General features: G+C 42.7%; 1 protein-coding gene and 2 non-coding genes across 3 annotated transcripts; all 3 read right to left on the reverse strand.

Moving 5' to 3' along the window:
- Positions 1 to 5,445: 5,445 nt before the first annotated feature.
- LOC129405178 (small nucleolar RNA U3) lies at positions 5,446 to 5,658 on the reverse strand. Its single transcript, XR_008630369.1, has one exon. It is a non-coding gene; the product is annotated as a small nucleolar RNA U3 (small nucleolar RNA).
- Positions 5,659 to 10,620: 4,962 nt separating this feature from the next.
- On the reverse strand, positions 10,621 to 10,724 carry LOC129405449 (small nucleolar RNA U13). Its single transcript, XR_008630590.1, has one exon. It is a non-coding gene; the product is annotated as a small nucleolar RNA U13 (small nucleolar RNA).
- Positions 10,725 to 22,605: 11,881 nt separating this feature from the next.
- On the reverse strand, positions 22,606 to 35,837 carry LOC101557570 (Fc receptor-like protein 2). The gene is made up of 8 exons (XM_055139904.1): positions 35,807 to 35,837; positions 33,902 to 33,922; positions 30,142 to 30,408; positions 29,653 to 29,931; positions 27,618 to 27,905; positions 26,744 to 27,022; positions 22,719 to 23,039; positions 22,606 to 22,622 (listed from the first exon to the last, which is right to left on the reverse strand). Exons 1-8 carry the CDS (start codon positions 35,835 to 35,837, stop codon positions 22,606 to 22,608), a joined length of 1,503 nt encoding a protein of 500 aa, XP_054995879.1.
- Positions 35,838 to 61,033: the final 25,196 nt, after the last annotated feature.

Genomic DNA, 61,033 nt, shown 5'->3' on the forward strand with positions numbered 1-61,033 from the left:
GACAGTCCCAGAAGAAGCCTGAAGTAGCCTAAAGACGATGATCATATGCCTTTGAGATGCAAATTTTGAGCTCATTGGAGAGAAAATGAGGAACGCCCAGATGTAGAAACTTAAGCACCACCCAGAGAAGGGTGCACCACCCCCCCTCAGAAAAGAAGCTCTGGAGAATATAAAAGTTGTGAAAAGAATATGAAAAGACCAGCAGAGTTACAGTACATCTGGGAGGGCTCTTGCTTTGCAAGAGATCAACCTGTGCTCTATCCTCAGCATTTCATATGGTCTCCCAAGCACTGCCAGGAGTAATTTCTGAGTACAGACAGAGCCAGGAGCATAGCCAGGTGTGGCCCAAACCCTACCCCCAACCCTTGCTATCCCCCCTCCCCCTCCAAAAAAAGAAACCAACAAGAATCCAAAGCTTTCCCCCTTGACAACACCCTAGCTACAGACTCATCCAGGTGGAATCAGTTTGGGAAAAGCTCAACTATAAAACCAACTGTGCAAAGACAAGCAGCACAAAATTAATGTCCACCTTGGAGACTGCCTGTATCTCGACCTAAGTTGTTGATTCCCCCCCCCCTTTTTTTTTTTTACTTTATGGCACATTCTCCATCTTGGAAATGCATCTGCATTGTCTCCTCAAATGTACATTCTCAGTTTTTCCTCTCGAGAAGTCTGTGTTCTCTTCTGAACAACTCTCTGCCCTCTCACATTTCTCTAAATAAAGCTATTTTATGCCCCTGTTTGTCTCCTCCTGAAATTCTTTTCTGCAACGGAAAGCAGTGTTCCTGGGGAGGCTGGACAGGGCATAGGATTGACTTTCCTTTTCCAGTTCCTCACTGCAGCTGAGACTGTGGTTCCTCAAGAACTTGGGTGGTGGGGACCACAGTTCCCATGCCGTGTAGATCATGTGGACTTCAGGCACAGCTTGACAGCTGCTGGCACACTAGCATCATGCAGTGGAGGTGCTCACTGCAGAGTTCACCAGTCTGAACCTACCCCTGTTGTTTCTCTGGGTGGCTGAGGTGGGCTGAGCAGGGAGGTGGAAAAACTCTTTTCCCGTGCTATCACCCCATGTGACCTAAGTCACCTTCAACCCTTGAGATCGCAGGACTCAGGTGACCTGCACCATTATTCACGTGTCGTTCGGGGAATCCACTCTTTTGATGGGGGGTCACTTCTCTGGCCTGCAACAATTACAAGGTACCTGAAAGCACTGAGTCACACAGCAAAGTGTGAATCACTAATGTCAGTGTTTGGAGGCATTCCACTCTTCTTCACCCGACTCCCAGCCGAAGCGTCTCTGTGAGGTTATCTGAGTCTGACTTATGTGGCTACAAAGACACATTATGGCTCGTGGCTGCTCTTCTCCTCTGCTGGCTCAAAGCATCCAGGAGAATGGAAGCCAGGAGAAGGGTGGAGAGAGGAGGAATGACCAGGGAGAACTAGGTTAGCAAAAGAGAAGGAGAAATGAAAAGAGGGTCAAATAACCAGAAGGGAGAAAACATGGAGGTAGAATGCAAACACAGAGGGCTCTGAGTCTGTGCTTCCTAGGCTGTGTTCAGAGGAAATGTTTCAGTTTATACTGTTGGGATAATGTCACTGCACCAATGTCAGAGGCTATACTGAAAATTAAATGAAAGGCCAGAGAGATAGCACAAGGTTAAGACATTTTCCATGCATGTGGCTGATTCCAGTTTGAGTCCCCATTTGTTTGGGAGCATATAGTCACCAGGAGTAAGCCCTAAGCACAGAGCCAGGAGTAAGGCCTGGAGCACAATTGAGTGTAACTGAAAAACAGAGAGGGGGGGTGGGGATTAGGTGGATAAGTGGAATAACATCAGGAAACCACTAGCCCCAGTGTTCAACTCAGAGCCAGTCGCCAAATAGTGTTTGTTGAATTGGAAATCATGAGAAGTAGAGGCTGGCTCAATGCCCTCTTCTCACCAAGAAGCAGGTAGGGTGTTGAAATTGGGGCTCTGTGCTGGGCTCAACCCGTTCCAGGACCTGGCGTGGTCCGATCCCCTCCCCTTTGCTCTAGTGACCTTCCCAGAAGCAGGCTTTTCCTCCTCCCCCTACATTCATTAGCATTCACAGAAAGCAGTGTGTTATAGAAAAGACTGAAGCATCTCCTAATTACAAGTCTCAGGCTCTCACATGACTCAACCGGCAGTGGACAATTTTGTTTCATAGGAAGGACGGCAAAGTTACAAGATCTGCAACATGACTAAAACCCCTGAATTTAGAGTCAGCAATTTGGATTAGGGCCCAGGTGTGGACAACACTCTCGGAATTGTCCTGGGCAAATGTTTTCCTTCCTTGAGTCTTAGCATTGTCATCCAAGAGATGTGTCTAATTCTAAGTAGGGTGAGCAGCCTTTCTTGGTGACCCAGCTCTGGACGACTTCCCAGAAATCTCAGTGTGTGACTTTCTGTGCATGAATCAGAAAAGTCCTAGAAAACTAGGGCAAGTTGGTCATCCTAAAGCCTTCCCTTCTTTAAGACTCCATATTTTAGACTCTGTCCTACCTGATTGTACCTGTTGGTTATGCTTTTGTTCATCGAAATACCCTGCCAACACTGGCTTTCAGCACAAGAGCATTTATGACTTATACGCGAACATTCTGGGGATGGCGTCTCTGTGCTGATAGGTCATTTCATTAGCATCCTGACTCTGCCATCTTTATCATCTTAACTTTCATTCACATGGCTGTCAATCTGCAGTAATAATTACTGCAACTCTGGGCCTTACACACTTCTATTCTAGGTGGAGAAGGAAAAGGAAAGAAATCAACTGTTATTTTTATCAGGAGAGTGAAAACATTTTCAGGACTTCCCTAGCTGGGTTCTGTCTGATTTTATTGTCTAGAATCCAGTCACATGGTCATTTCTTCCTGCAAGAGAAGTTCTTTGTTTTATTTTCTGGTCACTCCTCGCAGTGTTCAGGCCATACCCCTGCTTCCATTGTCAGGGATTATTCCAGGGACCATATGTCATGCTGGGGATCAAACCCCAGTCAGCGTGTACAAGGCTTGCCCCTTGACCCCCTGTACTATCTTTCCAGCCCAGGAGAAGTGTTTTTTAACTTCATGAATGGGAGGCAGCAAGGAAGGGGCCCCAGAGGGTACCAGCTGATTAATGGATATTTCTAGGGATACATTTTGGAGATCAGGGATGACATATGAAAAGTACCAGGGAGAGACTCCAGATACAGACAAGTAAGTTTTGAGAATTCCTGGAAAACCTCAGGCTTTCCATGTGGAGGTTAGATACAGGTATGTGTAATAGGAAATCCCTCAACCTTGTGAAGCTCAGGACTCCAAGGCAGGTGTGTTAAGCAGAAGAAGGAAGTGAAGACTGAGGAGAAGAATGGGCTGTGACTAGCTTTGCTCTCCGCAGGGCTCACAAATGTGTTAGGGGAGACTTTCCAGATCTTCACAACTGAATACTCGAGGCCCTTAATGTGAATTTATGCCTAGGGAACTCAGGATTGTCTGCACGGGACGCCTTGCTCTTTCTGCGTTCTCCCTCAGGAAGTGGCCATGCCCAGATGCTGTGCGGGGTGGAGCTGCAGCAGAGGCCCCGCAAGAGACCCTGGGACACCTCCACAAGTGCTTCCTACTCCCCCGGAGGACCCTGTGGGGGTTCTTCTAGTCCCACACAGCTGTGCTGCAGGATCTTGGTCAAGTGGGACTGCATCTTCTTAGAATAATCATCACTTTCATTTATTGAGAGGCAACTCATGCCCAGAACGGCACTCAGAGCTGTGCACAGGGACCTTATGTGTATTTTGGGAATTTGGTGCTTTCCCTGACTCAAGGGAACGAAGGCTTGGCTCTGGCTTGTCCAGGCTCGTGAGCTACTGTTCAAGCCAGGCCAGGCTGACTCACCTTTCTTCTTGTAACAGTCAGGTGTCTGAGCGGTTCCCCTAGACTTTGTCCAACCCCTGGCATGTTGTGGGTGTTCTATGACACAGGGGCGGGCATTATCATTCCTCCCACCAGTTAACTCCTTTTTTAGGATGTCCTTTTTCATTTGTTTTTGCTTTGGGGCCGCACCTGCAGGGCTCAGGGCTTACTCCTGGCTCTGAGCTCAGGGATTTCTCCTAATAGGGCTCAGGGGACCATATGGGTAGCCAAGGATTAAACGTGGGTCAGCCGAGTGCAAGGCAAACACCCTGCCCCTCTGTACTGTCTCCCTGGCCCCACCGCTTTGTGATTTCTACACTCAGCTGTGTGTAAGGAAAAAGACTGTATCCTCACCCCCTTTTCAGCTTAGTGCCTGGCACACGTTGGAACATATTTGCAAAGTGACTATTAGATAAAGAAGATACAAGCTTCCCAGGCCTTCTGGTATTTATACTGATAGGGGAAATGGATCTGTCAACAAATGGCTCTGCTGGTTTTCAGAGATTATTTGATTTAACCCTCTATTTCTCTAAGTGACAGGCTGAAAGTGGAAGAGATGAGATGATTTCTCCGAAGCTCACCAGCTAAGTGAGACAGGGCTTCTCCTCTGCATAGAGGCAGCTGCGGCCACAGCGAATACTCTTTTTTCAGGGATATGGCAGCTAGAGCTGTCCATTTGGGGGTCAGGTTTTAACAGCCTCTAGAGGATCCTTGTTTGGGTTGGTGGGTGGGCTCTGCCTTTCTCTGGGATGAGTTTTAGTTAAGTCTGAAGAAGAGCAGCTTTCTTTTGGAAGAAAGCATCAGTTCATTTCTCAAGCTAGGAACTAACTAGAGAATTTTACCCAACCATTTAAATCTCCTCTCTTGTGAGGTGCAAATAATTCTTAATCATCTTCAGCTGCTGTGACCAGTGTTTTCCTCTGTCTTAGCAAACAGTAAGCACACCACACAGTGAGTGCTAGATTGCCCTAGCACAGTGAGTGTTCGATTGGTAGGGCTATGTTGTTGTAATCAAACAAGGAGCAGAGTATTCAGAATATTCAACATTTCCTTCCATCTTGCCTGGGAGCAGCTCCACAGCTGCAAAGGTCTTCAGGCCGGAGATTTGGCTTTGCACTGCCACTCTTGTCTCCTGCTTCTCACCCCCTTCTGTCTATTTTTTGCCTTCTAGTCTTGCAAGAACTTCCCTGTTGGCTCAAAAGAGCAGCTTGTTAGGGTTAGAGGGCTGACCTGCTAGAAAGCTCTCCTGAGCCTTCACTCCATCAGGGCAGGGGCCCACCTGCCCCTGTCAGCTGATAATCAGCAGAGCTGGGAGTTGGACTGGCAGGGAAGGGAAAGGTTTTCCTTTGCCTCCCCAAACTGCTTTTTTATTTATTTTGTTTTTGCAATGGAGGCAGTTTGATACTGAGTATTAAGTTCTCAAAGGATTGGTGAGCCACTTGTTAAATTGCCATATATCCAGAAAGTTTGTGACTCAATTGTAAACTGTTGGCAGTTTATAAAATTAATTTTTTAATGCAAAAAATTTTGTTTTTACCGGGACCACTCAGACTGCATCCTCTCCCTCTCTGTCTTCCAAAGGAAGAGAAGAACGAGCATCAATGGTAAAAGGCAGGTGCAAAAGCAATACCTGGAACCAGCTTCATGCTCAGGAAAGGATGCTCTGGTTCCTCTCATGATTTTGGTTGCTCTACACCATCAGATAAACTTCTCTAGTAACACACTATAGAAATAATCCCTGAAAGTATAGTCTTGCAAAAACTTTTTAATTTCCCCTATTCCCCCCTCCCCCCCGCCATTGTTTGTTGCTGCAATGACTGGGGCCTGGATATGATCACAAGTGGTTGAGTGTTGGCACACTCACATAAAATTCTTGCTGTGGTTGTTGCATTTCTGAATGTGTTACTTGCTGTGGATGGTTGAGCTTCTTTAGCAGTGCTTGCTGGGGCTTATACTTGTGCTCACTCACACTCTGGGGGTGCTCACTGGGGTCTCTGCAGTGCTTGCACAAGCACTCCGGGGGCCTTCTGTAACTCTGCTTGCACATCTGTTGAGTCTCGCTTCTTGTACACACCTGGCACAGTGCAACTGTAAAATTATTTTCAGTGCAGGGGATCTCAGCCTGCAGAGATCATGCTTGTTACATGTGGTGGCACTGGGAATTGAATTGGTGACTTCATTCTTGCAAAACTTGTGCTTTATTCACTGAGCCATTTACCTGCCCCTGGTAGTTTGAAATCAACTGTGGTTGGAGTTTTCACATCAGTGAAATTGGCAAGTATTGCAAAACAGGACACTGGTTTCTCCTGTAGCCATAATTTTACCAAAGCAGCCCTGAACAAATTCTTCTCCTAAAATTGCTAGCTGAGAGGTAGACAACAGGATTCTGAACTTCACATTTTGTTCAACATACATTTTTGAAAATTCTTTAAGGGGCTGGAGTGAAAGTACAATGGGTAGGGCGTTTGCCTTGCACGCGGCCAACCTGGGTTCGATTTTCAGCATCCCATATGGTCCCCTGAGCACCGCCAGGAGTAATTCCTGAGTGCAGAACCAGGAGTAACCCCTGTCTATTGCTGGGTATGACCCAAAAAGCAAAAAGCAAAATAATAATAATAATACTAATAATGATAATGATAATAATAATAACAATAACACTGTCATAGCACTGTCATCCCGTTGTTCATCAATTTGCTGGAGCAGGCACCAGTAACATTTCCATTGTGAGACTTGTTGTTACTGGTTTTGGCATATCGAGTATGCCATGTGTAACTTGCCAGGCTCTGCCAAATAATAATAATAATAATAATAATAATAATAATAATAATAATAATAATAAATTCTTTAAACCATAAAAGAAGTGTAAGTTTGTTAGGGAGCATTTGAATAATAGCGGACAAGTAAAAACTAAAATGTAAACTCTATTTTTTACTTCTAGCCGCGGGGATCACTATTGTTTCTATGTACACACACACTGATTCATTGAATGGGTAGAAATTGAAACAAGAAATGTCTTTATTTTTTCTCATACCTCTGCTACTATTCTCTATCACGTGTATAGAATTTTACTTGCCTTTCCCCCGAAGACTGGTTTAAACAGACACAATAGCTTTCTGGTCACTTTTAGTCATTGAAAAAAACAGTGTAGTCCAGTTCAATTTAAGACTTAAATGTTACACCCAGTGCAAAGCTTTTCTCATCTCAGAAGCCAGTGGGAAAGGAGTCATTCATTCTCCTTTTATCTCCTCCCCATGGGGACAGAGGAAGAAGGATAACATTCTTTTCATTTAGTGGCTGCATTTTGTAGCTCTCTGCTGGCTGATGTGGTTGGCCTAAACACTCTCTAGCATGGCAGCATGCTCTTGGGATGCTTGTCCAGGGAACTCCCTATGTGGTCTATTTTCCTGCTGACTGACATGTGACCCTCCCAAGTTCTGCCTCCAGGTAAACCCATGGCCTCTTACTGCTGGAACCTCTTTGCTCCACTAGGCTGCCTTCTTGGGTGGGGTCACTTCAAAAGAGCTGTAGTGTGACCACTTCCAAGCTGTCGAGTGGGTACTTCCAGAGTACCCACTCAAGTGCTCAGACGCACTCTTGCCCACAACACACTCAGCTGCTGACCCCTCGCTGCTTGCCTTCATCATGTCCAGTTCCAGACAGTAGTAGGCAGGCAGCACAGTAGCTGGCTTGGTGGGTGGGGTGGAGGGGGTCAGGGAGCAATTGTGCCACACCAATTTGCTCAAGGGTCACTCCTGATGGGGTTGGGAGGACCATATAGGGTGGTGTTTGGGATGGAACTGGGGTCAGCTGTGTGCAAGGCAAGCACCCTACCGTCTGTGCTATCACTCCACTCCTGCTGTTGGCGTGTTTTGAGTGACAGCTCCCACTGCCCATCCCCCTCCCTCACTTGGGGAAAAGAAAAAGAAAATCATTTACATAACCTAGATCTTGAAATATTCAGTTTAAAGGGCCTCCTTTGTGTTTTTTTGAAATATTTTTTATTGAATCACTGAGAAATAGACACTTACACAGCTGTTTATGAGTAGATTTCAATCATACAGTGTTCCAACACCCATCCCTTCACCAGTGTATGTTTCCCAGCACCAGTGACACCACTGGTTTCCCTCACATCACCCCCATGTCCCCCATTCTGCCTCTATGGCAGGCACTTTCATTCTGTCTGTCTGTCTGTCTGTCTGTCTGTCTGTCTGTCTCCCACACACACCTTTTTGGGCATGGTGGTATGCAATACAGATACTGAAAGGTAATCAGGTATATCCCTTTACCTACTTTTAGCACTCAGTTCTTGTCCAACATGATCATTCCCACCTAATATTATACAACTGGTGCCTTCTGTATCATACTTACCCTCCGCCCCTCACACACACTTGTGGTTGATTCCAACCATGGACCAATCCTTCCTTTGTGTGTTGGGGGGTCAACAATGGGATGTGAACTGCTCTTAGCATTTTTAGTAAGTTTTGCAGTTATTTGTGGCATTCCCTTTAATAGAGGAGACCTATATCATCAACTGTTTTCAGCTTAGGAACTTGAACTGAAACTTAAAATTAGTTCACACAAGGGCCAGGGAGGTAGCTCAAGAAGCACATGCTAGCATGCATAGGACACTAGTTTGGATCCTGGCACTTTATCATTCATTATGGGCTTGGTGACCCCCAGCCCACTGTGTAAGCTCAAAAGCAAACAGATGGTCCACACACATACTATGGTTTATTTGTGGGCTGGGAGAGAAGCAACATCCTGCTGTGCTCAGGGATCCTTCCTAGCAGTGTTTAGGGGGACCATATATACTATCAGGCGTAGAGTCAGATCATCCATGTGCAACCCAAATGCCTTAACTCTGCACTATCTCTCTGGCATGCCATATATTTCATTAAACAAATGGGATTATTCTAAATATTTTTCTACCATTTTCTTTTCTTGTGAGTCCAAATAGTTTATCTTGGGCTTAAAATTATTTTTTTAGTTATTACATGAGCATCTATTTTTAAACATTATTGCATTGTTTTTTTTTTTTTTTTTTTTTTTGCTTTTTGGGTCACACCCAGCGATGCTCAGGGGTTACTCCTGGCTTTGCACTCAGGAATTACTCCTGGCGGTGCTTGGGGGACCATATGGGATGCCAGGGATCGAACCCGGGTCGGCCGCGTGCAAGGCAAACGCCCTACCCGCTGTGCTATCGCTCTGGCCCTATTGCATTGTTTTTCTTTGCATGTTTCCTTTCTTCTTTTGTATGCATGCCCTACTTTTGCATGTATGCTCATTTAAATCTCGGGACATTTCTAATTTATTTTATTTTATTTTCTGATTTATTTTAATATAAATTTAATTTGGGGGGCCACACTCGACGGTGCTTGGGGTCCTACTCCGGTTCAGTGCTCCGGGGTCACTCCTAGTGGTATTAGGGGCACCACATGGTGCTTCATGTGGGGACCCAGGTTTGATCCTCTTGTGCATGCAAAGCACACGTTCCAGTCAGGACCGTCAGAATTTTCTAGAACTTTTAAGGTTTTAAATATCCTTATTGTTATCAAATACCATAAACAAAGGTTAGGGGAATTAAATGTGTCTATGAGTTTTAGCTGTGGGATAAACTAATTTTGAAGGTGGGGAGTTTGTATCACACTGGAAGGAGCTCAGGGCTTATTCCTTCCTCTGTGCTCAGGAGTCACTTCTGGAATGGCTCAGGGGTACCATAGGCAGTACCAGGAACTGAACATACATGCCAGAAGGTGACCTACATGGGTAGGTCCCATGAAGGCAAGCACCTTACCCATTGATTATCTTTGTATTTTCTCTCTCCACTTCAAAGGGATAAACTATTTCCCCAGGCAATATAAATCTTTACAAGCTTGTAAGCATTTCCTTGAACAGATGTCTGATGATATATTTGATCAGCCCTCCACTGGGGCATTTAACTGCTCCCTGTTCTTTCTTATTTTAAACAAAGCTACACTGAACAGTCAGTTTTCCTACATTCCAGGCACACTCTTTGGTTTGTTTTGAAGAGTGATTTTTGGGCCACACCCAGGGAGGTCACTCTGACATTGCTCCTGCTGGGGACCGTGCCATGCTGCAGCCATTTGTGCCTTCTTTCTGGCCTTGTTTGCTCCACGTGGTCCTTTGAGCACCATTCTTGGAGTTACTGCTGAGTAGAGTCCCAGTCCCTCTGGGTGTGGCCTCAAAACCAAACCAAGAAAACTAAAACCAAAATCACTACTTGATAACAAACAGTTTAATGTTTATCTTGGTTTTGAGTCCAGCTTCAGTCAGAAAAGATTCATAATGCTTTTGTTTGTTTGTTTGTTTGTTTCTGGGCCACACCTGGGGATACTCTGATTTTACTCCTAGTTCTGTGCTCAAGAATCATTCCTGAAAGTGCTCAGGGACTATATGTGGTTCTGAGGATTGAACCTGGGTCTGCTAAGTGCAAGGCAAATGACTATCTACTATACTGTTCTATGCTTCTTTTCACCCCTAAGGATCATTTTCCCTCACAGGGCTCAGGAAGTTATGTCAACTCTTAGAGCGCTTTATATGATGAACACAAACATTAACTCTCTTGGCAAGAAGGCCTAGAGAAATGGGTGCTTCTCCTCCTTCCCTTTGTGTTGACCAGTATTTGCTATCCCGGATTCCTTTGCTTGCTCTGGAGCTGCAGGTTCACTTGCTGTTTGTTTGTTTGTTTGTTTTAACATCAGATGGGTAATGTGCCAATATTCTAACAAGATTTAAGGGAGGAATACGTCACACAAATATGTGAGCACTTAATCGTCTTGTTTATGAACTGAGAAAAAATCCCCATTTGCTGTTTTTATAAAAAAATAACTTTATTGGGGGCTGGAGCGATAGCACAGCGGATAGGGCATTTGCCTTGCACGCGGCCAACCCGGGTTCGATCCCCGGCATCCCATATGGTCCCCCAAGCACCGCCAGGAGTAATTCCCGAGTGCAAAGCCAGAAGTAACCCCTGAGCATCGCTGGGTGTGACCCAAAAAGCAAAAAAAAAATAATAACTTTATTAAGTCATTAGTTTTTTTAAAATTATTATTTTTTGAATCACCATGAGAACAGTTATAAAGATTTCCAGTTTAAGTCTCGGTCATACAATGATCAAACACCCATCCCTTCACCCATGCACATCTTCCACCACCAAGAACCCCGGTATACCCCCCATTCCACCCCTCCCCCTGCCTGTGTGACAGATTATTTCCACTTTACTCTCTCCCCACTTTTATTACATTCATTATTTTGACAAAAGACCCACCATTATTATTTGGAATTTTCCCCAACAATCAGACCGGCTGAAAAGGCATCATTAGATAATTTGTTTTCTATTGCTGATTATGAAGAGCATATGATGTCACGTGGTTGTAAAGCGGCCGTGCGCTTTTGGAATTCTGATATTTTAGTAAATAAGTCTGGAGGGATTTCTGTCAAAAGCCTCTGGGTTCCGAGATTAGTTTGTGTGCCTCTAGGATGATAGCCATTCAGGAGCCAGGAGCTGTTCATGGGTGGCAACTTGGGGCCTCGTCAGGGCAGGGAGAGGACCAGTTCCACTCCCCATCACATGAGGCCCCACGTGTGATGTCACTGCAGTCTCATACCTGGCTGTCCAATAGGCTCTGGAAATGTGGTGGCTACCGTGCTGCCCCGGAGAAAAGGTGGAAGGGACAAACACCTTTCCCCACCCAGGATGGCACAGCACTGTAGATTAATGCTCAGTCCAGATGCATTTCTGCCAAAAGCCTCTGGGTACCGAGATTGGATTGTGTGCCTCTGGAATTATGGCCATTCAGGGGCCAGGAGCCATTCGTGGACAGCAACTTGGTGCCTTGTCAGAGTGGGGAGTGGGACCGGTTCCACCCCCTTCCACCCGTGAGGCCCCAAGTGTCGCTGCTCTCTCTCTAGTTTTGGTCAGTGGCAGATGCTAGATCATTTATTTTTTATTGCTCACTTTGTATATCAGGAAAGCTTGGATTCCTATTGGAGAAGTGGTCCTGTAGCCACGTACCAGAGCCATGCTTGTAGAAGCTCATGGGCGCCAGGATTCCATCTGGAGAAAGCGGGGAGACTGCACCTGCTCCATCTGGGGCCTCCCGGAGATATCGGCTCAGTATGGGGCCTGGAGGATTCTCCGGTATTGTGGTGCTCGCTGGCTTTCTTCACTGCTGAGTGCGGCGAGGCCTAAGTCATTAGTTTTAAAACATTCAATATTCCACCACTATTGTACCTTCTTGCCACCATTATTTCCAGTTTTCTCAACTACCTTTGAACCTGCCCCCACATCAGGCCCTCAATACTTTACTTTATATTGCTTGTTATAAATTGCTGGCTAAAAGGATGATCAAAGAATGTGTCCTTAGAAAAAAGTTAGTGAAGATTGTTGTATCTTATCATGGAGCCCTTAAACCCTTGTATAAGAGATTACTAAAATTTTGTTACAGGTTAAGTCTTCTGTGTTTAAATTTTGTTGAGATTGGTTGCCTTCTACATACCTCCCATGCTATTGGATGTGCTAGTTGTGGGTTATCAGACTTATAGAGTTTGAGATAATAGTGTTAAAGGCCTCTGGTCATTCGGTTTCTGTCTGTCTCCATCTGACTGGATTGCAAAATTAATGTGGATGCAGCATGGAGAAATTCAGGGTCCAATGAGCTCACTTGGTAGCCCGAAAGAGAAGCAAAGCAAGAGTGCGTCTGTACCAGCAGAGGGCAGTCTTCCCTAACAGTCTGGGTGGCAGAGGCAACCTGTTCACTCAACCAGAATAAGAAAGAATCCGTGAGCCTGCCCTTTCTCTAAACCAGAGGGGATTCAGAGCAGGGACGATGCCTACCTGTGTGGTGCCACTGTGGAATTGCCTGATGCTGAGAGAAGTGCAGGCTTGAGCTCTGTCTGTGCGTAAGTACGAACTGAGTGCCCTCTGTGTAAAGCACTAGTATGGGGCTAGGATACAGAAGAGGTGGCCGAAGAGGCAGTGTTTTGTGCTGAGTAAGAAGAGGGTCTGAAGTACCATGCCTGGCTTTCAGATCCTAGTCTGACACTCCCTATGTGCTCTTGGGAAAGTTACTTACCCTTTCTGGGTTGCATTACTTTCTTTAAATAGCAGACATCTTTGCTATCTTTGACAAGCCCTGGCTGTGTTCAGGGCTCTCTAAGGCCATGCTCTGAGGGCCATATGGTGTGCGAGAGATTGAACCCAAGTCTGCCACATACAAAGCAGACTGCTCTCTGTTCCCAACACTTTTTCTTGTTGTAGTAAATAACTTCTATAGGGGTTGTATTTATTGTGGTGTCAGGAGTAACGCCAGAAATTTCTGGGATCACACTCTGAGATATGGGATGGTGCCAGGGACTGAATTTAGAGCCTTAAAGTGGACTTCAGTTAGGCAAGGAGGGTGCCATACCACTGAATTAAGTTAACAAATAGCACTTCCAGGAGTGATTACTGAGAGCAGAGCCCAGAGTAACCTCTGAGCATTGCCAGGTGTAGCGCAAAAACAAAACAAAACAAAAGAAAAAAAAAACAAAGAAAAAGAAAAAGAAAGAAAAGACACCTGAAATCTCCTTTGCAGTCATGAAGGATTAATACGAACTTATCAGAGGATATGCTCTCTCCAATATGTCTCAGATACCAGATAGGCCAATTATTTTTATTAAATATGGGAGGCACAATGAAAATCTGCTCAGTTCCTGTTATGAAAAGGAATATGGTGTTGATTGTTTACATGAATATCCTATGGATTAGTGCTCCACCTTTTAGGCCTCATTTAATCTTAGTTACCCCTTTAAGTACCCTACTCCTAAATTTAACCAAATTCAGTGTTAGGGCTTCAGCATAGGATTTTTTTTTGGGGGGGGTTTGGGTCACACCCGGTGATGCACAGGGGTTACTCCTGACTCATACACTCAGGAATTACTCCTGGCGGTGCTCGGAGGACCATATGGGATGCTGGAAATCGAACCGGGTCGGCCGCATGCAAGGCAAACGCCCTACCCGCTGTGCTATTGCTCCAGCCTCCAGCATAGGATTTTGTGGGGGTAGGTAAGTGGGGTAAAGTTCAGTTCATTGTATCCGCTAGCACCTCAGCACTTTTCATATTTCTAAAACCTTTTCTTCTGCTAACCCAAATTGGCACAATCCTATTTTTTAATTCACCATCTACTAAATTTTACTTATTTTGCCCAAGTCACTTATTTTTATGGCATTTGGGCCATACCCAAAAAGCAGTGTTGAGGGGCTCTTCCTAGCTCAATGCTCAGATGTTGCTCCTTGCCATGTTTAGGAGACCACGTGGAACTGGGAACTAACTGGGAAATACTGGAGCCCTTTGAGTCATTTCTATATCCCCTACTGTGTCCAATTTAAACATATTGTTTAAGGATGGCATAGATTACCAGCTGGTGATATGAGCCTTTGCATAATTCTCTACTAGAGATTGTTTGAGCAGATTCTCTGCTTCTTACTTTATAAAGTGTGGACAACATAATTTTCCTTAGTGAGTTGTTCTGAGGACTCAGTGTGATAATGTTGATAAAATTACATGTCTCAATTCTGTATATAATAAAGCTGTAAGAGAATTTCTTAATAATAGAACCTCATTAAAATTTATAGAACATCAATGCTTATATTTACCATTAGGATGCCAATAAAATTTATAAATGTCTTGTTGCTGTTTTCTCCTTTTGCAGATGGAAAGGACAGATCTGTTTGGAGCAGCTCTGCCATCTAAGAACAGCAGTATACCAAAGGGCGGTTAACTTAATGTGACCTTCACAAAAATTGATAAATCAGGAGAACTGATTTTCAGTAGGAAGTTTACCATGGAAGCTTGGGGATGGAGGTGGTCAAATGGGAAGAGCACTGGGTGGAGAGGAAAATGGTAGAAGGAAGTAGACTCTCTGGTGGAGGGTGTGGTGTGAAATATTTTATGCACAAAACCCTACCTAGAACAGTTTGGCAAATCATAATGCCTAAAATAAAATTTTAAAGTAATGAATTAAAAAATAAATGAACAAGCAGGATAATTGATGAGGCAGGATAATTCTCTTCCATGCAGTCTTTGGTTGTTTAATTTTAAAATCCAGAGATAGAAAAGGGAAGGAGAGAAAGGAAAGGTATTTTTTTTTTCTTTTTGGGTCACACCTGGCGATGCACAGGGGTTACTCCTGGCTCTGCACTCAGGAATTACCCCTGGCCGTGCTCAGGGGACCATATGGGATGCTGGGATTTGAACCCGGGTCGGCCGCGTGCAAGGCAAACACCCTACCCACTGTGCTATCTCTCCAGCCCCAAGGAAAGGTATTTTTGAGTTTTTTTTTTTCTGTCTTACGAATTGAAATCGACTCTATGTGAGAATATTTGGTCTTAGTCTTTGGGAAATTGCAAGAAGTTTGAAGAGTGTGGGTTAGATCACTTGGAAGGCGGAGTTTCAGTGTATCTCCCCCACCACACCAGAGCATCCTTGTGAGAGACAGAGTTCCTGTTCAGTGGTGCAAGTCAAGAAGGAAGGGGTGTCCTTGGTACTGTGAGTCTCCAGAGGGCAGACTGGAGCTGCAAAGAACAGCAGATAAGAATTGAGCTCATAGAGGACAGGAGACAGATGTTCTGGTATATTATGAACCATTGCCTCTGTGCTGATGAGAATGCCTTTTTGGGGATGATAATGATATAGGAAAGAAGAGTAGATGCGAGAAAATTTACAAGAGTCAAGAGTAGGTGGATAGTGACAAATGCTGTCCTTATTGATTGGAGGCAAGGAAAGGGGAAGAACAGAAATGACTCAGAGTTGGCAGCTGGGACAAGTGAGAGAATGTTGAAATTTATGACAGAAATAGACCATGAAGAAGGAAACTTGTTCTGTGCTGGAAGAGGATTTTGATTTTAGATGGGTTGAGTTGAGTAATGCCTATATACATTTCTCTTGTGGAACAGCCCTTTGAACCTGGAGCTCAGGAATAATTAAAGAGATAAAGGTTTTTTAAAAAATTTTATTTATTGAATCACCATGAGAGCAGTTACAAAGTTTTCAGGTTTAAGTCTCAGTCATACAATGATGAAACACCCATCCCGTAACCAGTGCACAGTTTCCACCACCAAAACCCCCAGTATATCCCCTATCCCACACCCTCCCCCTACCTGTGTGGCAGATGATTTCCACATTATTTTCTCTCTACTTTGATTGCATTCAAATATTTCGACACTGGACCCACCATTTTTTTTTATTTTTTATTTTTAATTTATTTATTTTTAATTAGTGAATCACCATGAGGGTAAAGTTACAGACTTATACATTTTTGTGCTCATGTTTCCCCCATACAAAGTTTGAGAACCCATCCCTTCACCAGTGCCCATTCTCCACCACCAGTACACCCAACATCCCTCCTACTCTCCCCAATCCCATCTCCCCTCACCCCACCCTGCCACTGTGGCAGGGCATTTCCTTTTGTTCTCTCTCTCTCATTAGGTGTTGTGGTTCGCAATAGAGGTGTTGAGTGGCCACTGTGTTCAGTCTCTAGACCACATTCAGCCCGCATCACCCTTCCCCCGCATGGCTTCCGACCACATTATACTTGGTGATCCCTTCTCTGAGTTGCCCTCTCCCCAGAATGTGAGGCCAGCTTCCAAGTCATGGAGTCAACCTCCTGGTACTTATTTCTACTATTCTTCTATTCTTGGGTGTTAGTCCCCTACTCTGTTATTCTATATTCCACAGATGAGTGCAATCTTTCTATGTCTGTCTTTCTCTTTCTGACTCATTTCACTTAGCATGATACTTTCTATGCCGATCCACTTATACGCAAATTTCATGACCTCCTTTTTTCTAACAGCTGCATAGTATTCCATTGTATAGATGTACCAAAGTTTCTTCAACCAGTCATCTGTTCTAGGGCACTCGGTTTTTTCCAAATTCCTGCTATTGTAAACAGTGCTGCAATGAACATATAAGTGCAGATGTCATTTTGACTATACTTTTTAGCTTCTCTGGGATATATTCCCAGCAGTGGTATTGCTGGGTCAAATGGGAGCTCAATATCTAATTTTTTGAGAATCGTCCATATTGTTTTCCAAAAGGGCTGAACCAGTCGGCATTCCCACCAGCAGTGTAGAAGGGTGGACCCACCATTGTTATTTGAGATTTCCCCCAAAACTTAGATCTGCCAAAAAAGCAGTTTGTTTTAGACACTTTGTTTTCTATTGCTGATTATGAATTGCATATGTTGTTGTGCAGCCGCTACTGATTTTGGAATTCTGGAATTTTAATAATTAAATCTGGAGGGATTTCTGCCCCAAGCTGCTGGGTTCTGAGATTTGTTTCTGAGTCTCTGGGATCATGGCTGTTAAGCAACTTGATCAGGAGCCAGAGAGCAATACAGGTATTTTATTTATTTGCAAAGAAGTCTTATCTAGACCTTCTGTGTTCTTCTCTCTTTTTTTTTTTTTTTGCTTTGGGGCCTCACCACTGTGCTCAGGGCTTACTCATGAACCGGTGCTTAGGATTACTCTTGGTGCTGCTCCAGAGACCATATGAGGTGATGGGGATTGAATCTAAACACAAGGGTTTGAACATGTGCAGAGTAAGCACCCTACCTGCTATATTATCGCTCTATTCCTTTGACCTTCTGATTGTGCAATTATTGAGAGAAGAAAGACCACAGGGTAGAATACTGGCCTGAGAAACAAGCAAAAGGACAGAGAAATCTACAGAAGAGGGAAAAAAAATGTAGGGTCAAATCAATGGTGAGTCCTGAGACTGTTCCAGGACGTGGTGAGAGGAAAAAGCTGAGGTTGTTGAAATCTAACCCAGCCATTGAGTAGGAAGAATGGAATGGGAACTCCTATCAGGCTTCTGTAGTTAAGACGTATGTGGTCATGAATAAATGTCCTATTGACTTAGCAAAAGATAACAGACGATATTCATTGTGGGTTCAGTTTATTGCTGCAAATATTTATGCTTTTCGAACTTCAGGATGTGATTATATTAAGAAGCAGGATCTTTAAGAATGTAAGTGAATTAAGAAAAGATAACTAAGGTAGAGCTGGAAAGATGGTCCAAAGGACTGAAGCACATGCTGTCCATGAATTAGGCCCAGGTTCAACTTCCAGCACAGCACGGTCCCCTGGCCACCAAGCCAGGAGTAACCCAAGGATCACAACTGGGTGTTATCTTCAATCGCACTCCCCATGACACACTCAATATTATTCACAAGGAGCATACTCTAAAACCACTAATATACTTTCATAAGGAGGAAATTAGGAGACAGACCTGTATAAAGTACAGACTGGGGAAAGAGGGAGACGATAGTCAACTAGAAGCCAAGGACAAAGGCATCAAAAGAAGCCAACCTGACAGGCTTCATGGCTCTGATAAAATAAATTCCTCTGTTTCAATCACCTATTCTAGGGGTAATTTGCAATTACAGCCTAACAGACCAAATAGGACCATTTTTGAGGTGGTGCCACCTGTTTCTCCTCTCTTTCTCCTGGATCTAAGAATGTCAAAATATTGCCAATCAAGAGACTGATTTTTTTTTTTTTTTGCTTTTTGGGTCACACCCAGTGATGCACAGGAGTCTCTCCTGGCTCTGCACTCAGGAATTACCCCTGGCGGTACTCAGGGAACTATATGGGATACTGGGAATTGAACCCAGGTCGGCCGCGTGCAAAGCAAACTCCCACCTGCTGTGCTATCGCTCCAGCCCCAGAAAGACTGATCTTAATGAATGGTGCTACAATCCTATCTGAGGCCACCAATCAACTGGGGTCCTCTATGATCCAAGCAGTAGTTTTCAGATTACCTGTATCGCTGAAGAACTTTCTTTTTAATCTTGATTCTTTAGGAGGAAGGTACACCTGGCAGTTTTTTTTGTTTGTTTGTTTGTTTTGTTTTGAGCCATACCCAGAGATGCTCAGGGGTTTTACTCCTGGCTCTGCACTCAGTAATCACTCCTGGCACTGCTCAGGGAAGCATATGGGAGGCTGGGCATTGAACCCAACTGGCCATGTACAGGGCAAGAACCTTACCCACTGTGCTATTGCTCGGATCCTCTAGAGGCTCTTCATACTTTGGACCAATTTTATAATGAGGATGTCACCTTTGAAGTAGGAGCATACTTTAACTTCTCTTTCTAAACACAGAGCTTTCTGGAAACTCCTCCTGTGAAGTCCCAGGACACAGTACAGTCACTGGTTGACTATTCCTGTGTCACAAGCAACAGATATGAAACACACTTTCTTCTATCTTTGTGGCTCAGAGCTACTTTCTGATTCCAAAACAGGTGGCACCACCTCAATAAGTACTTGATTTTTTTTTCCTTTTTGGGTCACACCTGGCGATGCACAGGGGTCACTCCTGGCTCTGCACTCAGGAATTACCCCTGGCGGTGCTCAGGGGATTATATGGGATGCTGGGAATTGAACCCCTGTCGGACCGCGTGCAAGGCAAATGCCCTACCCGCTATGCTATTGCTCCAGCCCTGCAATAAGTACTCGAAAAGCTTTGGCAACTATGCTTCCTGTGTCATTGAGTCTCTGTTAAAGAAATAGTCTCAGTAGGCCAGGTATAATAAGAAATTTTATTGCAGGGATTTTACTCTATACAATTGTGGGAACTAGTCATATGGTCTTAGATGGTAAGCCTTATTCTTAAACTTTTACACAACCTACCACAATTACAAAGGTGAGACATGAAAGCAGAAGTTTGGTGATATGTTGGGGGTAACCTGGGTGTTCATCATAGGAGTATATTGGATAAAGACAGTGTGGTGAAATGTGTGATATTAGTGGAGCTGTCTAGTGTACAGACAATAGCATAGATAGAATTTTAGAAAGTGCCAAATAAAAATATCTAATAGCAAATGTAAATAAAAAATTTAGACTCAAGAAAATAATATATAATGAAAAAAATGAGTACATTAATTTGGAGACCAGAAAATGGGAATAATGATTACAGCCACAAGGTCATAAAGAAAGACAACTAAAGGAAGTTGATATGATCCAATCATGAAAGTGAGCCCTGAATTGGGAAGTATGATTAATCTGTATCTGAAATTATAAAATCAAGTGGAAGGAAAACAGAACAAAACACACTAAAATGAACATTAAGAATAGAAAATCTATCAAAATAGAAAATTCTGCTAAAAATATTTAACAAAATAAAAATTATATTTAGTACAAAACCAAAGCCCTTATGCAAAAATATAGCTAAAGAGAGGGACTCAGAGTGCTGAAAATGATAAAAAGGAAATAGATATTAAGGCAAAAAGCATGGAATGAAAGTAGACAGTCTAACATATATGAGAAAGCTCTAAAACTCATAAATCTTTCAGTGGAATGGGGAATCAAAATTGCTGACCCATGAGCTCAGGGAATGAAAAGAAAAAGAAACTAAACTAAAGCAATGATGACAAATGATGTCTATGGACCCATGGGAGTTGAAGATTTAAAAAAAGCAAACTTAGAAGACTATGACTTGAATGCTATGGTTAACAGAGTTCTTAATAAATATATACTGAACTCTTGATTATGGCAATAACTAATTTGCTTATCTTTGGGTGTATGTGTGGGGGTGGAAGGGAGTGCATTGAGTAATATCCTGTGGTGCTCAGGGGCTGTTCCAAGCTCTGTGCCTCGCAGTGAACAGTGGTGATGCTCAAGGAACCATATATTATGAGAGAAATTGAAGTGAATTTACTTAAATTGATAAGTCTACTCATATCATCTATAAAATTGATAATTTTATTACAAATGCAATCAAAATATCTTTTAAAAATCGCAAAATTAGGAGGAAATGTCATCATATAATTAAAAGAAAGAGACCAGGGAGATAGGTCAAGGGTGGAAGGCGTTGGTTTGATCCCTAGCACTGCATGACTTTCTGAACACCACTACCTGTTACCCTGGTAGACCCAAGCACTGCTGGGAGAGCAAGAAAAAAATCAACTTTGAGGTCTAAGCGAAAATAAATTGATATTGCAGACTCAAGAATCACAACTAAAGGCTTGGTCTTCAGGCTCTTTCCTCCCATGAACATGTACTTCCTCTCTTTCTCTCCCCTAACATCTTTCTAAGTAAGCCTCATTCAGTAAAAAACTATTTTCTTCAAAGAAAAACCAACCCAAACAAAAAATATATATGACTGAAATATTGCACATCAAAACGTGAGATATATTATTAAAGGCATTTTCAGGAAAATTCATGTAACAATCGGAAAGGGTACCAATAAGGAATACCTAGGGACTGGAGAGGTAGTACAGCGGATAAGGTGCTCGCCTTGCATGCTGCCAACCCAAGTTCAATCCCTGGCATTCCATGTGGTCCCCTAAGAAACTCCAGGAGTAATTTTTGAGTGCAGAGCCAACAGTAAGCCCTAAATATCACCAGGTGTGGCCCAAAAACCAAAAGGAAAAAGAAAAAAATAGTAAAAGCAAAATAATTATTAAGTATTAGAATACAGGAAAATATAATCAAAGTGGATTGTGATAAAATATGTTAATGAACAATAAAATGAAACACTCAATAAGATATATAGATAATTCAACAGCTATCTGATAAAAAATAGATGCATTACTGAAGAGCTTAATCAAGAAAGAAGATACAATACAATCACATTTGAAAATCTACATTAAATAAATAGATCCCCACATTTTATCTCTTTAAATGCCCCAATTTCTGTCTAAATTTATTGATAGCCGATTCCATCTCAGGAATATTTGTCAGTTCAAAGAGACAGTAGTAGGATTTTAAATAGTTCTGGTAAAGTCAAAATCTTGACAACATGTAGGTGTGGAGAGAGAATTTTTCTCTACCTCAGCTTCCTTGGAAATTTTTCCCCCAAAGCAGGCAGAGTCAATGCTTTAGCAGCCAGAGTCCTTAAGGAGAAGGAAAGAGTGTGGGTCCATCTGGAGCTCTAGAATCACTGAGGTCTGTGATGTATCTACTCCTGGTATCCTCATAAGAACTAGGCAAGAAGGCTACGGGAAAAAAAGGGGGAAATGTGTAAGGAAGGGACTATCCAGGAAGGAATTATTTTTCCCAGCAAAATGAAGCCCAGAACAGCGCAAAGATTCATCCTGAGCGTAAGGCCAGCCACTCTCCTGGAGATCACCCCACAATTCATGGCTTGGTTTCCTTCATAGACCCATGATTGTCCTAGCCCATGCTCCTTCCTGCTTCCTTACCTCATGCTTCTTGTCCATTAGAACTCAGAGGTGGGAACACTCTTGGACTTGCTCACCCAGTTCCCTCTGTTTTGAGATTATTACTTTTTTATCTTTAATTTTTTTAAATTTTTGGGTCACACCCGGCTATGCACAGGGGTTATTCCTGGCTCTGCGCTCAGGAATTACCCCTGGTGGTGCTCAGAGGACCATATGGGACGCTGGGAATCGAACCCAGGCCAGCCACGTGCAAGGCAAGTGTCCTACCTGCTGTTGCTTCAGCCCCTTTTAAAAATTTTTTGAGATTAATTTTGATGAGTTTATGGGAGATAGAGCTCAAAAGAGCTGATGGGATTTCAGAACACTGCCATCAGTATATACTAGGTTAAAATGACTCGCATCCTGTGGCTTAATAGTTATTTTTCTAGTTCCAGTCCATATCTATGAAAATGTCAATGTTTTGACTTTTAAGATGGCAGGTGAAAGTTGATCATAGAACAAAGAGGGGAATCTTATGACCCTCAGCCCAAGTAGCATTCTAATGTAGGAGAGGGGGTGTGACGGGGGAAAGGGCAAGGTGAACAGAAGATAGAGTGGCCCCTACTTCCTACCCTCAGGCCCTGTACTCACTCACTTTCACACACTGCGCCTGCATCTTCATCATGTCCACAGTCGAAGGTCTCAATCTGTGCACATTCAGCCAGGGCCTCTTCTGTCCCGTTGCACAGGGCGACCTGAATAAACACAGGTTGGTCCTCTTCTGCCTCTGGAAGGTATATCACGCCTGCAGGTGTGTGCTTAGCTGCTCCACAGCCTAGCTCCCGGCACACCACGGCCACATCCTTCATGTCCCAGCCATCATCGCACACGGTGCCCCAGCGACCTTCCTGCTCCACTTCCACCCGCCCTTCGCAGCGGTGGGCGCCATACATCAAACGAATTTTGGGTGGTGGCTCTGCAGACAGAAGACCAGAATGTATTTTTATACTAATTCCTGTGTTAAGTTGTTTGATGATGGTGGGGGTGTGTTAGATGGTGGGGGGCTTGCTGAAAAGTAGGGGAGTCATAGAATCTACCCCACCTTGTTATCTTTTCCTAAGGGCATCTCACCCCACAAAGGCCCCTATATCTGGGAAAAGTGCTTCTGCTATAAAGAGACATTGGGGCAGGGAGACATATGGTTTGACTCTCATCAGCTCAAAGGGCTTTAGATTTAAAGAAGGTTAGAGCTAGATAGTGTTAGAGATGGAGACGGAGGCCTTGACAAGAAAGGGTCTTGCATTACTCATTTTGGGGGCATCCTGCCACCTGGCTCATCTCTGCTTACTTGTTTGTCTATGTTAGAGTAATTCTGGGGAGGAAGGGAGGTTTGAGCCATATCCAGAAATGATTAGGGGCTACTCCTGGCTCTGTGCTCAGGAGTCATACCTGGCAATGCTTGGAAAGCATTTCTGGTGCCGGAGATTGAACCAGGATCAGTGGCGTGCAAGGCAAATGCCTTACCTGCTGTACTACTCTGGCTCTGGAGTTATTTGTAAAGAGCCTCTGCTCTCTGGTGTTTCTAATGGAGAGGAGATATGTGAGTTTGGAACTGTCAGAGGCCAAGTTTGTCTGCGAATTAAGCTCATGGATAATATAGAGGAAAGAAAGGAGGTGAGACAGAACCCTTGGGTTAGTTTTACACATTTGGTGCCACTCATTTCTGACATTCCTGCAAGTTTACTATCATTCTTTTTAAGGGCTCAAATAAGTGTGTATGGAATTCCTGACACTTATGAGCAGAACACTCTGCTATCAGGGGCTGGAGCAATAGCACAGTGGGTAGGGTGTTTGCCTTGCATGTGGCCAAGTGGGTTCAATCCCCGGCATCCCATATGGTTCCCAAGCACTGCCAGGAGTAATTTCTGAGTGCAGAGCCAGGAGTAACCCTGAGCTTCACTGGGTGTGACCCAAAAAGCAAAAGAAAAAAATATAAGGAAATCTCTAGTGCCCTGCAACTCTAGCAAAAATTAAACATTCTTCTATCAAGTCAATTACCTAGTCCATGGCAAATGCCTTGCAAGAAGTAAGCTAAGAATTATAACTAATCTTAATGTGACCATGAAACATTAATAGATTGAAATACTGAACATGTAAGACTCTATGAGAGGGCCTGAGCGATAGTACAGTGGGTAAGCCTTGCTCGTGGCCAAACAGAGTTCAATCCCTGGCATCCCATTATGTTTCCCTAGGCACCACCAGAAGTAATTTCTCAGTGTAGAGCCAGGAGTAACCCCTGAGCACTGCTGGGTGTGATCCTCTCCCCCCCAAAAAAAGGGACTCTATAAGAACTGAAAAATCAAGCAACATGTTTAATATAACAGAGAAATAAATGAAGTTTTTTATATCTTAAATGGAAAATTTACATTACAAAAACTTCCATATGTATACTATTTTTAAAAAGTTCTCATGGTGCAGAGTGATAGTACAGCGGGTAGGGTACTTGCCTTGTATGTGGCTAACCTGGGTTCAATCCCTGGTAACCCATAATGTCCCTTGAGTCCACCAAGAGGGATCCGTGAGTGCAGAGCTAGGAGTAAGTCATGATCATTGCGAAGTGTGGCCCCCAAATAAAAAAGTTCTCAGAAGTAAATTATACAGATCATTCATATTTTTATAAAGTTTATAAAGATAATGAAAAGTCAATAAGATGTTAGTTAAATAAAAAATATATATAATGTGCTAATAAGAAATTGTAAATCTTGAGTTCTAAAAGAAGTGAAATTCCCTATTAGACATATTTTAGAAATAAATCTAGTGAAAATATTTTACATCAAAATGTGTAAGATAAGATAAAAATGGCACATAGGAGAACACATATAATTTTTTTTTTTTTTGCTTTTTGGGTCACACCTGGCGATGCACAGGGGTTACTCCTGGCTCTGCACTCAGGAATTACTCCTGGCGGTGCTCAGGGGACCATATGGGATGCTGGGATTCGAACCCGGGTCAGCCGCGTGCAAGGCAAACGCCCTACCCACTGTGCTATCACTCCAGCGAGAACACATAAAATTTAAAATTCACTCATTAGGTAAAATTGAATAAGTACTTACTTAAGAAATTAAAGAAAAAACTATATAGAGTAAACTTAAAACCAAAAAAATAAATAACTTAGGAAACTAAAAACCAAATTGATTTGAATAACAAAATTAAATATGGATCTTCAAAAAGAGCAATAATAACTGGTGAAGGGATGGGTGTTCGAGCATTGTGTAACTGAGACTTAAACCTGAAAACTTTGTAACTTTCCACATGGTGACTCAATAAAAAAAATTTTAAAAAAAGACAAAAAGAGCAATAATATGGATAGCCTTTGACAAATCTGAATAAGTAAATCTACACAAAAAATTAGAAATGAGAAGATTCCTAATGATAATTATGATGCCCTTTAAAAGATATATGTGAATCTCACAGTTAGTGTTAAGTATTTGAAAATCTGAATAAAGGTCCTACTTTTTGAATAAAAGTAGTCAAATTATTTTAACAAAGGATATACATCTTGAAAAAATGAATGAAAAGGACTTGAAAATGGAGGCAAAGCTATTTGGATCAGTGATAAAAAGTTATAAGGAGTAGATCACTGTATCACTGTCATCCCATTGTTCTTTGATTTACTAGAGCGTTTCATATGGGATGCTGGGATTCGAATCGGGTCGGCCGCGTGCAAGGCAAACGCCCTACCTGCTGTGCTATCACCCCAACCCCTCTGAAATAATTCTTAAGCTAATCTGCCACTGAAACCAAAACTTGGTGAATATAAGTTTTAAAAAAAACACTTACAAATAAGGCTGCAAAGTTTTGAAATAAAATACTAGCAATTTTTTTTTTCTTTTTGGGTCACACCTGGCTATGCACAGGGGTTACTCCTGGCTCCACACTCAGGAATTACTCCTGGTGGTGCTCGGGAGACCATATATGATGCTGGGATTCGAACCCGGGATAGCAAGGCAAACGCCCCCCTATCCACTGTACTACTGCTCCAAGCCCTTAAAACACTAGCAATTTGTATTTAATTATTACCTATGATGACTAAAGGAAGCAGAAATTCAACACCAGTTATTACTAATATAATTCTTCACAATGACATATTAAATGACAAAAATTATATAACCACCTTAGTATATTCCAATGACCCAAATCTAAAATTCTATGTTTTGCATCTGTTAGCTGTGTGACCTATTAGCTGATTAGGTAAGTTTTTAGTTTTAAAAATTAACATAAATTTCATTTACTCATTAGTAAAATGAGAGTTCTTATGGAAATTCAGTGAGATAATTCTAGTAAAAATTTTAGCGACTATCTGGTTTGTTCATGTGTTTTCCTGCTCTTTTCCTAATGCCTCTGTCCTTGCCATATCTCTCTCCTGTCGCCTACCCTTTTGTCACAGCTGAGCAAAGAGTAACTTGTTCACTTTGCAGATGCGATAATTTCAGTGAGGGAAACAGGAAGGGCACAGAGTGGGCCAGCAATGCTGTTATCAAGATCAGTAAAAAGGAGAAACTTCTAGGGTCTGTGGACCCTATAGTTGAACTACTCTTAAATCCTTGAGGGACAGGAAAGAATGCAAAAGCCATTGCTTAGCCTAACAGCCTCTGGAGGGAGCCACTGCACATGTCTTACCTTTGACATTGAGAGTAACTGCTTCACTGCTTTGGGACCCAAGGCCATTGTCTGCTTCACAGGAATAGTTACCAGAATGTTCTACAGTCAGGGAGAGGATGAAGGATGCTGCTCCTCCAAAAGGCATTGAGATGTTTCCCAGCGTGACATTTCCATGATAAAACCAGTACAGAACTGGAGGAGATGCCCTCTTGTCTTCACAGTGAAGCTCTAACAGATCCCCAGCGAAGGCCTGGTTCCTGGGAGCACTGGAAGTGAGGACAGGCTGAGACACTGGAACTGACAAGGAGGAGAGTCCATCAAAGAAGGTTTCTCTTGTCAGCACAGACAACCTACTCTATCCTCATAAGGCTCCTCAAAGCATCCCTTCAAAGTCATCATTCTTTCCCATGCTGGCGTCTCCTGCCCAAACACTGCAGGGACAGTTAGGTACAGCTCTGATGAGGAGTCTGAGGGTCACACTGCTGACTATACTTGTGACTGTCCTATGTCTCCCCATGCTCTCCCTTTGTCCTCTGCACCACCACCACCACATCATAATGATGCTCCTTCCATGCTTACTCAACCTCTTCACAGCTCTGTCCCTTATCATCTTGGAACATCCCCACTGCCATGGAAGTAAACCAACCCCAGTCAAGAAATGTTGGAGGACCAAAGAGATAGGATGGAAGGTTGGGCTCTGGTCTTGCATGTGGCCGACCCAGGTTTGATCCCTGGCACCACATATGGTCATCCAAGGCAGGAGTAATCACTTAGTGTAGAGCCAGGACTGGACCCTGAGCACCACTAGATATGGCCCCAACACACAGCCCCCTTCCTTTCCACTCCCTCCCTACAAAGAGAAATGTTGGATAATTAAGAGGGTGCTACTTACTTTTCACTGTGATGTTTAAGGTTGCACTCTGGACAAGGCCATAGCCATTGTCAGCGGTACAGTAGTAACTCCCAGCATGGCTCTCGTTGATCGCAGGGATTTCTAACTCTGCTCTTTGGAAACGCCCACTTTTCCTGCCCAGACTCTCCTTTGTGTCTTCTCTGTACCAGGAGAACGTGGTGTCCCCTGTGCCTTCTACCACAGAGCAGACAAGGACCAGTGTCTTCCCTTCAAATGCCCAAGCTCCCCAGGGCGGGGTCTCCAAGACTGCACCAGACACAGGGACCCCTGGGTGAATACGAGAAAATGGGTGAGGCCTGAGTAGGTGCCGGTCTCGTGTGCTGAGCATCAGTAGGTAGAGCGAGCAAAACTGAATTAGGTAAAAAGGGAAGCAAACTGAAAGCCAATAGACAAACCTATCTGCTATGAAATGCTGAGCAGAAACCTGGCATCATACATCTTTTACATTTTATTTTATTATTTTTTTGGTTTTTTTTTTGGGGGGGGGTCACACCTGGTGATGTTCATGGGTTACTCCTGGCTCATGCACTCAGGAATTACTCCTGGTGGTGCTCGGGGGACCATATGGGATGCTGGGAATCGAACCCGGGTCCGCTACATGCAAGGCAAATGCACTACCCGTTGTGCTATTGCTCCAGCCCCATCCTTTACATTTTAGCCCTCTCACATGCCCACAGCCCACAGGGACCTTGCTCTTTTTTGGGGAAGTAGGAGCCATGAGAGGAGCTCCACTGGCATCTGCCTCTTATGCCGAGCATGATCCTGGTAGGTCAGTTAATCTCTTAGTTTTCTTAAAGATCTAATCTGAACAATCATACCCACTTCTCAGAGTTCTCAAGAGGGTTAGAAGAGGTAATGTATAAAGTACTCATCCCTCTGGAAACTCTTACCAAATGTAACTATTGCTACTTCCACTCTGTACTGGCACAGTGAGCTAGAGAGAGTAGCATGGAGGTTCAAAAGGTATACAACTAGGGGACTATTGTACAGCAGGGAGGGAGGGAGCCTTGCACATAGCTGCTTGGATTCAATCCCCGGCATTCCATATAGTCTCCTGAGTGTTGCCGAGACATAAGCCCTGAGCACTGCTGTCAGCTATGGTCCAACAACCATAAATAACCAACAAAGAAACATACATTAGGAACCTGAAGGCTTTGGCTAGGTCACGTATATTAGTTCTGTGCTTTCAGCTTCCCTTTGCGCAGTTGGGATTACAACAGCATCACATACAAGTGATTGTTCCTTACTTCTCAGTGTTGCTGTGAAGGTTAAATTAAACAGTACTTTGAGAATGATTTGTGACATGCAACTTTCTATAAGTCTTTCCCTTTCCAGCTATTTCTGGAATCAGGGGTTCTTCAAGAAATGAGCAGAATGGTTTGGGTTCGGTGTTCTGCTCTTTATCCTCATTCTATTTTATTCTATTATTATTATCTCTTTTTTGCTTTTTAATTTTTTTGGTCAGACTGGCGATACCTAGGGGCTACTCCTGGCTCTGCACTCAGGAATTCCTCCTGGTGGTGCTCAAGAGACCATCTGGGATGCTGGGAATGGAACCTGAGTGTGCCGCGTGCAAGGCAAATGCCCTACTTGTTGTGCTATCAGTCCAGCCCCTTTATTTTATTTTTTAAGGTCGAACAGGGTCCATGCTGATCTCTGTATTGTTCCAATTTTACTATATGTGCTGCTGAAATGAGCACATGTTTATCTTTATTATGAGAACTTTGTCACTTCTCTTCTCATTGGGACATCACTCCTTGAAGACTAAGCCCACAACAGATTTATTACATCAAATGCAAGTCATATGCATGTGCTGCAGAGATGCTATTATCATTTTTCTGACAGAGTGAGCAAAACTATTGGGAAATGGTACCACCAAAGGAATTAGTAGAGCAAAGCCCGGGCAAGTCATTGCACCCCTATATTCACAAGGGGTGAGAAAGGACATATGAAGAGATGTCTCTGGGTCTGTTCGGGACCTGCCTCTGCTCCCCACTCCTGCCCGCAGACCTACTGTGCACAGTGATGTAGGACCGAGAGCTGCTCCGAGAGACGCTGTGCGATGCAGTCATTGCCTTACACCAGTAATCTCCGGAGTCTTCTTTCCGTATTGCGGACATCTGGAATGATGATCTCCAGCCGGACTGCAGGGTCTGACCGCCCCTAAAGAATGAGTAGTGAAGCTCTGTCCATGACCTCTCTGAAGGGAGCCTGGTGCCACAGGACAGGGTCACTGACGTTCCCTCAGTGGGTTGGGAGGCGCTGACTGTCAGACTAGGGGGTGGAAACAACTCTGGCAGACAGAAGCAGACAGAGAGGACCAGTCAGTGCAGTATGGAATTGCCTTCTCAGCCCCACTGAACAGGACACACGACTTAGCGTCGAGGCCACATAGCCACCCTCCTTCCTCTTCCTGACATGTTCCTCCCTGCCTTGAGTCTTGGTCTGCCCTCTAGGTCAGACTCCCTCCCAGTCTCGTTGACTTAAAGAGTCAGACACGCACCGTGAACAGTCAGCCATTTCGTACTTGATTCTTCAGTCACATATATGAACCAGAACTTTTTCCTCTCCGTCTTACAATAATAGGAACCGCTGTCGCTGATTTTTGCGTTTGAAATGGTATACTTTGAGGCGTCATCATAAGTGGCTATCCTGTCTCCGTTTTTGTAGTACATCAGCTTCCTGATTTTGTCATTATCTTCCCCAGAGCATCTCACAACCACCTGGTCTCCTTCATAGGCATGGCGTGGCACGTCAATGCTCAGCCAGTCTGCAAGAGAAAGCATGTAGAACAAGCACTTCTTGTCTCTGTACCCCGCCTCTTGCTTCTGTTCAGAATGGGGGAGAGAGAGTGATTACAGCAGACACCATTTCCTAGGAACCTACTGCTTCACCCAACCCCAGCTCCCCTGTTCAGCAAAGCCAAACTCGCCTTCATCTAGTGATATCTTTTGTCTTACACATCCTATTAGTTTTCTGTTGTATTAAAAAAATACTTTTTTCTTTTATGGGTCAAACACAGTGATGCTCAGGAACTACTCCTGATTCAGTGTTCATGTTCCCTCCCTCAGCTGTGCTCAGGAGACCATACTATACAGTGAATTAAACCTGGACCTGCATATGCCCAGCCTATAATATCTCTGGTCCCTAAAACCGTTCTTTCCCAAGGGCTGGAGAGATAATACAGAGGGTAGAATGCTTGCCTTACAGTGGCAGACCCAGGTTTAATCCCTGGCACCCCATGAGGTCCTTCAATGCCTGCCAGGAAGGATCTTTGAGCAGTCAGGAATAAGTCCTGAGCACTGCTGGGTGTGGCCCAAAAACAAACAAAAATTTTGTTTTAACCTATTTATTTTCCCACATGCCAACCATTTTCTGAAGAAAATATAGACTTAAAAATGACTCCATTTATATCTCCTTATGTCCAATACATGGACTCATGTCCCATACTATCATGATAAACTTTCTCTGCATTTTATCTCTCTGACCAATGGTACAGTTTGATGACCATCCCTCTGTTATTCTCCTAAGATGAAACAATCTGGACCCCTTAGATAGTCAATCTGGGATCTACATAATAAAATATTCCTCAGGGAATTATATTCATCTAAAGAGTTTCCCCAATGCATTTGGTCTACCCTCTCCATTTTAAAAAATAAGTTACTGAGCACCCCCTGAAAGTGTACTTTCTTTCAGCAAACAAAATGAAAACACATGACCAATTGCACTTGAATTTACTGAAGTCTCCCCGGATTGTTCCAAGCGCCCCTTTTGTGAAACACTGGAGTCGGTGTCTTTCTGAGAAAGTCTCTCTTTGAGATGAGAGAGCTAATGAACAATGTGGTATTTGGGATCTGATCCCACCAGGAGAAGAGCGCACTGTGGAATGAAGAGTTCCGGAGAGTTATTTTCTTAAAGCTGGCACAGAAGGCAGAATGACAACCCTGTTCTGTGGCCCAGCCCAGAGTTTTCTGGGAGCCTGGGGAAATCTTTTTTGCTGGCAATTGAGCTAGAAATTCAGACTCAAATATCATTTGGGAATTGTAGTATATTGGTTAATTACAGGAAAAGAATTCTTATTCTTAAATAGAATCGATAAATAGTTTAACCTCAGTTAAGCTTGACCAGAGTCTTTGGCCCTTCTCTGTCAAAGCAGTGAGAGGCAGTGTCAGCAGCAGAAAATCAGAATAAATGTGGGACAAGGCATAAAAATGTTTACTTAATCTGTTCACACTGCTTAGCCACTAGCCAAGCACCTATGGTAGGGGGAAGAAACACAGGCTTCAGAGTTTTGTCTCAGAAGCAAGAACATTTTTCCATGAGGTCTGGATCCACAGTCTCCAAAATTGGATATTTAATAAAAGGGGTGCACTCAAAACATTCATATTTGAGGCTGGAGCAATAAAACAAGAATTAAGTCACTGGCTTAGCATGCAGCCAACCCTAGTTCAATCTGGCATTGTATATGGTCCTCCAGAACAACCTGGAGTGACTCCCTGAGCACAGAACCAGGAGTAAGCCCTGAACACCACTTACAAACACTTTACAACCACCCCCAGCTCCAAAGAAGAAGCCCAGCAATAAACCCTCAGATATATTAATAGATACTTCATGGCAAATAAGTAAAGTGCATAAAGCAGGGAAGTAAATAATGAATTAGGTCAATCTTTCATGCCATGCACAAAAGTTAATTCAAAAATTCATAAATGCATCAAAGAAAACCTAGAGAAATGCTCCATGATAATGGCTCCAGTGGGGTCTTCAGTAACTTGACTCCATTGGCAAGGGAAAAAAGTAAACAAATGGGATTAATCAAGCTTGAAAGGTTTTGTACTACAAAAGAAATGGACTAAAACAAATAGACATCCTACTGAAAGGAAGAAAATATTTGCAAACATACATCTGACAAAAGGCCAATATTCAAGATATGTATAAAATTTTCTGAGTTCGAAACAAAGCAAACAGCCCAGGCCCAGGAATGTAGTTCTATAGTGGAGGGCCTGTTTTCCATGTAGGCATCTGAGTTTGATCCCTGGTACTGAAACAAACAAACAATCAACAAACAAAAGAAAAACAACCCTATAAAGAGGAGGTGGGAGACATGTGTTGAACAGATACTTCAAAGAAGACATACAGATGGTCACCATGCATATGATAAAACACTATTCTTAGTGATTATCAGGAAAATGCAAGTCAAAATGACAATGAGTCATCACTTGACACCAGTAAGAATTGCCTCCACCAAAAAAGCCAGAAATGAGTATGGGTAGGGATATGGAGAAAAGGAGTTTTTACTCACTTTTGGTGAGATTGTAAACTGAGCCTCTATGGAAAACAGTATAGATATTTCTCAAAAAAGGGAATTTTGAGGCCAGAATGATTGTACAGTAGGGTATTTGTCTTGCACATGGATGACCTGGGTTCAAACCTTAACACCCTTGAGTCTCTCCAGGAATAATCCCTGAGCACAGAACCAGGAATAAGCCCTGAGCACTGCTAGTGTGGCCTCAAAACCACATCAAAAAATGGAATTATGACTATTGTATAATTCAGAAATTTCACTCCTTGGTATCTATTCCAAGGATACTAAAATATTAATTCATTAAGGCATATTCAGGCTTTTTATCTGCTCTCGAGCAATCTGTGTTCTCTTGAACATGTATCCTCTTTTTCTCTCCCCTCACGTTTCTCTAAATTTCTTTCAATAAAACTATTTTGCTTCTCTTAGAAAGACAGAGAAATATTCACACCTATGTTCAATGCAGAACTATTTACAACAGCCGTGATCTAGAAACAACCCAAATGTCTACTGGAAGATGAGAACTTGTTGGTATAGGGGCAGGAGAGGCAGTATGGTGTAAAAGGAAGGAGCTTGTCTTGCTCACAATGAAGATGAAGGGAAGTGGACAGAAGGAGGATTGTGAGAAGTAGTGGAGGGATACTGGCCCTTTGATGGTGGATATGATGAGGAAACTCTGTATCCCTTTAATATATAGACATTTACACTCTTGTAAAGCAATGTTACTTGAATGCATTGCATTGGGGGGGTGGTCAGAGGAGAGTCTAATTTATAAAGCAGAGATTCATGTGACATCCCTGCATGATAGCGACATGAACAAGGCATTAATCATTGTTCTTCTCACCCAAGTCTTGACCCTGAACATATGCCCTAAACTAAGAGACTAGGACAAACAGAACACTCCCACCTGGAGAGAGATAATGATTCCTCAGAAGCTAAAAGAACAAAGTGAAGAGTAACTCACCTGACTGGATGCCTGTGGGAGCTGTAAGGAAGTAGAATCAAAGAGATTACTACAAGGATCAGGATATTTAAACTTAAAATTTTTCACTTCTCTAAGATTTTTCCTTTCTTCTCTTCCCTTGTGTTCTTTTTCCCTTTTCTTCCCAACTACACTCCCTCCCCTATACCATATATACATACATATATATATGTATATATATGGGATAGGGGAATATATATAAATATATATATATACACTCAATGCTTTCAATTTCTGGTACTCCTCTTTCCCTTTTTCTTTCCCTCATCCACAAACAACCCATATTAAAATAGGAGTTTAGGGCCAGAGCAATAGTACAGCAGGTAGGGCTCTTGCCTTGCCTGTAACTAAAATATGTTCAATTCCTGGCATCCCATATGGTCCCTTGAGCCCACCAGGAGTGTTCCTGAGTGCAAATCCAGGAATAAGCCCTGACCAAAAGAAGAAGAAGAAGAAGAAGAAGAAGAAGAAGAAGAAGAAGAAGAAGAAGAAAGAAGAAGAAGAAGAAGAAGAAGAAGAAGAAGAAGAAGAAGAAAGAAGAAGAAGAAGAAGAAGAAGAAGAAGAAGAAGAAGAAGAAGAAGAAGAAGAAGAAGAAGAAGAAAGAAGAAGAAGAAAGAAGAAGAAGAAGAAGAAGAAGAAGAAGAAGAAAAGAAGAAGAAGAAGAAGAAGAAGAAGAAGAAGAAGAAGAAGAAGAAGAAGAAGAAGAAGAAGAAGAAGAAGAAGAAGAAGAAGAAGAAGAAGAAGAAGAAGAAAAGAAGAAGAAGAAGAAGAAGAGAAGAAGAAGAAGAAGAAGAAGAAGAAGAAGAAGAAGAAGAAGAAGAAGAGAAGAAGAAGAAGAAGAAGAAGAAGAAGAAGAAGAAGAAGAAGAAAGAAGAAGAAGAAGAAGAAGAAGAAGAAGAAGAAGAAGAAGAAGAAGAAGAAGAAGAAGAAGAAGAAGAAGAAAGAAGAAGAAGAAGAAGAAGAAGAAGAAGAAGAAGAAGAAGAAGAAGAAGAAGAAGAAGAAGAAGAAGAAGAAGAAGAAGAAGAAGAAGAAGAAGACACACAAAAAAACCCACCTCAGTTTATAAACATAGTTCACCTTTGTTCATCATTGTCATCATTGTTACCAGCAAATAAGTTTTCAGAATTTTTTAAATTTCCTCTTACAAGATGTTTAACTGCATAGTGCACAGCACAGAAGCCAGAAGGCCAGGAAGGAAAACTTCTTTTGTTTGTTCGTTTTTGTTTTTGGGCCACGCTCAGCAGTGCTCAGGGATCACTGCTGGTTCTTTGCTCAGAGATCACTTCTGGAAAGACTTATGGGTCCATAAGGAGGGTGCCAGGGACCAACCCAGGGTCACCTGCATGCAAGGTAAGCACTCCACCCATTGTACTATTGTTTCTGACCTCTCATTGACACATTTCTCCAGAATTCCATTGCAGATTTAGTACTATGTTTAAACCCACATAGAGAGTAGATCAATAGAGTATGCTACCAGTAAATCCATGATCTCACCTATGGTTAGCAAGATTTCCCAAAGTCCAAGTCTATATAGTCCAGCCAAAAAATGTGGAAGTTTTGAGTAGAAGTAGTTGGGAGAAAGTAGGTTGTAAATGGAATGGAAATAGAATTTACTCTAACAGAAGATCTTTTAAGAGATTCTTTGCTTCCCATCCTCCTTCTCCCCCACAACTTTACCACTCCAAAACAGAGATTCTTTGTTTTTTCCTGGGACAACCTCTTTGCTCGATACTCATTTGCATAATATTGTTGGATTTGAGTCAGAAGTTGAAGCCCATCCCGACTTATCTGAGTAGAAATTGGTGCTCAAGAAGAAGTTCTAGAAAGCCCAAGAAGGTGTTTTGGCCTTGGATTCATCCTAGTCATGCTCCAGTATCCTACCCACCAAAGAGCAGAAGCAGCAGCCACGGCAACATGAGGTTGATGAGATGTTCTCTGTGCATCTGGACTGGGCACCGTGAAGCTGGACTGGGCAGTGTCGGTCAAGCAAGAACTTTTATAGAAATGGAGAAAAAAGGAAGTGGAAAAATTATTTTTGCCAATCAGCATTATACCCTTAATGCCATTGTTTTTACACTTGGCGGGGACCAAGGAGTACATGTTTTCTTTGTAGAGATGCTCAGAAGTGTGTTCATGTATTGAGAAAAAAAAGTTCCTTAAAAGTGTCAAAATCTGTAACTGAGATCCCTCTAGGATAGCTTTCCGATGTGTTTTGACTTTCCAAATTATTGACTGAGTTCTAGGTCTGCTAAGACTCAAATCACTTGGCTGGTGCCTTTCAAAGGGAAATACCCTTTACCACGCAGGATGTCTGGTCTGTTAGGCAATTGCTTATGCCATTGCTAACAATATGCTAACACTGCATGATGCTGCTCTACAGAGATCCTCATGAAAATACAAGCAAACATTTTTGAGAGATGATACTGGGGTAGGCATGACAGTAAATAGTACTATATGGGACCCAGAGAATCAGTCGGAGACAAAATACTCCTAAACTCAACTTATTTCTTCCTATGTGATGTTTCAAACAGATACCTACAGAAAAGAAATATCATGGCTACTCTATGAATATTTGCAACACTGCCTCCAAACTACCCAGCAGTTGTCTGGAGGATCTGTGTTGGATAGCATTGCTTTTATCCTGCTCTTCCCTCAGGGAGCTTAGGTTTATTGACTTACTTCCACAACAGTGCCCTGAGGCATACCCAATTTTGTCAGGCACTAATAATACTATATTGCTTTTCTCTTTTCTTTATGTCACTTGCGTGGTTTAGCAATGCCCTTTTTTTTATAGACACAGGAAGACTCTTCATGCTATGCTTTTGAAACATGAGAGTCAGTTGATTCTGAAATAAAGCTAAATATCTCTTACTGTGTTCATACAAAATGACTAGAAATATTATAATAAGTAAATTTACTATGGATTACTAGATGAGGAAAGGAGAAAGCAATACACCCTTGATGGAATCCCACTGTTGAGTGGATCTCCGAGTAATCTAGAGTGCTGAACCCTCAGATGAGATATTATCCTTAAATTAATCCCCTAGAACTTTCCCTGAGGGAGAGGCTTTACATGTGTTTGCTGTTATGACAATGTTCAACCCTACCTATGTATACCCTCACCCTTCATGATTTCTATATAACTATTCTGTAAGGGGAGAGATGGGACTATGATGGGGAAAGGAAGAGATAGAGGTCTAATAGGGCTAATAGGGAAAAGGGAAGAGAAGGGACTATGATAGGGAGAAAAAGAGGAATTATACCACAAGAGGTTGAACTACGCTGGGGAGAAAGAAGGAGAAATTACTATGCTATAAGGGGAGAGATTGAACTACTTTTGGAAGGAGAGAGAGAAATAAACTGTCTACCAACTACCCTGGGGTCCTGTTTCTCTGTATCCCCGGTCCTCCATCTGTTGTCATGGGCCTGCTAGGGGAATGGTTCTCAGCCACTGAATGCTTCTTTGAAACTCACAGACCTGTACATTCACACAGGACATATTAACACTTGTTCTCTCTGCAATCAAAAGTTCATGAATAAATTTTTGGAAATCTTCATTTCACATTAGAAATAGAACCCTAGGAGTTACAAAAGGTGACTTTCACAAAAGGACTGTAAGAAAAGATGTGGGCAGTGTTATGCAAACACAAGATAAAGGTAATCAGTGTAGAGATGAGCTACAATGGAAAGACGTTATTTACAACCCTTAGTCCTGATGAAGCAAGTGGGATGTTACAAATATCCAGAGAAAAGTGGAGCAGAGAGGAAGGCTGCCTTCTAAATCTTGAAGGGCGTATCTAAAAGGCCAGAGAGGCCTTTAAGACTAAGACTAAGTGAGAAGATGAGAAAGTACTTTGACCTTTCTTTTCTTTCATCTGATCTGAGTCCTCATCAGAGCTTCGCATAGATGAAACCTAACCATCAGTCAGAGAGTCTGACTGTGTAGTCACACTCCCAGGGCACAGAGCAGCAGAAAAGGGCAGAATGGATCTAGAGCTTAGGAATGGCTCACATCGAGAATACTGGTATGGTCTTCAGTGGGTGTAGATAACGTTGGTTTTCTCTTCCTCCCTGGCCGTTGGGAGCTTGTGTTTGTTGATTGCCCCCCCACCCAACCTGTCAGTTACCTTTGTCTCCTGATCAGACTCTGACTTGTAAACATTGTCTTTCTCTTCGCCTTAATGTCCTTTGCATGGTTAGTTATTTCAGAGCAAATGCTTTTTGTATGGATACAGGAAGACAGTTAAAAAGACAAGCCTGTGGCGTAGGAGTTGTTTGACTCCAGATAATATTACCTCCTGGACATCTGCTCTCTCAACTTAAGCCTCAGTTGCCCTTACTTCCTAGATCCCTAAAAGCAGGGTCCCAACGAGGGACTGGATGGACCCAGGGCATGCAGTGAGCTATGAGCTATGTTGGCATCAAAATGGGCCTGGCCAAAAGTGCCCTCATGCTTAACTACAAGTTAAGAGCTTGGTCATGGACAAATTTTGTCATGATCCAAAAGTAATAACTAGATTTGGACTCTGCTAAGTTAAGGAATGATTGATCTGGCCTGAGCACTGTAGTCTGAGTCTGCGGTGAGATGTCCCCAGGAGAGTTACCCTACAATCCTGAAAGTGTCTATTACTATGTCCGTACAGAATGGTAAATATTAGTAAGTAGAAATAAAGATGTTAATCAAGTTGCTGGTCTAAGGAGAGGAGAAACACACCTTAAGGGCTGTTTTGCTGTCATGAGCTGCAGGTGGCCTGGAGGTCTGGAAAAATATTTTTGATTGTGCTTCCTGTGGGGAGGTGTGGTTGGGGAGGTGTGGTGAGAGAAGAAAAAGAGCAGCTGCAGGGAGAAAGGGACTGATTGATTGAAGGAGAGGGGATTGAAAGAGAGATGGTTACAGAGACTGCAGAGAGAAAGAGAGATAGAGGAGACAGATACAGAAGGAAGAAAGAATTGTGCAGTTAGAGAGAGATAGGTATGAGAGAGAGAGGGCTGGGGAGAGCTGGGAGAGATGAGAGATTGAATAAACTGCAACTAATCAGCAACCAGCTTGGCCCTCATTCTTCCTTCGTCAGTCCAAGGCAACAGCCGTCCCAGGTGGCGAAGCGGCTGAGAGCACCAAAGGTGAGGGGAAGAGTGGACAAGAGACAGCCGCCCAGAGAGCCTGTGGACATCCTTTAATGTGTAATCCACGCTTGTGAGGGATTTACACAGCCTGAGCGTGTGGGATTTTTAACAAATGAGGAGATTAAAGAAACCCTTTTCTCCGAAAAATCCTCAAAAACCTTCCTCTCGGGGCTGGAGAGATAGTACAGTGAGTAGGGTGTTTGCCATGCCTGCAAACGACCTATGATGATCCCTGAGCAATGTTGGTTGTGGCCCCAAATCTGAAACAAAAAGCAAAATACCCTTTCTTTCTCTCTGTCAGATCTGCTCAAATTTACTAGCTGCCATCAATGTGTGGTGTGTTGAAGTGAAATTAGAAGATATTTAAGGGCCCAACCCTGTACCCTGTGCTGCCAAGAAAAAGTCAGCCCCAGCACTCAGAGACAGCACGGACTCCTGGAGCCTCTCTATGTTGGTTCCTGACCAACATACAACCTCTGGGACCAGCCGGCCACTGCCAATTTAAATTTCTACAATCCAGGTGTGCTGACTGGACGGGGGCAAGCACTGTCTGCCCAGAGTTACCAGGGAAAGGCTATCCCCAGTACCCAGAAATTGCACTGACACGCATTAGGGTGCAGATGCTAGCTGACCTATGGGACTATTGTATTTCACCCACCTCACAGTCTATGGGCAGGCAGGAAACCACAAGATGTTCTTTCAGTGCCAGAATACCCACAGTGATGGAAATGCAATAGTAGTAGAAGACTTCAACACTTCATTTTTATCATCAGATAGGTCAACTAGATAGAATGTAAGTAAAGATACAAGAATCCTGAACCAGAGTGATAGTGTAGTGGGTAGGGCTCTTGCCTTATACACAGTTAATTTGAGTTTCAACCCCAGTATCCCATATGGTCCCACCAGCACCTCCAGGAGTAATTCTTGAGTACAGAGCCAGGACTAACCCCTGAACAGGTATGGCCCCCAAACTAACCAACTAACCAACCAAACAAAAAACCCCAAGAACCCTAAATGAGAACTTAGAAGAACTGGGATTAATTAATAAATGCAGGGCCCTCCATCCTCAAAAAAGTTGAATATATATTCTTCTCTAGTGCACATTTTCCAGGATATATCACATACATAATCATGTAGCATTGCACTGTCGCTATGTCGTCCCATTGTTCGATTTGCTCGAGCAGGCACCAGTAACGTCTCCATTGTGAGACTTGTTACTGTTTTTGGCATATTGAATATGCCACGGGTAGCTTGCCAGGCTCTGCCATGAGGACAGGATATTCTTGGTAGCTTGCCAGTCTCTCCGAGAGGGACGGAAGAATAGAACCCAGGCCGGCTGTGTACAAGGCAAACGCCCTACCTGTTGTGCTATCGGGTCATACATTTATAATAGACACATGAAAAAGTCTTCATTATTACTTACTATCTGGGAAATTCAAATCAAGATGATAATGAAATATCACCTCACACCAGTAAGAATGACAAATATTAAAAATACTGGGATCAATCTTTGTTGGTGGGGATGCAGAGGAAAAAGGAACTCTCATCCACTGTTGCTGGGAATGTTGTCTGGTTCAAACCCTATGGGAAAACAGAGTGGAAGTTTCTCATAAAAGTAAGAATAGTGCTACCAGTACTATGACCCAGCAATTCCATTGTGTGGTATTTTCCCCAGGACACAACACATTCATTCACAAGGATATATAGGTATGTAGAGAGATAGCGATAGAGATAGAGACAGAGATAGACACAAATTAGATATATGAGGATGTATAAGGACATATACATGTATATGTATATACATATATAGTAATTGCAGAGCTTTGCCTAATAGCTAGACTAAGAAATCAACCTAGGTGCCCAACAACAGATGAGTGGATTATGAAGATGTGACATGTTTACACAGTGGAACATTAAACAGCTGCAAGAAAGGAGGAAGCCATGAAAATTAACTGTAACTTGAATGTAACGGGAAGAATCATGTTAAGTGAAGTTAGTCAGAAGAAGAGGGACAAACACCAGATGATCTTACTTATCTGTGGAATATAGAAAAATACAAGAGGAGGGAATGTGAGGTATCAAATTGGGGATACCCAGTTTACCCTTGACCCTGGATTATAGAATGAGAAAAATAAGGAAAAAAAGAAATTGAGAGAAGGGGAGTAATAAAGGATGGGAAGTAACAGGGTTAGGAGTCAGGGACCTCAGGTATATCAGTGGTGCAGAGGTGTAGTATATGTACATATGTCTTGGATTACAGTTCGAAGCACTTTAGATTACAGTTGATGCTCTTTTAGAGAAACATTGGGTTGTCCTTTTTCCTCCTGGGGGCACACCCAATTCCATCTGGGCACTCCAATTCTGTTTATCTTTAACTTCTCCTTTGTGCTCCTCTTCCCCTATTAGTCACAAATATCTCCAAATCAGACATGGTAACTTGTAAAGTCAAATCTTCTGACAGCTGTGGACTTTGCTTATATAAGTGAAATATTGTGTTTCTTTATCCTCTTATGTCCTTTGCATATTTTAATTTTAGAGCAATGACCTTTTTGTGTAGATACAGAAAGACAGTTAATACTATGCTCTTGTAATATGGGAGTTAATTGACACCAAATAATATTTACTCCTAGGAATCTATCATATTTACTTGACTTAAGCCTCAATTGACCTTGGTTCCTAACACCCCAAAAGATCAGTTCCACCAAGGGACTTGGACGGACCCAGGGCAAGCCATAAACTACCTTGGCTTTGATATTGAACAAACTAGGTATAATAGTCTATTCTTAACACAGTCATGGAACAAACTCTGACGTGACCCCCAATAAGTAACTGAATAAGGACTCTAATTGGGATTAAGAAAAATTAACCTGGTCTGAGACTGTAGTCTGGAAAATATAGTGAGATGTCCCCAGGAAAAGCCATCTTTTACCGTGAATCCAGAGAGGCCGTTTAAGCTTAATTTAGGGTATAGATAAAAGCCTATGTCTCTTACTGTGTTCATACAAAATGACTAGAAATATTATAACTCCTGATGTTGTTTTTTTTCAGTGAACCGAAGATTAAGATTTATTTATTTTTATTTTTATTTTTTTATTAGTGAATAACCATGAGGTACAGTTACAGACTTACAAACTTCCGTGCTTGCATTTCAGTCATATAATGATCAAGTATCCATCCCTCCACCAATGCCCATTTTCCACCACCAGTGGTCCCAGCATCCCTCCCACCATCCCCACCCCATTACCCTATTCCCCCTCCCCCACCCCACCTCTGTGGCAGGGCATTCCCTTTTGCTCTCTCTCTCCTTTTGGTGTTGTGGTTTGCAACAGAGGTATTCAGTGGCCATCATGTTCGGTCTATAGTCTGCTTTCAATAACTCCTGATATTATTAAGAAGTAAATTGAACATGATTTTTTAAAATGGATTGCCAGTAAAATAAAGGAGAAAGCAATATGCCCTTAGATGGAATTCCGCCCTCGTGCAGATCTCCTAGAAGAAATCTAGAGTGCTGGAGCCCCTAAATGAAATTCTGACCTTCGGTGGATTTCCTAGAAGGATTTCCCCTGAAGGTGCTGGGGGAGGTTTCCATCTGTTCATTGTTTATGTTAATGATCAACCACATCCTATGTGTAATTATTGCCCCCAACTCTTCACAATTTCTCTATAATAATCTTGACGGATTTAAATAAAGTATCATTGATTACCATCCTGAGGCCTTGTTCCTTCATACATCAGCCCATGGGGACAGTCATCGACCCCAAATGCACCAGGAGAGCCTGGTCACCATGGGACAGTGACCCAGACAAGTAACATCTGAGCAGGGTTGCCTCAGACTTCAGACAACTGGCACCCCAGATGGGGCATCTCAGAACTCAGACAACTGATGCCTGAATACAAACACCTCAGAACTTAGACAACTGGCACTCCAGATAGGACACCTCCAGAGCATGTATGTATGTAAATATATACAACTATCCTGTAAGCATGAGACTCAAACTGCAACAACCAAATTTTAAAATGTGCCTGTCAAGGAGGCAGGTTGGGAAGTGGGAGGTAACATCTGGGAACATTGGTGGAGGGAAGTCGACACCAGTGGTGGAATTGGTCTGCCTGAAACCAACTATGAAAAAATACATAAATCACAGTGCCTTAATATTGAAATTTTTTATCTGAAAGAATAAGAAACAAAAAATAATACTAAATAGGAAAAGAGGACACATTCCCTAAAAGACTGAGGGAATGAATTCAGCATCACGGCCATATAAATTTCTTTCTGTATCCTCCTTTTTGATCTACAACTAATTAATCAGCCATAACTCAACAAAGGGCCTTTGTTCATCACATAAAGATGCAAGAGAGATTTATTCATCTGTGTTTATGATGGTGGACTGGACCTTGTGAAGTCCAGAGCTAGAGGGTCAGAGGTCACTGGACTCTTAGCCTGATCAGCACTCTCAATGAACAGCCCCCATGAGTGGGGGCAGCATATTATTAGGCCAAGTAGACAGCAAGATCACCAACCAAGGTACAGTTTGTGGCTGGAACCCCATGAGCAGAATGGCAGTGAAAGTGCATGTGACTATAACTACCCCTGCCACCCCTTTCATTGCCTTAGTGATGGTGCCCCAAAGAGAAAGCTATGACACAGGCTAGGAGTCTCAGGGGGTACAATAGCAGGACCATACGTTTGAGCCAGGTGTCCCTGCTGCCTACATGTAGTGGAGTATGCTGACCTCTTTATCTCCCCAGTCTCCATCCCATCACCACCATCTGCCCCGCAGTGGCAAGACCACTAGTGGCACACATAAATGTGGTGACAATGACAACGTGTCCAAATAAAACGTGTCCAAAAATAAGAAAGAGTTAAATATGATAAATGCATAGAGAGATGCAACTCAAACAATGCACAAATGTCAAAAGAGGGGACTGGAAAAATAGTACAATGGTTTTGAGGTATCAAATTGAAAGTGCAGGCTCCTAAATTAAAATCCTTGGTATCTCATATTTGCCAAGTGCAGTCTGAACACTGTTGCCTGAAGCTGACAGCTCTACTGTCCGTGATCTCCAGCACTGCAAGCGATTTCCAGATGTAACACCATTAAAGAGTTTGAAGACCACAAAAACAGGGTGTGACCCAATAGGCACAACAAATGAGGGAAAGAAGTGCAAGTAGCCAGGAAGTGTGACTAACTTGGGCAGAGGAAGTATGTACATGCCCTCGGGGACCATGGTACCTGTGTACATGCTGCCCACACACATGCCACCCACTTCTCCCCTCTTGAGATGTGGGATGTATACTGCCTCTCTCCACTCTTGAGAAGCTTGTGTCCTCTCTTGAGCATGTATCCTGATTTACCTCTCTACTTCCCTCCTTTAACTTAACCAATAAACTTGTATCGTTTGTATCACTTGTCATCCCTTTGATCTTCGACTTGCTTGAGCAGGAGCCAATAACATCTCCATTTGTCCCTGTCTGTGTGCTAGTGTAGCCCAATGATATCTGCTCGCTCCAGGAACAGGAGGAGCCTCAAATAGTTCATCTCATTGGTGGGCGGCCATGCAATCTTTTGATGTCCCATGGACTCCAGTCAGTAACAGTTGTAGTCCAGTGGTCATCTCTAAATCGCATTACATGTCCGGTCCATCTGATTTTTGACTCCTTGGCAAACGAGACAGCATTCCTGATTCTTGATCGGAACTCCGGATTCTTTCTCTCACTTGAGTGAAATGTGATACTCCAAGCATAGCTCTTTCCATTCCTCTTTGGGATATTGGAATAGCGTTCTTATCCTGTTTGCATAGGGCCCAGGTCTCTGAGGCGTATGTTAGTGCAGGAAGAACAGTCGAAAAGATGTGCCCAGAGCTGGAGGTTCTTTGTCCTCTTAACCACTCCTTCAATGCTCTTGAAAGCATTCCACACTGCTCTTCCTCCTGCACAGTTCTGGCACCAAGTTGTTCCTCATGTTGAGTTCTCGACCCAGGTACACATAGCTGTTGCATTCGAAGATGTTCGTTCCATTGAGAGCAAACGTCAGGGACTAGTTCGTTTTTCATAAACATCGTTTTGTTGAGATTCAGCTGCAGTCGGACCTTTCCACACTCGAGGTCAAAGTCGGCCAGCATTTGTGCTGCTTGGCTAATGTTTGGTGTTATGAGAATGATGTCATCATCGAAGCAGAGGTGGTGTAGTTGCCGACCGTCTATTTTCACTTCCATTCCTTCCCATTCCAGTCATCGCATGATGTTCTCGAGCATGGCACTGAAGAGTTTCAGTCAAATGGCATCACCCTGCCGCACCCCTCTCTTTACGACAATGATCACTTCCTTGTAGAATGGTGAGATCCTGGTGGTGAATCCATAATACAGCTCAAGGAGCATCTTGATGTACTGAGTTTGAACGCCCTGTTTGGCTTGGGCTTCGATGACCACTTCAGTCTCAACAGAATCTAAGGCCTTCTTTAAATTAATGAACGTTAGACAGAGCGGCATCTTGAACTCTCGCAAAACTTCAATGAGTTTGGCCAGTGTGTGGATATGGTTGATCGTGCTGAATCCTTTTCCGAACCCGGCTTGTTCGCATGGTTGTCCTTTGTGTAGTGTTCTGCCTATTCTATTCAGGATGACTCGAGTGAACAACTTGTAGATGATGGATAACAGGCAGTTTGGGCGATAGTTGCTGATGTCATGGATGTCTCCCTTCTTGTACAACAGAAAGGTTCTGCTGGTTTTCCATTGGGATGATACCTTGTTACACTTCATTATTCATCTCTTGATTTTTTTTCTGTGAGGAAAAGGTGATGAACCCCAAAAAGCATGGGTAAGATTAGCGCTGACTTTTCTTTCCTGTGAAGAGCAGTTCCTTGCTCCAGCTTGGGTCCATTGTCCCCTGAGAAACTGGGGGTTATGGATCATCTCCAGGTAGAAGATGTGGACTTTGGGCAAGGCTTGACAGAAGGAGAATAAGGAAGAGGAGGAGGAGGAGGAGGAGGAGAAAGAGGAGGAGAAAGAGAATGAGAAAGAGAAGGAGAAGGAAGAAGAAGAAGAAGAAGAAGAAGAAGAAGAAGAAGAAGAAGAAGAAGAAGAAGAAGAAGAAGAAGAAGAAGAAGAAGAAGATGAAGAAGAAGAAAAAGAAGAAGAAGGAGAAGGAGAAGGAGAAGAAGAAGAAGAAGAAGAAGAAGAAGAAGAAGAAGAAGAAGAAGAAGAAGAAGAAGAAGAAGAAGGAGGAGGAGGAGGAGAAGGAGGAGAAGGAGGAGAAGGAGGAGAAGGAGGAGAAGAAGAGGAGGAGAAGAGGAGGAGAAGAGGAGGAGGAGGAGAAGAGGAAGAAGAGGAAGAAGAAGAAAGAGGAGGGGGGGAGGAGTGGTAGGAATTGAAACTGGGGCTATTAGTGGTAGCAGATATACACTGGTGAAGGAACAGATGTTGGAGCATTGTATGATTGAAACCCCATCATGATTGCAATGGTGTATCTCACTATGATTCAATTAAAAATAAAAAAGGAAGGGGCTGGAGTGATAGTATAGTTGGTATAACACACGGCTGACCTGGTTTAGATCCCATCATCTCATATGGTCCCCTGAGCACCACCAGGAGTGATTCCTGAGTGCAGAGCCAGGAGTAACCCCTGAGCAGAGCTGGGTGTGATTCATAAAGGCAAAAAAATGGAAATATTGAACCTGGGAATTGTGGCTGAACACAAAGACCCGCCAATGCTCCCACTTCAGTGCTTGCTCCCATGCTCTCTTAGCTGAAACACACAAATTATGGTTGTGGTACATAAGTGTGATTGCTGTGGTCTTACACATTTCTCAGATGTGGTGCTCACACGTCTTTTTGTTTTGTTTTGTTTATGGGCCATACTCAGTGATGCTCAGGGCTTACTCCTGGCTCAGTGCTCAGGGATAATTTCTGGCAGGGCTTGGAGGACCATATGGGGTACTGTTGACCAAACTTGTGCAAGGCAAGTGCTGTACCTGCTGTATTATCTCTCCAGCCTTGCTATCTGGACCTTTATAATTTAATTAAAATTTTTTATATATCATTTTTAAAGCGTGATGCTTGCTGGGAACCTTCCCCCTCCCTTTTGTGTTACTTAAACACACTTGGTTATACTGTAACTGGAAATAACTTTCATTTCTTGGGATTGCAGGCAGCAAGCTGCCAGGATTGTGCTCAGTGCATGTGGGACACCAAGGATTTAAACTTGTGACCAAATATGCTTGTAAGACAGTTGATCTCAGCTGTTGCCTCCAGCCCTTTAATATTAGAGTAAAAGTCTTTTACTAAAAAACAATTATAGATACTTAACTCGATAGTGAGCTGTCAGCATAAAAAGGGATGATTTGTGCCAACAATATCATTAAAGCGAAGATAAGAGAGGTCCAGGGCTGCTAGAGGTTCCAGAGCTGCCTCCCATCTGCCCACTGCTGTGGAGAAGCTGCACAGAGGTGATTCCTCCCCCCATATCTAGCCTCAGGAGAGCACCATCCAGCCTTTTGGGGGAGGCGCCAAGGAGACAGCTGGTTGTGAACTGTTTTTAGGGATCCCCCACTCACCCTGAAACCACCCCTCCCTACACCTCCGAGAGCAAGCATGCTATCTACCCATTCTTATGTCCAGTAGAGTTCAGTGTTCTTTCACACCCATCCCTGCCCCATTCTTTCCTTTTATCTTTTCTTTTTGGGTCATACCAGGCAATGCTCAGGGTTTACTCCTGACTCTGCACTCAGGAATTACTCCTGGTGGTGCTTGGGGGACCATGTGGGATGCCGGGATTGAAATGGGTCAGTCGCTTGCAAGGCAAATGCCCTCCCCACTGTATTATCACTCAGATCTCTGCCCCCATTATTTTCAGCCACTTGGTTTTCATTCCTTACTTTCAGTCTTGACTGCTTAAGAATAAGAACCTGAGTGCCTATGCCCTACTGTCATTATCATCCTAGCCTGCACAAAACCAGACCCTCACCTTTAGCGCTCAGAGCAGTGAAGACACAATTCAGAAGTGGAGGGGGCTGCCAAAATTAATGAGTGAAGACAAAAAGTCCAGAAAGATGTCCAAGCTCCCAGGAAATATCACCTTCTGGATAAAAACTTAAGGGAGGATGGGAATGCCATTTAATGACTTGATGGAACCTAGAGACAAAGAGAAAGTGCAGGAGGGTATGAGAAGGCTGCATGATACTAATGAGCCTGGTAGTGTTGCCACTGTGACTTGGCTTCCGGTACTACTATTCCTGCTTGCTTAGCTCTGGTCCTCTCTAGCCTTAGCTTAGACAAGCCTTGCCACTGGATCCGAGGAGAGAAAACAGTTCTGCCTCAATGGCAAGTGTCCTGAATCACTTCTGCAGCCATCATTTATTTTGCTTAGGGCTAAATTTTTGTGTCCTGGCTTCATTAGCATCTTCTCCCTTAGAAGTTCATGATGCACCCCTAAACTGAGGGGAAATTAAGGGAAAGCTCTACAGACTGGTCTTGTAGGAAATTTCCCCTAAAGACTACAAAAGATATTTACCCAAGGAAACATACCTCAGGCTTTCATGGTATTATCTCCTTCTTCTTGAAGTCCTTCACTGCAGTCCTACTGTGGTCACCACTAACATTGCCAGTAAGACATGATTCCCCACCAGTGAAGAGTAGAGTTTCCCTGCAGCTTATGTGAAGTGGGGGAGATCGAGGTGGCAGCCTCAATAAGGAAGTCTATAGCTTTCCTGTCTGCCACCTCGGCCACCCAGGGAAGTGCCCCTGGGGAAGTCTAGGATGATGAGACTCTGCTCTGAGCACCTTCACGGTGCAGACTCCAGGTCTCACCAGCCCCAAAGGGCGATCCTCCAATCACCCCTGGGTTCATTTGTCCTGCCTAGAGCTCAAAATGATCCCTGCCACCTGATTTCTCAGGGAACCATGAAACCCAGGCCAGAGTGAAAAATTGCTCTTGGAAGGAAAGGAAAGTCAGTCCTAAATCTTACCCAAACTTTTCAGCCATGTCATCTTTCCTTCACGGAAAAGAATTTCAGGAGATGAATAGTGAAGTTAAGCAAGTTTATTTAGAAAATAAAGGGAGGGAAGAAAGAGATATCTGCTCAAGAGAGAACATGGGCTTTTCCAGAGTGGAAAAAGCAAGTATACATCTCACGTAGGGATGTGCAGGTCATTTCCCCACTCTAAAGTAAGAAAGTCCACATCTCAAGGAGATGCAGGTCTCTGACCACAAGGTAAGAAAGCCCATATCCTGGGCAGATGTGGCCCAAAGATGTACCTCTTCCTCTGCTTCCCCACAAGTCTGTTACTAGGGTGGTTTTCACCTAGTTAAGTTCCAAAAGGTAGCTCTATATGTAGCTATATTTGGAACTTTCCAACTCCTCTCTGAGTCAATCCCTGAAATACAAAATTGAAAAACAACTGAAGTGGAGCCTCAGAGAGAGTACAGTGGGTAAGGCACTTGCCTTGCATATGACTGGCTCAGGTTTGATCCCTGGCATCATATATGGTTCTCCAAGTACCAAAGGTCTTTCAAGTAATCCCTGAGCATAGAACCAAGAACAAGTTTTGAGCACTGCCAGGTGTGGCCTCTCCTCCCTGTGCCTCCAACCCTCTCACCCAAATCAAAACATGCCCAGATTTTTTTCTGAGTTAAAGGTAAAGGCTTCCTTGCTGGTGTGTTTATGTTTGGGGTCTGAGGAGATTTGAGGAGACAGAATCTGTGAGTATTGACTCTAAACTTGTCTCGCAGAAAGAGTAGGAGAGGAAGAATGCCAAAGAAATCACATCCACATCCATACACATTGCTTTGTAATTGCTTTGGTGAATCACCTTCTAGAAGAGTGTAAATGCGATTACCCTCTAGAAAGTAAATGCAAAATTTCACTCATAGAAGATATTTAAGTGCAAAACAAGATTATGTGACAGGGCCAGGAATATGATTTAGTGACTGAGTACTTGTTTTGCATATCTAAAGTCCTGGGTTTGGATCCCTGGAATCCTCCCTCCCCTCAGCCCTCCCTTCTGCTGTGCGTTTATGTGATAAAGGTGCAAATTAATGTAAGACTAGAGGAAGAGAACAAATGATGCATTAGAACGTTTCAAACATGAACCAAGGATTTAACTCTAAGACATGACAATTAAGCTGCAGATGGATGGTACATCTGATGGCTAGTTACGTGTTCTTTTTGGATCTTCCTATAATATATGGAGACTTTAGCTTCTCAAATACTTAGCATACAAAGAACCAAGTTCAAGGTAAAGGCTTTTACCTTTAAAAGGTAAAAGACACTAGGAGAGACCAATAGCTTTCATGACTGACTCTGATATCAGATTAAGCATCACTTAATTAAACCTCCCAATGTTCAGAAAGGCAAGGCAGAATAGAGATGAAAATGATACTTTTTAAAGACCCTAAAAAAGTAACTTATCATCTTAGCAGATGATAAGAGGTAGTGTACATTTGATAGTTTATTATCTAACCAGGACACCATTGGAGCTCTGAAATACCAGAGTTGTTGTGACTCCTTTTTTCAGAACATCTTCCATTCTTTCGGGAGAGGATGCGCCACTGGGGAGAATAATTAAATTTGCAGGGGCCGGAGCGATAGCACAGCGGGTAGGGCATTTGCCTTGCACTCGGCTGACCCGGGTTCAATCCCCGGCATCCTATATGGTCCCCCAAGCACTGCCAGGAGTAATTCCTGAGTGCAAATCCAGGAGTAACCCCTAAGCATCGCTGGGTGTGACCCAAAAAGCAAAAAAAAAAAATTAAATTTGCAGAAAAGAGGTTCTTCTAACCTTTCCAGTCCCACATACACCTTTTTTTTTTTCTGAGTCCAGCCTGTTCCTGTTCCTGTTCATTATGGGTTATGAGGACTAGGTGAGATTTTCTTCACACAGGGCAGTTGGTAGGGACTCAAAGTTTTTCAGAAGCAACTTTGACTGAGGAAAGCAGGTTTTAGATCCAAATTCAGTAGGCTTTGGATTTAAACTGAACTGGACATCAATGACCACTGTAACATGTATATCTGTAACAGATATATAATCCATTTCTGTTTTATGGTAACAGTATGCAGAGGCTCTAAAGAACCAAGAGTAGGGGGTCTCATGAACTTATGCTCAGGGCTTACTCCTGGCTCTACACTCAAGGATCACCCTTAGTGATACATGGGGGACCATATTGGGTACTGGGGACCAAATCAAACCTGAGTTGGCCATTTGCAAGGCAAGTGCCCTACACACTGCACTATCACTCCAGCCCCATATTTTCCAAACTTTAAATCTTGAAGCCTTCTGAGAAATACTGTGAACTTCCATCTATCTGTCTTGTCTTTGTGGTTCAGATGGAGGAAATTGCAGGACAATGGGAAGAGACAGCTTGCTTGGCAAGTCTGTCATGCTTTGTGATGCAGAAGGATGGCAGAGCTTCAAGGAGGAAATCTAATTCAATGTAACCATCCCCCTCCAACTCTCAGAAACATTGAGAGGAAAATTCATTTTTCCCTGGCCTATAGAAAAACTGCGGGTGTCAGTCTTTCTGACGGATGTGTCCAGTTTGCACTGGTGCATGTCTTGCAGTGGTCCCCTGTGCTCCACCTAACCATGGTCACTAATGCTGATATAGAAATATTTTTAAATTCTTCCCTTTTTCCTTGCAACGATGTCTCAAGTTCTAGCACAGCCTGTGAAGGCCACAGCATGTGGCACACTTGTCCACTAGGTGGTAGCTGTGATGAAAGCTAGGCGGATGCTTTCCTAGTTGTATTCTAGGTCTTCTTAGCCTAAAGGGGAAGTTTTATGGGGAGAACCAGTTTGCTGTCATATTTATAGTAGTATTCTAATTCCTTAATATTCAGTGCTGTTGAACAAATAGGACTCCCAGTGGGTAGTTCCCAGGTCTGAGAATTATCAGTAAAGGGAATTAATTTATCTTTTTGGGTATAGGTATATGCATAAAGGACAGAGCCTTCAGGTTCCCGAAGCAAGTAAGATAGGTGATATTGGGGCTGGAGCGATAGCACAGCGGATAGGGCGTTTGCCTTGCATCATGCCAATTTAAACCTATGTAAAAATAAAATGTAGGAGCAACTAAGAAGGATAAAAATGTCTCACTGGTATGACTATGAGCTAATGTGAAAGTTAAGATTTCAGAAAGTTGCTTATTGTGGTGTTGAAAATCTGGTATATTGTAAGTTTTGGTGTCTTCTGTCCTTAGAATCTGAGCTGACTCCTTTATAGAACCTGAGTTTAAGGACTCTGGGGATTAAATATTGAGGCTTATCCAGATCCGATCTCTGCTGTAGTGAATTCAGAATCTTGTGAAGAGTTTCAAAGTAAAGGGAGGGGTAACTGATATTCAAAGGGATAACAACTGTAGCCTTAGAGGAAACTGATAGTGAATTTCTGGTGTCCGAGCAGAATAAATAGGGCATCTCCCAGGGTGGGTCTAAACTGTGTTTGGTTATTGGCAAAAACTTGAACTGATTTACTGATATATTACAAAACATAAAACTTCCCATGAAGGCCAATGAGTGCATGTGTTCCAAGCACACTTTCCAGTTCTGAGAAGTTATCTGAATATTAGAAAAGAGAGCACTAATTTCACTTGATCAGTCCAAGATATTTTTTTTGGGGGGGTCACATTTGGCAATGCTCAGAGGTTATTCCTGGCTCTGCACTCAGAAATCACTTCTGGTGGTGCTCAGGGGACCACATGGGATGCCGGGGATTGCACCTGGGTCTGCTGCGTGCAAAGTGAACACCCTCTCTGCTGCACTATTGCTCTGGCCCAAGTCCAAGATTTTTTTCAAGGGCATAAAAATGCAAATCAGACTAATTTCTGCTTCTGGGAATATGAAGTACACACACACACACACACACACACATATATATTTTTTCCCTCCTGTATTCCTACTGTTATGGAAAAGTGTGCAGAACCTGTTTTTCAGTTTTCTGAGAATCTTACTGTGGCATATTTGATTCTCTATTTTCCTGCTTTTAAAATTATATAATATAAACTTATATATATATGTTTGTTTATTTTCTGTACCTTAGTACATAACTTCCATTTTAAGAGTTGCTTCAAAATAGTAGTGATAACATTCTCACTTAAGGTATAAAGATGGAAAAACACCCAGACAGGCTTAGATGTTGAGTTAGACTCTCATTTGAGGGATTTCCCAGAAGTATCAAGCAACTTTTGCCTTCACATTAGAGCCTAGAATGTTGTCACATGACTACCCTCTATCTTCAAGGGTATGGCTGCAAAATCTGGATTCATCGGGTCATATACTCTCCCTGCCATTCTAAATAAGAGATGGAATGTTTTGTGGGCAACCAGTCATCTCTGTCACACTCTGAATAGCATTTTGATATGAGAACTGATGTTGCGATGGATTAGAGATTTGGACTGAGGTACTGGGGATAGAACTATAGGACTCTATAGTTATTTTTCTCAAAAATGAAAAGTAAATCCCTGTTTTATGACAATAAAGACTCTCAACCCATGCCCCATAAATGGGGTGGTTGTGCAACTTACCATCCCTCTATTCAAGTGACATTTGAAAAGAAACATAAACATCAAGTTTGATTTGGAGCCATGATCAGCTTCCACTCAACTCCCCTGCTAGACCTCTTTGCCTTTAGATTTAACTGATTATATTCTAAAATCTATTATCTATTTAGTGAAAAGAGCACAACTCTCCTAGATAATTATATAGCATATGATTATAAGTAGTGTATCATGCATATCAGCTTCTAGGATCTCTGCGGTCTCCAAAAAGCAGAAATAGCTCCCTTGGTCACAATATTTTACCATCTCCTTGGTGAGTGAAGATTAAAATTAGGGATTAAAAATTCTCATGGCTAAGTAGAAAGTACACATGAGGAAGCTGTTCAGGTACATCCTTATGGTGCTCTCACCTCCCAATTAGGATAATGTCCTCTGTTATGAGGCAACACAGAGCAGTGATTCCCAGACACTCTTGGCACACATCCCAGTCTGGAGACTCACAAAGATTTTTTCTCTCTCTTCCTCTGTGCCCTTGATTGAATCATTTATTCTTATGCTACCAGACTAGAGGATGTGTCTTTCATAGGGACTAATTTTAGGATCACAATGTATAGATGACCAGCTTTGGAACGCAGAGCTGAGTAAAACTAATTAGCATTAGGAAGGAAGCTGGCCTTCCTAGCAGGTGCCTAGAAGTCATTCTATCAGCTTTTTGCTTAGTAGTCACTTTTTATTTCCTATTTTAAAGAGGAACATGAATTTAGGGCAAAATAAAAAGGACTAAGCAAGACTAAATTAAATCTGTATTTAATAAAAGGCAGAAATGAGAACTGATCATTGTAGTTAAAGAAAGAAAGAAAGAAAGAAAGAAAGAAAGAAAGAAAGAAAGAAAGAAAGAAAGAAAGAAAGAAAGAAAGAAAGAAAGGAAAAATTCCTGTCCAACAAAGTAACCCCAAAGGGCTAAAGTCTTTTGCTCAGTTACAAGTATATTGCGCTACTGAGTTGAAATTACAAGTAGGTCAGTTTGCCTCCAGAACACGTCCTCTTAGCTTCTACACTGTATGACCATTTCAAGGTGGATTTAGAAGTCTACCAAACACAGATTAAAGTTCTAGGACAAGCTTGGTCATAAGGATGATCAGCACCAATTTTATTGCCTAGAGATATAGAGAACCAGGCAGGGTATAGCAGAGAATGGGACGTACAGGGATTCTTCTCTGCATATTTCATTCTTCAGTATGAAGAAACTCTTAATTTCACCAAAACTCTTCAGTGCCACCCTCAAGAATATCATGAGATGACTGGAATGGGAAGGAATGGGAGTGAAGATAGACGGTCGGCAACTACACCACTTTCGCTTCGCTGATGACATCATTCTCATAACACCAAACATTAGCCAAGTGGCACAAACGTTGGCTGACTTTGACCTGAGTGTGGAAAGGTTGGACTGCAGCTGAATCTCAGCAAAACAACGTTCATGAAAAACAAACTAGTCCCTGACGTTTTGTTTGCTCTCAATGGAACGAACATCTCTGAATGCAGCAGCTATGTGTACCTGGGTCAAGAACTCAACATGAGGAATGACTTGGTGCCAGAACTGTGCAGGAAGAAAAGAGCAGTGTGGAAAGCCCTTAAGAGCGTCGAAGAAGTGGTTAAGAGGACAAAGAAACTCTGGCTCTGGGCACATCTTTTCGACTCCACCGTTCTTCCTGCACTAACATAAGCCTCAGAGACCTGGGCCCTATGCAAACAGGATGAGAACGCTATTTGGGTATCCCAAAGAGGAATGGAAAGAGCTATACTAGGAGTATCATGTTTCACTCAAGTGAGAGAAGAAATCTGGAGTTCCAACCTTCATCGATGATCAAGAATCAGGGACGCTGTCTCATTGCCAAGGTGTCAAAAATCAGATGGGCCGGACATGTAATGCAATTTGGAGATGAGCACTGGACTAGAGCTGTTACAGACTGGATTCCATGGGACGTCAAAAGAACGCTGGCTGCCCACCTACAAGATGGTCAGACTTTTTTTGTCAAGACCCTGAACAAATGGTTTGAGGCTCTTCATGTTTCTGGAGTGAGCAGACGCCATTGGGCTACACTAGCACATGACAGGGACGAATGGAGACTTTACTGGCGCCTGCTCAAGCAAAGTGATGAGCAATGAGATGACAAGTGACAAATCTGAAGAAAAAGGAGGGCTCTTACCCGCCCTTGTTTTTCTCGGATTTCTCAAACCAGATCTTCCCACAAAGGAGACTGTTACAGCTTTCCTATGCCTGGGGGAGACCCACAATAATGCCAGAAAAGCATGGATATTGGTGGAATTTTAGGCCTTTAAGATAAGTTTCTTGATGGTAATTGAAAAGACTTCATCAATTTTGAGGCTCAGTGATAAAACTATGAATAATAACCAACCAATCATAAATACTAGAATATTTACTGAGTCATGTGATTAAATACCAACAGTTACAGGTTATAATCTCTGGGACAACCTATTCAGATTTTTTTTCCTATTCAGATTTTAAAAAATGAAACCTGAGCAGAAATCAGGATGGGATTTCTTGCAAAAAGCAATCCCAAACTCCAGAATTAGGCTAAAGCTCCAAATTCAGGTAGTGGGGATTAAAAGGACCTCAGGTGCTACTTAACGACTGCTTTGTGAAGTTGGGGTGGATCTGATTAACTTCAGGTTCTTGTGGACTGCATGTAAGATTAGCTCAAAAGAAAAAAAAGTTTATCTTGCAGCTCATTATTTTATAGCTCACATAGATGTATCTTCAATATCAGCAGCAGCAATAACAGCAACCTCTGTGTCCAACACACAACCCCAATCATCATACTCTAACGATCACTCTTCAACCTCTTCTACTCTAACCTCTCTCCCTTTATGCAATGATCTGAGTTCATGCAGGTTGTATATCCACAGCCCTTAGCTGTCTACATCTGACTGGTTACACACCACGTAGGTTACATGTGTCCCTACCTGATCTCTTACTCCCTATGTTTGTGGATCTGACCAATCAGATTATACATATGCGACACTTATTATACTTAGGAGGGTTTATGGGCAGTGTATAGGATTACATATGCCTATGCAGATGAAGGTTTGTGCAACTAATCGATTAGTGTATGTAAATGAAGGGCTAGTCAGAGGTCTTAATAATCTGTCTCCTTTCTCTGAACAGGATCCATACCATACAGGTGCTTGTGGCACATTTTGAGGTGGATCAAGCAGGAGGACAGTCGTGATCTCTCTCTGTCTCTCTGTTTCTCTCTTTGTCTCTCTCTCTCTCTTTCTCTGTCTTTCCTTTAGTGCCCACCTCTCCCACATACATCAATCGACAAGTCCTCCAAACAATTATCTATGTCCACATAGATTTGGGTTTTCACACCCTGTGTATCTCACCTCATTTCCCTCATCTCGATAAGCTCCTTATACTGAGAACAACCTCCTTTCAACTTTTGAAATCACTCAACTTTTTTTTGGGGGGGGTCACACCCAGAGATGCTCAGGGGTTACTGCTGGCTTTGCACTGAGGAATTACTCCTGGCGGTGCTTGGGGGACCATATGGGATGCCGGGGATCGAACCCGGGTCGACGAACCCGGGTCGGCCGAGTGCAAGGTAAACACCTTACCCGCTGTGCTATCGCTCCGGCCCCAAAATCACTCAACTTTTAAAAGTTAAATTTTCCAGTCTCTTCCAGTCCTCTGGTAGGTTTTGTTATTGTTCAGAACGACTTCCCCTATAAAACTTCATGCACTTCTCTCCAAGCTCTGAATAATTTCCTTTACCCAGTTCTTCCTTACTGTGGTTCCCTTTCATGCAATTGATTTCTATTTTCACTTTTGTTAAACAAATAATTTCCACATTTACATAAAAAGGAAAGCGTTTCAGGAGTACCCTGAGAAGGAAGTCAGGGAAGGAACTTCTTACTTCCTTAACACAACTTGTTATTTATATAATTTTAGTAAGTAGTATATCTTCAACAAATGAAAAGAATTACATTTGAACTAAGTAAGAACAGACAAAATATTTGTCTTTTGGTAACTTCTGGTAATTCCTAACTTCCTGACTGAACGAAGGTTACATTTATACTTCAGAAGTCTGAGCAAGAAACAGTCTAGGTATGAAAACAGGTAAAAAAATGCAAACCTTGAGATAAAATTTTAATTTGCACAAAATATGTTAGAAGGATGCTTGTTAATACTGCATATCTGCCAGAGTGGTTTCAACAAGAGTCCAGGTATATACTGGGTGTGGATTATCTTAACAGTTCATACTCAAAGTAAAAGAAATATTTTCTTAAAAAAACACCTTTTTAAAAAACCATAACACTGTGGTTTTCTAAGTTGTGAATAAAACAGTAGCTTTAGGCTTTAAATATACAAACACCTGTGTGCCCTTCCCTCCACAATGTCTCCAGTTTCCCACCTACCACCCCAGCCTGACCCATTGCAGGCACAAACAAAATTACTTTATCCTGTTTGTTATAACACATAGGTAAATGGAATTGTCAAATATTAGATCAATAAGAGTCTATTTGTCATAACTGTTATATGTCTCACAATGATGTTACTTAAGTCATTGAGTATCTACGGTGCTGGTTAGTGCTAGTTGAGCCTGTGTTACTGTTTAGACTCATTCAGCTTGGTGGTCTTCTTGGTGGAAACTTTTTTTTTATTGAACCACTATGAAATACAGTTTCAAAGCTTTCATGTTTGAGTTTCAGTCATACAATGATCAAACACCCATCTCTCCACCAGTGCACATTTTCCACCACCAATTCCCCAGTATCGTCCCCCCCCCGCCCCCACCATCCCAATCCTTGACTTGCCTCTATGGCAGACAATTCCCCCATAATCTCTCTCTGCTTTTGGGCATTATGGTTTGCAATACAGATACTGAGAGGTTATCCTGGTTGGTCCTTTATCTACTTTCAGCACACATCTCCCATCCCGAATGATCCTTCCAACCATCATTGATTTAGTGATCTTTTCTCTATTTCAGTTGTCTTCTCCTCCAGCTCATGAGGCAGGCTTCCAACTATGGAACAATATTACTGACCCTTGTGTCTACTGTCCTTAAGTGTCAGTATCATATTATGTTATCTTATATTTCACTAATGAGTGTAGTCATTCTATGTCTGTCCTTCTCTTTCTGATTCATTTCACTTAACATGATACTCTCTGTGACCATCCACTTATAAGCAAATTTTATGACTTCATCTTTCCTAACAGCTGCATAGTATTCCATTGTGTGTATATACCAAAGTTTCTTTAACCAGTTGTCTGTTCTTGGGCACTTGGGTTGTTTGCAGATTCTGGCTATTGTGAGCAGTTCTATGCAACTTTCCCTTTATATTTGCTGTGATCCTACTGGGCTGACAGTACCATGAAATTTTGAGATGTCCAGGAGCTATAGAGCTGGAACAATTTGGTGGCTTGGCAGTTTGATGAGGTTCAGTTGTGGAGCTGGGCTGTGTCGTTGTTGGAGGATGTCCGCTGTGGCTGTGGGCTGCCATGCCTTCAGGCAGAAGGGGGACTCTGCTCACGTCCATGCTGAGAAGGCCCCAGAGTTCTCAGGCCCAGCCACTCGACCTGGGAAAATGTGGTGGTCTCATGTTCTTTTGTAGATGTGCTGTTGGGCTGTTTGCCAACAAGAAACACTTTATAAAAAGAAAGCTTTTGTGAGAGTTCACCTTTACTCAAATTTTAATTCCTTATCTCTTTCATCACTTTCTGCTCTTCTTGGCTTTATCCACCTCCCAGTACATTTTACGTATGGTCTACAGCTCAGATTGTCTGGTTGGTAACCCCACTCCCCATGCCCAGCCTGAGAGAACTTGTGAAGTTTGGTGCCACCTACAAATGAGGTTTTCAATCCAATGTTTAAGAAATGTCAAGAAGCCAGTCCAAATAAATTAAAAGTGAAATATTAGAAACCAGTAAACATCTGGTTGAAGGATGATTGAAAATATCAAGAATGCCCCCCTGTAAAAAACTAATGCACCCCAAGGATCTCCAGACGGCAGGTCTGTCTCCCGCACTCCCAGCTCCAGCCTCTCTCTTATTTATAAACTTCTATGTCCCACACTCCCAGCTTCCGCTCTTTCCAGATCTACTCCCCTGTTTCCTCTAGTCTCTCCTTCCCCATGTCTCTCTCTCTCTCTCTCTCTCTCTCTCTCTCTCTCGGAACCCCTCTTTACTCATGGTGCAATACATTGACAGTTACCAAAGGCACCAAAAGATCTTACAGGAAGAACATTGAGGCAACATTATTCTCTTGTATCTGCAGGCCAGTAATCTAGGCCTCCGGAAAGAAGATATAAAACCAAAACCTAAGCCTTCCTTGGGCTGAAAAGCACTTGGATTTACATACCAAAGACTGGGCTGGGCTGCCACATGAAATCTACATTGTCAATTACAAACTAGGCAGCACCTGAAATCTACATCCCAAAGACCAGGCTGGGCCAGAGCCTGGAATCTACAATGTAACAATTCAAGCTTAAAAGGTTCAATAACAATAGTAGAACACCTATTCTCTCTTTCAGCAGGACCCATCAATGATGAAATCCCATGGCTGTGTTTCTCCTCTCCTTGTCCAACAAACATATAAGCATTCTTAATATTAATCGTTTTGTATGGGCATAGCAAGAGATGCATTAAACTTTTAGAATTGCTCTCCTGGCCTAGGCCAGATTAGTCTTTCCTATCCTTAGCAGGGTCCTAGTCTCGTCATTACTTTAAGATCATGACAACACTTGTCCATGATCAGACTCTTAATGTATAGTTAAGAATGAGGCACTTTGGCCAGGCCCATCTCGATGCCAGGGTAGCACATAACTTACCGCTTGCCCTGGGTCCGTCTCATCACCCGTTGGGACCCTGCCTTTTAGAGGGCTAGGAACTGAGGGCAACCAAGGCTACAGTCAAGAAAGCAGATGCCCGGGAATTAATAATATTCAAAGCCAATTAAATGTCTTTCTTTGTCCATACAAAAAGGACTTGCTCTGAATAAACTATGCAAAGGACTCAAGGAGAAGAGAAAAACATTATTTACAAGTCAACAGAACACTAAGAAAGAAGCTACAAATAAACACAGAGGAATGGGAGCACTGTGACAGGAGTAACCCAATAAACCTAAACTACCTGAAGCTATGTAATCCTACACCCCCCCTTACCTTTGCCTAAAGAATAAGATGAGGGAAACCTCAATAAGAAATCTTATTTGTAGTTATATTGGAAGTGTGTCTCAGGGGATCAGCCCCTGTATCAATTTATTGATCACCTTAATGCTTGCCCATCAATCTATAATTCACCATCCTAAACAACGAGCTTCCTTTTCTTTCTCGATTAAAACTTTTTTTTGGTACTGGGCAGGGAAGATGGCTTCTATGAGGACATAAATTAACCACCTTCTGCAAACAGCATACAAGATGCTAATTAAGCTCTTTCTCATAAACTGTGACCATGTCTTTCCATTGATTATCAGTCAG

The sequence above is a fragment of the Sorex araneus genome, chromosome 5 (genome assembly GCF_027595985.1).
Source record: "Sorex araneus isolate mSorAra2 chromosome 5, mSorAra2.pri, whole genome shotgun sequence".
NCBI classification, from domain to species: domain Eukaryota; kingdom Metazoa; phylum Chordata; class Mammalia; order Eulipotyphla; family Soricidae; genus Sorex; species Sorex araneus.

Bases quoted from the DNA above. Each gene is read 5' to 3' on its own strand.
- LOC101557570 (XM_055139904.1), bottom strand. From the start codon at position 35,837: ATGTTGCCGTGGCTGCTGCTTCTGCTCTTTG. The intron at 30,409-33,901 runs GTGAGTTACTCT...TTTCTCTTGCAG, and splicing joins TCCCACAGGCATCCAGTCAG to ACTGGCTGAGCATTGACGTG. The intron at 27,023-27,617 runs GTAAGTAGCACC...CCTCCTTGTCAG, and splicing joins CTTAAACATCACAGTGAAAA to TTCCAGTGTCTCAGCCTGTC.